Raw genomic sequence first — 69,458 nt, forward strand, 5'->3', positions numbered from 1 at the left:
CAGGGCTCGCTGTCCCCAGGCCACGCAGCGCCACGACCCAGCGGCAAACATCTGCGCCGCAGCGTGGCTGCTCTTACGCTGAATTTGTGCTGTAACGTATCACTATTGTACCCTGTGCCAGATCTGACAGCAAGTATGATTTTAGGTGTCGTGCAGCAGGCATTTAATTATTGGAGACATGGGCTTAATGGTGTTTGTGTCACAGGAGCGAATGGTACAGATGTATCCTGACTCCAGGAGACTGAAATTCTTGCTCCAGAAGTAACTCTCCTGATAACAGGTAGTTTTACAAAAATGGTTAAATGAATCAGATTCAAACAAGGTCTGTTTTTTCCACCTGGTCAATAGATCCGAAAGAAACAATGCCAAACATCATGAGTTATTGTGCAGCACTGATGACTGTCAGGACAATGGGAATAGCAAAGACAAATACACACCTTTTCCTTGGTTATTACTTTAAGCCTTTTATTATCATTATTATGGGTGATTAAAAATCCCATTAATCAGATGCTAAACAGATTAAACTCTATGAATTAATTTTCTGGAAATAACTAAGACAAACATTCTGTGCAGAGCTCATTTAATGAAATAGAAGCTGTTTATCTGCAAAATTAGGGCTTGCGCATATCTGAGCTTCAGCTGGAAAAATCCACTGCCGTGTGGGCACGGCGGGCGCAGGCTGGAGACGCCACCGATTTTTTACCCATTCTAAGTAAAAGAAAGATCTTGCTCTAAGTAATTTATGATTCATTACGCAAAGAGCTCATTAGCCAGGACCAGAAAATAAAATTACAGTCATTTAAGAAATAATTCCTTGATGTAGTGTTTAAGAAGGGAGGCTGCAGGACAGAGGCAGCATCCCAGGGAGCAGTGGCTGTGCTGGCGGCGGCTGCATCGGGAGAGGGACGGTACCCTCTGGGCGCACAGAACCTGCTGTGGTTTGGGCACCCTCTGGGCACACAGAACCTGCCGCGGTTTGGGCACCCTCTGGGCACACAGAACCTGCTGTGGTTTGGGCACCCTCTGGGCACACAGAACCTGCCGCGGTTTGGGCACCCTCTGGGCACACAGAACCTGCCGTGGTTTGGGCACCCTCTGGGCACACAGAACCTGCCACGGTTTGGGCACCCTCTGGGCACACAGAACCTGCTGTGGTTTGGGCACCCTCTGGGCACACAGAACCTGCCGCGGTTTGGGCACCCTCTGGGCACACAGAACCTGCTGTGGTTTGTACATGACGGTTCACATTTAAAACCCACACGAGGCACAGCGCAGCTCCAAAGTCCTCTGGTCTGTGCGCCCTGCAGGGACCGCCAGTGCCAAACCCCTTGGCCTGTGCTTCATTCCCCCTTTGCACTTACCCACGCTATAAGGAATTTGTTAGAAGCGGTACCTAACCAAAGCTAACGTTTTTCTCACAGCGGCGCCTCTCCATCTGGTCGCAGGCCTGTTACCCATGAACGGCCACACGAAGTGGGGATCGATGGAGCAGCTGCCCGGGACCCACAGAATCACCTGTTGCCCCATCGGAGACCAGGGCAGCGCCCGCAGTGCCACCGACCCCACATCCCCAGCCTGACACCCACCCTGTGGGACACCCCGATGTCCCCAGCACCCACAGCAGCAGCTCTGCGCAGAGGAACCCCCCAGGCAAGTCGTGCTTGCCTTCAAACAGTTCCATAATCACGGTATTTCATTCCCATGAGTGACGGCTGGCGTGTTTTTATCACAGCTGTGGGTCCTGCCCGCAGACCTGCTGCCGGGTCCAAGCACCCTTGTGCCAGCACTGCCCTGGGGACAAAGAACGATGGCCTTGGAGGGGTACCCTAAAATGAGATGCCTTCTTCTGGCACGCCAGCAAACACATCTGGGGGGCTCCAGGTTGGGGTCAGCCTCAGAGGCTGAGATTTACTAACAGGCAACGCGTTTTTCCCCAGGCTGAAGTGCGTATGGCAGCAGGAGCACAGAGTTTCACGGCAGCAAATTGCTCCGCAGCCCAGGCTCGGCCCCTGAAGCCGCCGGCTCGTCAGCAGTGAGATTTGCAGTCAGCCTGAGGATTGTCGTGTTGGTTCATCCACATCTGCACCCTGTGCCTGTCACACCCTCAACCTTTCCTCTCTGAGCAAGAGGTGAGCGGGAGACAAGATTCCTGTGTAACCATTCTACCTACTGCAAATTAAACACGAAGGTGGTTCTTATCAGTTTTGCCATTAATGACAGTGATACCAGAAATGAGCATTAATTGATTTTTCACTGATATCTTTCCCTCCCACAATTACGGAGCTGCCTTCGAGTGTAAAATACTGGAGCCAACGTGCTAAAAAGTTCCTCCTCCTGAAATCGCTGGTGTGCTCACTGCTGTTGTCCCCATCCCTGGTGCGAGCAGCAATCCCAGCCGCTAAGGCACTTCTCTGGCTCCTAAGTAATGCTTTTGTGCTAAAAAGAAAGCTCCGAAGGAGCTTTTAAATCCAGTATCCAACCCTTAAAGCATCATCTGAGGCAAGCAGACTTTCTGTTTGCATTCATTTGTAGCCTGCTCTAGAAATTGCCTATTGAATTACTATTTCTTATGCCTGCTTAAATAAATAGGTGTATTTGTTATTGCTGTTGAAAGTTCCATGTTTGGCCTTTTTAAGTCATTTGATTAGGAAGTCGAGAGAATATTTTAGCAGCAAAGAAGGCACTGACAATCAGCACGAGTAGGAATAATCCAATTTTCTTTGCAAAGAAGGGCAAGGGTCCTCCTAGGAGGTCAAAGCTCCCCTAGCACAATTAGAACTTTAATTAAAGAAATTGGCTGAGCTTATTTGTTCGTGCCCGGGTGGGTGGGGGCTGTCCGGCCGTGCGGAGCGTGCGGAGCCCGGACCCGCCGCAGCCCCTGGCTCTGGAGACGCAGCCTCGGGGCTCTTTGCTCGAGGCCGGGCGCAAAGCCGGCGTTCCGCAGCGGCTGCGCCGAGCGCCACGGCCCGCGCTGCGTCCTGCTGTTCAGACATGCTGTCTGCAATTAATATTGCAGTGTGGCCTCCTGATTCCTAAATTATGTATTTCTCCTTCTCAGCATCATGTGTTTTTTACAGGGTTAATTATTTTCCATCACTCTGCCTTTAGCAACAGTCGACTTAATTAAGGGGGCCAAGTTCCGCTCTCATTTCTGCCTGGCGGATCCTAATGAAATCAATGGAGCCGCACGGTGTAAAGGGGAGAGGGACGGTGGCCATCTACGTACAAATAAAACGTTCCCTCTCTTGGTGATTAATGCATAAAATTAAACTAAGGCCTAATCTCCATCTTTAGACCATCACGGAGTAAATTAGTGCAAACCCCCCTTGGAGCAGCTTTTCCACGTGCGGTTCCGCTCCTGCGCGTTCCCGCCGAGGGGAAGGACCAGGAGAGGGATGCTCCGGTGGCCCCAGCCCTGTGCCACTGCTGCTGCGGCCACCAGATAAACCCAGGGACCCCCAGAGCCGACCCCTCGTGCCGGGAGGGGTTGTTTAGGAGCGGCTGCCATGCCTGGCCAGCCCCACGCTGCAGCTCCAAACCCACCTCATCCCCCGGGATTAATTTTTACACAATCATTCTGGAGTCTGTGATAATCACTCCATAAAAAAATGAAGAGATTGAGGATTTTTTTCAATGCAGAGGATTAGGTGTAAAGACAAGTAATCTGCAGGAAGCTCAGCTGTGTGCGCACCACTAATCACTCCTGTATTCCGCCCGCTTTAGCTCGTCCGTCGGGATTTTCCACAGCGGGGCTGTTTGTCCTTGGGGAGCTCAGGACACGCAGACGGTCAGACACGTCCCCAGGGCCACGGCCATGTGCCAGCCCACGGGGGCTCGCACGGGGACAGAGGACAACGGCCACGGCAGCAGCTGGGGAGAGCGGCAGCCCTGTGCATCCCCACAGTGCTGTGCATCCCCGCAGTGCAGCCCTGCAGTGCATCCCTGCAGTGCTGTGCATCCCTGCAGTGCATCCCCGCAGTGCATCCCTGCAGTGCATCCCTGCAGTGCTGTGCATCCCTGCGGTGCATCCCTGCGGTGCATCCCCGCAGTACCGTGCATCCCTGCAGTGGATCCCTGCAGTGCTGTGCATCCCCACAGTGCATCCCTGCAGTGCATCCCTGCAGTGCTGTGCATCCCTGCAGTGCATCCCTGCAGTGCATCCCCGCAGTACCGTGCATCCCTGCAGCGCATCCCCGCAGTACCGTGCATCCCTGCAGTGCATCCCTGCAGTGCTGTGCATCCCTGCAGTGCATCCCTGCAGTGCTGTGCATCCCTGCGGTGCATCCCCGCGGTGCTGTGCATCCCTGCAGTGCATCCCTGGAGTGAATCCCTGTGGTGAATCCCTGCAGTGCGTCCCTGCAGTGAATCCCTGCAGTGTGTCCCTGCAGTGCATCCCTGCAATGCATCCCTGCAGTGCATCGCTGCAGTGCCGTGCATCCCTGCAGTGCATCGCTGCAGTGCCGTGCATCCCTGCAGTGCATCCCTGCAGTGCTGTGCATCCCCGCAGTGCTGTGCATCCCTGCAGTGCATCCCCGCAGTGCATCCCTGCAGTGCTGTGCATCCCTGCAGTGCATCCCCGCGGTGCTGTGCATCCCCGCAGTGCTGTGCATCCCTGCAGTGCATCCCTGGAGTGAATCCCTGTGGTGAATCCCTGCAGTGCATCCCTGCAGTGAATCCCTGCAATGCATCCCTGCAGTGCATCGCTGCAGTGCCGTGCATCCCTGCAGTGCTGTCCATCACTGCAGTGCATCGCTGCAATGCCATGCATCACTGCAGTGCCGTGCATCCCTGCAGTGCATCGCTGCAGTGCATCCCTGCAGTGCAGTACATCCGTGCAGTGCATCGCTGCAGTGCATCCCTGCAGTGCTGTGCAGGGGGAGATGTAGTGATTAGCATGGGAAACTTCCAGTGCAGCACCACAAACCAGCTGGTGGGATCTTGTGAAAACAGTGCAATATGAAAAGAGATGACCAGCTTCAATCCTGAGGCCTTGAGCAAATTCCTGGTGGTTTAACTAGGCCAGGTGCAATTCATTGACTGGGAACTGAGGCTTTCCCCAGAGCCTGGGCAGTTGTCCCCGGGTTTCCCTGGGTCCCCAGGAACGTCCTTGCGCTGAAGGGACGGGCACTGTGCTCTGAGGCTGCCAGGAGAGCGAGGGCTCCGAGCCTGGGACAAACACTGTCCGTAGGGAAGTCAGAAAGGGACACGTGCCCTTTATGTTTAGCAAGCATCTTTGCAAATATAATTAAAACAAATACATATCTCAGGCTGCTCTGACCGCAGGTATAAGGATGCAGTGCCAGATTTTTAAAAGAAAATAACTTAAGCACTTAGAAAGGGACTCGAGCAGACTTTGTGTACTCATGTTCAAAATAATTGTCCCAGGAAACCCAGCTCAGCAGCCACCGGGGCTGAAAGCACTTAGGCACACTCGGGCAGGCGTTCAACAAAGCATTTAGCTGCCCCGGCGCTGCATCAGCACAAACCCCGGGGCCTTCGTGCGGGGGAGTGACTCAGGGAAACGGGGGCTTGGTGCTGCGGTGGCCGGGTCGTGCGGGGACCCCGTGTCCCCAGCCCCCCGCGGTGCCGTCGCCGTGCCCGGTGCCGGCGGCTCTGCCGCGCAGCTGCGCCCTGCGCAGGGCGGCGGGACGGGGAGCAGCTCCCGCTCACCCCTCCAGGGAACGCGGCTGCAGCGTGAGCCGCGATGCTGCAGAGCAGCAGTGTGGCTGCTAAACGCGGCTGAGGAGGGGAGAGCTTCTGCTAATACATCCACAGGTCTACACACACCAGCAGGCTGCCACGCACCTGGCTTTAAGGAGACTTTACAACTATTTTGGGTGCAGTCTGTCAGACCAAGACCCCCCTTACGCTTGGAGACCCTAAACAGCAGCTTCAAAGAAGGGAGGGAAACCACAAAGATAGCCTGGAGAAGGTTGATTTCAGTGGGGGCAAATCTTCAAAGAACAACTTTCCTGTCGAGTTCAAAAGACCATGTCCCATTTCCACGAATAAGTCAAGAAGAGGGAAGCTCTCCTAAGCACACAGCCAGCCCGACGGGTGTTTCCTCAAGTCGGGCTTGAAAGCGAATCTATGCTCCTGGTTTCTTTTATGTGGTGTAGCTGCACTTCTCCTCCGCCGGAACGCGCCCTGCTCTGCTCTGCTCTGCTCTGCTCTGCTCTGCTCTGCTGGCCGCAACCTCGTCCCTGCTCCAAACACGGTTCTTCTCTACTTCGGTACAAATGCTATCAGGTGCAGTGCTGCAGGGACACCCAGGCACATGGAATGCACCGGGGCTGCTGGAAAGAGCTCCCATTCTGCGCTGCAACTCACGCTGGGCCGCTGGTGACATCTCCTTCCAGAAATCCCCCAAACAGGTGCCAGGTGTCCATCCCGGGTGTCCATCCCGGGTGTCCATCCCAGGTGTCCATCCCGGGTGTCCATCCTGGGTGTCCATCCCAGGGTGTCCATCCCGGGTGTCCATCCGGGGTGTCCATCCCGGGTGTCCATCCCGGGTGTCCATCCCGGGTGTCCATCCGGGGTGTCCATCCCGGGTGTCCATCCCGGGTGTCCATCCGGGATGTCCATCCCAGGGTGTCCATCCCGGGTGTCCATCCCGGGTGTCCATCCCAGGGTGTCCATCCTGGGTGTCCATCCCGGGTGTCCATCCCGGGTGTCCATCCCAGGGTGTCCATCCTGGGTGTCCATCCCGGGTGTCCATCCCGGGTGTCCATCCTGGGTGTCCATCCCAGGTCACAGGCTCTGTCACTGTGTTGGACGCTGCAGGTGCAGAGGTTTCATACCGAGGGCACATTCCTCCTCGGAGAGCCTCAAATCAAACCTGAACAGTAATTCCTACAAATTTCCTACTGTGTGCCACTGTTGTATTCTCTAGCAAACACGCTCACTTAAGGATGGGCATTTACAGCGGGCAAGGACTCGCTGTAACCTGCACCCGGGGCTTGCACTGCTGTTGCAGGGGCTGTGGGAGCAGCTGGTGATGTGAAGGCACAGGACATGTCCTTCTCTGCCCCTGGTCCTCAATGCAGGTGGCAGAACACCCTGTGCATAGTGAACGCTGGCTTACCAACCCACGCCTCGCACACAGCTCCACACAGAAAACAAGCCACCTAATAAGAACCTGTTCCCGGGCCCCGGGCAGGGAGCTCGGTGCCCCGCTCCCCGCTCCCCGCTCCCCGCTCCCGCGCCGCAGCCCCCGGCCAGCCGAGCTGCTGTGTCAATTACAGGAAAATCAATGAAGATACTGTTCAGGACTCCTTCTCACCATTCAGCGCGGATGATATCCTTCACTTTCTAGCACTGATTCATTTACTTTCAGCCTCTCCAGGGGCTCCTGACATATTGCTATCTCTGAAGAATCTGAAGCAAGAACTGCCTTTGTTTCCAGTGCAACTTGTTGGCGTTGCGGGCAGCAGGGCCGGCGCTGCGGGGCTGGGGCTCACGGCGGGCTCAGGAGCGGAGCGGCTGCGGCACACGGTGGGGTTTTGAGCATTGCTTGCCAAAGCACCTTTCCAGCGTTCTCTCGGATCTCTTTTGCACCGAGATTAGGCAGGATCTATGACTCTATGATTCTACTCTACTCTCGCTCCTTATCTTCCATGCAGGCAGTGGGAGTTTTGTACAAAACCCAGTGGTTGGGAGTTGTTCTGCCTGGGGAGTGCCAGGAAAGCAGACAGGTGCATGACACAAGGGGTTTATAGCCAACCCCAGGGTGCATGGTCAGAAACTATGCAAGACAATGTTAAGTGTTATACAATTGATTTCCAAACTATTTGAAGGTGAAAAGTTGGGGGTGCTGTATCCTGGAATGCCTGGCTGGGGTTGTTGGAGCTGGAGACAGCATGCACTGGGTGGACAACACAGAAACCATGTGACGAGTCGTAAAAATCTTATCTCCTGTATCAAAACAGTGTTATTTCCCACACTCTCCACCTTTTCTCCCTCAGCAAAAGCCACAAGTGTCCCACAGGACTGGGACAGAGCCCTCCAGGCTGCACTCGGGCCAAACTCCCACCGAAGGCTGAAGAACCACACTGTGACGTAAACCCAACCCTGCAAGCTCCTCGTGTTCCTCCTCTTCAAAGGGAGCTTCATGCATGGAGAGCTTGTGGGATATAGCCCAGAGCAAGGATGGTGCTACAAAGACAGTATTTATTATTTATAAGGCACTTCTATGAACTCAGGGCTCAGATGCAGAGCTGTCTATGGGGGTGAGCTTTGTAAGGAGAAAACGTAGCTTGAAGAAATACTGAAAGCATTGCAGCATGCAGAAGTCATGTTCTTAGGAGACATTCCTCAGATGACAGAAGTCAGGCTTTCTTGGAGCTCATATGAAATCTGCGGTGTGATTTACGGGGCAGTTTAATTACTGGTAGGGCACTTTGAGGTGGTCGCATGCCCTGAACACCAGGCTTTTAAAGGCCGAGGGGCGTCCTGAGCCAGCTGCAGGCTCGGCGTTGCCCAGGTGCAGGCCGTGGCGCAGGCTCCCGCGTTGCAGGCTCGGCGTTGCCCAGGTGCAGGCCATGGCGCAGGCTCCCGCGTCGCTGTCTGTGCCATGTGGTGATCTATAGTGTCTCAGGGAACGTCGCAGCCCTGTGCTGGGGAGCGGGGGACGTTGTGCCCCACCCAGACACTGGTCCCCCAGCAGCCTGGGCTCCCCGCGGCTCAGCCAGCGGTGCTGCCCACAGCCCAGCTCACCCCAATGCACCCCGGGGCTGGGGGTCACGCTGGCTGCCGCGCTGGGTCACCCCCAGGCTTTTGGGAGGACACTGCAGGGCACCCCAAGGTGGGGGCACCCCAGGGTTGTCAGGGGCATCCTGGGGATGTTGGGGTGGGCACACTTGGGGTGCCAGGCCATGTACCAGGTGCTGCTGGGCAGGTCACACGAGGGCCGACACAGAGGAAACCCGGTACTGGTAGGGGGTACACCGGGGCTGTTGGGGTGACCGGGGCTGCTGGGGGCACAGAGGCTGTTGTGGACGAACCCTGGGGCTGTCGAGGGGCACACTGGGGCTGTTGGGGGGTACCGGGGCTGCTGGGGGCACAGAGGCTGTTGTGGAGGAACCCTGGGGCTGTCGAGGGGCACACCGGGGCTGTTGGGGGGTACCGGGGCTGCTGGGGGGCCAGCGGCTGTTGTGGAGGAACCCTGGGGCTGTCGAGGGGCACACCGGGGCTGTTGGGGGGTACCGGGGTTGTGCGGGGTGCACCGGGGCTATCGGGGGGCTGCCGGGGGCCCTGGGGCTGCCGGTGCGTGCGCCGCCGTTGCCGGGGGGCAGGCCGGGCGGCGGGGGGGGCACGGCGGCGCTGCCGGGGTTGCCGGGGCCGGGACGGCGGGGCGGCCGCTCCCGGCTGCCATTTCATCGCGCCGCCGCTCGGTCCCTCCATTTTCTCTCCGGCTGCCGGCGGTGCGGGCCCCGTCCCGCGCCCGCCGCCCCCCATGTAGCCCCGCGGCAGCCCCCCCGCCCACGCCCAGCCGCGGGGCCGCCTCCCGGCATGAGGAGCTGCAAGATGGTGCGGGTGGCCAGCGTGCTGGGGCTGGTGATGCTCAGCATCGCGCTGCTCATCCTCTCCCTCATCAGCTACGTCTCGCTCAAGAAGGACAACATCTTCGGCGCGCCCCGCGCCGCCGGCCCGGGGGGGCCCCGCATGTACATGTTCCACGCGGGATTCAGGTGAGGGCCCGGCGCGGAACGGCCCGGCTGGGCAGGCTCGGGGCGGGGGCCGCCTGTCCCATCCCTTCCCATCCCTTCTCATCCCTTCCCACCCCATCCCGCCCCTGCCCCGCCGGGCCCCGCCGGCCCCGCTGCTGCTCCCGGGGAGAGCCCCGGCTCGGCGGGCGGCCCCGGGCAGGCCCCGCGGCCACGGCCCGAGCGCTCGGCGCAGCCCCCGGCCCGCAGCGGGGCTGCGGCTCCCCCGCGCCCTGCCCCCGCACGGAGGTGCCCCGGGGCCTGCGGGGAGCGGGAGACACCCCGGGGATGGCGGTGCCGGAGGCGGGGGGGCCCGGGCGGGCGTGGGAACCGCGATGCCCCGGGGATGTTGAAAAGTGGGGGGGCAGCCGGACACCACCCTGCCCGGCATAGCATGGCCCCCTACAGCCCGGCCCGGTACGTCCCAGCACAGAGCGGTACGGTCCGGCCTGGCAGAGCGCGGCCCGACAAAGCCCGGCCCAGCAAAGCCCGGCCCGGCAGAGCGCGGCTCGGCGGGAGCGGCCGGCGCTGTCCGCGGTGCTGACGGCGGCGGCCACGGGGGCGGGTCGGGCAGGGCCGGGAACGGGCTGCGGGTCTGCGTGGGTCTCTGTGTGTGTGTCCCTGTGGGTCTGTGTGGGTCCCTGTGGGTCTCTGTGGGTCTCTGTGTGTCTGTGTGGGTCTGTGTGTGTGTCCCCGTGGGTCCGCGCTGTGTGTCCCTGTGGGTCCACGCTGTGTGTCCCCGTGGGTCTGTGTGTGTGTCCCCGTGGGTCTGTGCTGTGTATCCGCGCGGGTCTGGGCGCTCCTTTCCAGGTCGCAGTTCGCACTGAAGTTCCTAGACCCCTCATTCGTGCCCATCACGAACTCCCTGAGCCACGAGCTGCAGGACAAGCCCTCCAAGTGGGCCTTCAACCGCAGCGCCTTCGCACACCAGAGGTGAGCGAGCACCCGCGCGGCCCCTCACCCTCCCGAGGTTGTCCCCTTCCCCCCAGGATTTAAGAAAATACAATCAGACACTGCTAAATACTCTGAGCTCTGAGTTGCCAGCAGTGAGAGACAAAGGCTGAATCAGAGCATTTCCCCAGATGGTTACAGCTCTCCTGGAAGAATTGATTATTTCAGAGCAGGACACCAAGCTCCAGCATGTGTTATTTTACCAAACAGAATGTGACCCAGTTTCCCGGGGTGCAAGTGAAATTCTCATTACTTGAAGATAAATAGCTGGGCTTTTAAAACTTGAAACAAATCAGACTGTAACAGCCATGAAATTCCGTGTTCACGGAGGCCAAGAGATGCCCAGCTGGACTTCCCAGTCCGCGCAGCGCTGAGCAAGCTGTGTGCTCCGCCTGCCCCCGGCTGCGGGGCCAAGGGGGCGGACGGGCTCCGAGCCCGGACCAGCGGAGACGCGCTCCCTGGGCATCGCCCCCGCGCCGGCCGCCCGCTGCGTGCCCACGCGGGGCTGCCGGCTCCTCCGCCCGCTGCGTGCCCACGCAGGGCTGCCGGCTCCTCCGCCCGCTGCGTGCCCACGCGGGGCTGCCGGCTCCTCCGCCCGCTGCGTGCCCACGCGGGGCTGCCGGCTCCTCCGCCCGCTGCGTGCCCACGCGGGGCTGCCGGCTCCTCCGCCCGCTGCGTGCCCACGCGGGGCTGCCGGCTCCTCTGGCCGCTGCGTGCCCACGCGGGGCTGCCGGCTCCTCTGGCCGCTGCGTGCCCACGCGGGGCTGCCGGCTCCTCCGCCCGCTGCGTGCCCACGCGGGGCTGCCGGCTCCTCCGCCCGCTGCGTGCCCACGCGGGGCTGCCGGCTCCTCCGGCCGCCGCACGGCTGCTCCCGCTTCACGGCAGCTGAAATGTGCTTTCGCTTTCCTCACTGCCATGTGAGCTCGGTGGTGTCTGCCCAGCTTCTTTGCTCTACTGAGATACATATCTATTTATATATCAGTAAATGTATACTTTATCCACTTCGTGTATATATTTACTGATATATATTTATTAAAAATTTCTATAAAAGAAAATAATTTAGCCATTTAGGATAGCTGCTACCATCTTGGATTATAATGCTGTCCTGGCAAACGCCTGCTGTTTCAGAGACTGCTTGGGCTTCTCCCCCGGCTCTGGTCACTCACATCACGAGCAACGGCCCAAGGAGCAGAACTGGCCCTTTGCCTGCCCCGTCCTTCCCCAGGGGCTCCCAGGCCGCTGTGACAGCGGCTGCCGCTCGGTGCCATGTTGCTCCTGGCACCACCAGCTCGCCCTTCACACGTCTGTCCCTGTGCCACCCCTCCCACGGTTTGAGCTCATGCCTCAGGATCTGCCTTTGCTTGTCCGTCAGCCGTAACCCATAATTAGGGCACCCAGTGGGACTCCATTAGTGCTTAGATGTTGGAGGATGCGAGCTGGAAGAAAGGTTGGTTGTTTTCCACAAACACGAGCAAATAAAGTGGTATTGGTTTTCTAATTTTATGCCCTGCTAGGGAAATTCCTGAGCATAGTTGGTTTTGGTCATATTTAAAGTAATTTAACTCCACGTTTTCTTTTCCTTTTCTGTTCTACTTTAGGCAAGAAATCCTTCAGCACGTCGATGTAATAAAAAACTTTTCTTTGACCAAGAACAGTGTTCGGATCGGACAGCTGATGCATTACGATTATTCCAGCCATAAGTATGTTTTCTCCATCAGCAATAACTTCAGATCGCTGCTTCCCGATGTGTCGCCCATCCTGAACAAGCATTACAACATCTGTGCCGTGGTGGGAAATAGTGGGATCCTGACCGGGAGTCAGTGCGGGCAAGAAATAGATAAATCCGATTTTGTTTTTCGCTGCAATTTTGCTCCAACTGAGGCTTTCCAGAAAGATGTTGGAAGGAAAACTAATCTGACGACCTTCAACCCCAGCATCCTGGAAAAGTACTACAACAATCTTTTGACCATTCAGGATCGCAACAACTTCTTTTTAAGCCTGAAGAAGCTGGATGGGGCCATTCTTTGGATCCCAGCTTTTTTCTTCCACACGTCGGCAACGGTCACGAGAACACTGGTTGACTTCTTTGTTGAGCACAGAGGGCAACTAAAGGTCCAGTTGGCTTGGCCAGGAAATATCATGCAGTATGTGAACAGGTGGGTATTTTTGCCTTGTGTTTAACTTGTCAAAATATGGCTCTGTCTCTGTACAAATACAACTCTCTTCATTTTGCTATTCGTGGCTGATCTGGTAGGCACTGTCTGGCGAGTCAGGACCAATACTGCTTGTTTTCAGGGCCAATGCCCTTTGTTAGTGCTGCAGTAAGTCCGGCAGTTTTCTGTGCAGCAGCAGGGGTTGGTTGCTGGCAGCGGGGCAGGCTCTGTCCCGGGGACAGCTGCGGGGGGTGCTGCCTAAGCAAAGCCCCGCTTACGGGACAGCTTGGTCGTCCCAGCTGGCAGCCAGGGATGCTGACAGATGGCTGCGGGGTGGGCCAAGGAAAACTGTGATGCATCCAACGAGGAGCACGTGGGCAGCTCTCCAGCAAGGGCACGTGTGAGCAGGAGCTGGCGGATCGCGCTCTTCTGTGCAAGGCGCCGCCTCTCCTGGTTAACACCCGGAGGGGCCCGAGAGCCTGTGGTCAGGGTGCTGAGGCCGTTGTGCACCGCGGGCACCAGCCCGACCTGCAGAGCGGGCTGTGCCTGCCCCAGGCTCCCGGCCATCAGCACCGGCGCTCTCCCGGCAGTGGAGGTTTTCTGACAGCAAACCTGGGGTGTTCCTTGCCGCCCGCACTAACACACCTGTGTTTTTATCACAGATACTGGAAGAACAAGCACTTGTCGCCCAAGCGGCTGAGCACAGGTATTCTCATGTACACCCTTGCCTCTGCCATCTGTGAGGAGATCCACCTGTACGGGTTCTGGCCCTTCGGCTTCGACCCCAACACACGGGAGGACCTCCCGTACCACTACTACGACAAGAAGGGAACCAAGTTCACGACCAAGTGGCAGGAGTCCCACCAGCTGCCTGCGGAGTTCCAGCTGCTCTACAGGATGCACGGTGAAGGACTGGCCAAACTCACCTTGTCGCATTGTGCCTGAGAACCTACAAGTGCCAAATGGTTATCTAAAAAGTGCCCAAAACCCAATTAAACATTCTTCAGATAGAATTATAAAAAAACAAACAACCCACACACCACACCCTAAAACATTTGCCATAATATAAAGATGCTTTTTAGTCATGCTTGTCACTGCTCATCAAAGGATCTAAGGATGTTTAGCAGTGCAGAAGCATTTTTCAAATTCTGTGGATGCTATTCATGCAGCAGCGAAGTTGAAATATTTTGCATTTATAGATATGCCACTAAGTATGTTTTAAGGTACTTTAATATTTTAGCATTCCACTAAATGCCCTAAGTCTCTTAATTTTATTGTTCCTTCCTGATTAGAACTAGAAACGCTAACTTTAAAAGGTTTGCTTCTTCTGTATATGTTGCTGTCGATAGCTGAGCATACATATATCGCTGTGGCTGATGGAGAAGGCCACTCTGAATTCCAGTTCACCATCACTGGCGAGTTCTTCGATGTGGATCCTAACTTCCACTGCTTGCATATTTTCATATTTACTGAATTTTATGTTTTCTAAAGGATAACGTGAAGGTCACAATATGGCTCGTACCTTAGCTAGGGGGTTATGCTGCTCTCAGAATACTTCAGCATTTCGGTTCAATTTGGGCCATATCCCAGTCCAGATCAGACAGGCTGGAACAAGTGCCCACGCACCCGATGCTCTTCGGTCTTTTGATCTGAGAGTTAAACCACCGCGCTCAGCGGAATTAGGATTCTCTGCAGGGGCGTTGGGTGAGGAGAGCGCCGAACCCCGGCGTGGGCGCCCCTGCTCCCGCACCCCCGGCAGTGGGGGCTCCTCTGGGGGCCGATGCCCCGAGTGGGAGCGCGGGGCTCCCGCCCGCCCCTCCGCACGCCCCGCTCCGTCCTGCGCGGGCAGGGACCCCCCGCGCTGGGGTTTAAGTGCTTTTTGAGGGGAAGGGAGTGCCAGGAAGAGGAAATACTGTCAGCAGATTTCCCCATTCGCATCTCTAAGTCCACAGTCAGACAACTAAATTAGTGGCCCTGCTTTCCGGCCACCAACAGCCACCCAAGGTGGCCAAGGGAAGACGCAGCTTCCTCGGCACCGCTGGACACCAGGCTGTCGTAGAGGGGACAAACCCCAGGGTCGCTGAGGTGTGAGACGTTGGCCGTTGTGTCTCAGGAGAAAGGAGCCTGTACAATAGCTGGGTTTCTTATCGCAAGTACACTTACAAGTATTTTAATGTTTTTCTACTATTCTGTATGGCTCTGAGAACTGATCACGCACTGAAAGAAGATGCAAAATCCCATTTAAAATCGTACTTCTAAATGGCACATTTTAATTTTTCCCGGCCTCTTCACCTACGGGCAGACGTAGGAGGTGAGGAAGGAGATCTGGAGCACAACCCCCAACCCGAGCAGCCCGGAGCATCTCCTGGTGCCACCACGACTCTGCCGCAGCCGTGTCCCCTCTGCCCGCGCCCCGGGGAGGTGCAGCCGGCGCCTTCCTTCCCTGTTTTCATTATCCCACGTTTCCTGGTTTTGCTTTCTCAAAGGCTGCGGGGCCGGGCGCTGCAGCAGGGTCGGGGTCTCCCGCGCCGTGTCCCCCGCGCCCATCGCCGCCGCAGCAGAGCGCGGCCTCTCGCAGCCGCTCCTGGAGGCGCAGTCGTGCAGTGCTGGTGGTGTATGTTGCCATATGGTGCCATATGAGTTGTTCTCGGTATTACCGTGTATTCTCCGTGTCGTGGCCGCGCGCGGTTTGGCTGTGCTGGCGCAGAGCACGCAGGGTGCAAGGACAGGCTGTCCCCATCGCGTCCCCAGCACCGCGGACCCTCTTGGCGAGGGCTGCGGGGTGGCAGCTGCTGTGTGTCCAAGCAGGCAGAGGGGCTGGGGGGACCCCGGCGCTCTGCAGCCCCCTCCCACCCCAAGAGGGACAGGACCCTGCTCTATGGACAGCCCGGCAGCACAGCTGGCACAGCTGGAACTTTCCAGAGGCACAGAGAGGCTCCCAGGGCGGAGAAGGAAGCACAGAAACTACCGCAAATATTCGGAAGTGGGAATACAGAAAAATTATTGACAGAGTGCCATATTATATCATTGATTTTTAAGCAAAACTCCCCATCGATTTTTCAGAACCACATTGAACATTTCAGAATCATTGATTTTAATGGGGAGTTCTGCCCCAAAAATCAATGGCGCAATACAGCCCAAAGTAAATTGCTTCTTAGTATCAATATTTTTTGTCCGAGCTCTTGCAATGTGGAAAACCATCTTAAAATGTGCATCTTGTGTTTTTGCCTGTTTCCTGAGATGCTCTTTGAGTCGTGCGGTTGCGGGGGCCGGGGGACAGGCCGCGCGGGGCTGGGTTGGGCTGGGTTCTGGGGGGACCTGCCGTTAGGACGCTGTGCATCGCAGAGCGGCAAACGGGGTCCCCGCTCGGGACTGTGAGCGGCCCCATTCTGCGTCGCCTTGGCGAGGCGCTCCCTTCCCTCCCGGCTGGCCCCAAATCATCCTGCCTCTGTCGACCTGAACAAATTCCTGATGGCGCAGGGAAAATGCTGTCATTACTGAATGTCTAGACAAGCAAATATGGCTAAATGAGAGTACGCGTAATGCGAGGTGATCGATATTTGTAAGTACAAAACATTTGCGTTTACAAAAGCGAGAGAAGTGCTCCTGGCTGGCTCCAGGGCAGGGTCCGGCTGGGCGCAGACCCGCTCCCCCAGGGCCGCGTCCCCAAACGGGGCTGGGGACCCGCGGAGGGACCGCGCCGGGCGCCGGGGGCTGCGGCCGGGGCCGCCGTGAGCAGGGCTGTACATAAGAGTGGAAATGCCTGTGTTACCTTCTCTTCTTTGGTACATCTTGGGTTCGTATTTGCGTTGCTTGCATCTTTCCAGTGAATGGTAGCGAGATACATTAAAACAAAGTCATTTTGGCTACCGGTTTTAGTTGTGGAGTATACCAAAAAGCAAACGTTTGTGAAATATAACTAACTGTGAATGGAGGTTGCAAAAACTGATTGTTGAGAAAAAAGCAGGTTTTCTGTAAATGAATGTGTCTTTATTCTAATGGCTATACAGTTCAATGCCTGATGGAGTTGTTTTCAATAAAAAAGATAAATATTAAAAAAAGAAAAAGAAAAAAAAATGCCATAATTGTAATAAAGGATTCATTATTTAATGGCCATACTTAAAGCATTATTTATTTTTAAGTGGCTAATGTCCATAAAGGGCCAGGGCACGGTCTCAGGTGGACGGCAAAGCCGCACATGGTGCAAAGCACGTTGCGAGCGAACTGGGGGTTCAGCCGTGTCCCCCGCACCGGGCCCGCAGGGTGACGTTTGGTCCCAGCCCACCCACGGGTGCGTGGCAGCTGGTGGCAGAGCCCTGGCTCCCTGGTGACCGAGCGCCGCACCCCCGTCCCGAGCACCGGCTGCGCGGAGCAGCGCGGCGCGGCGTTCGGGGTCCCAGCAATGTGACTCTTTGGTGTGAATGTGCCTGCAACATTGACTCATGTGCCAAAACACAATATTGAATGCATTGTTTTTAAATAAAATGTTTTATTGTGCATTGAAAGTCTGTAAAACTCGGCTGTGTCTGCTGCTTCCTTATTGCTTCCCGAGCTGCTGGCTGTCGGCGGTAACGATGGGCCTGTGCTGCTGCAGAACCCGCTGCCTTGGTTCTGAGCTCTCACAGCGGTTGTGTCCCCACCCCGCCCGTGTCCCCAGCCCCGCCGCATCCCCCCGCCACGCGCGGACCCCAGGACCCCCAGCCCAGCCCCACGGGTCCCTCCACACCAGCCTCACCATTTCCCAACACTTCCCGCAAACCAAACAAGCCGGGGCCCCCTGCTCCCAAGATAAATATTGCAAACGGGATCCTGTTTTAATCTTTAACCACGGCCCTCACCAGCCAACTGTGCCATCAGCCACACCGGGACAGCCCTGCTGCCCCTCTGCCAAAGATCCCGGATTGTCCAACTTGTCTGCTACTTCTAAACAGCTGCAATCCTGTCTGGGAGGAAAAACATCGTGAGGAAGGTGTTTCTGGCTCTCATGAGCAGGACTTAGTCCCCGGGCAGCGGCGCCGGGCCGGTGCGGTGTCGGTGCTCTGTCCCGCTGCGCAGCCCTGGGGCTGGCGCTGCCCCGTGCCCTCTGCACAGAGAAAGCCCTTGTGAGAGCCGTTTCCAAACACCCAAAGAAAACACTTGCAATGTTTGTTTAGGAGCAGGTGAAAATGATCCGTGCCGCTCCGGCCAGCTGGTGCTGCTTGAAGGGAAAGCTCCGCGGGCCGTGCCCCGTCCCGCGCCAGCGGGCATGGGGTGACCAGCCCGGGGGCGAGGAGCCCGCGGGGGCAGGCGGGCGGCACACGGGCAGAGCCACCGCCGCTGCCCGCCTGCGGGGTACAGTGCTCCATGCACTGATATTTGTGTGTTTGTGGGTTGATTACCGCGGAGATTTTGACGTCCATTTGGCAAGACACCAGAATTAAGACACTGCCGTGTGTGATATAACATAATCAAGCGCAGTTTTAAAGAGAAAAGGTCAAAGTCAGGCCTCATCTCCCGGATTTTGAAAATATAATTTTGTCAGAAAAAAAGAAATCTATTTCTTATCTTTGTTAACTTAGAGAGAGCATAATGGGTGGCAATGAGGGGTGCAGCCCCGGCAGTGCCCCTTCCGCCCGCGCCCCCCGCCAGCCCGCAGCCCCCGCTCCGCTCCCTGCCCCGGGGACACCGCGCCGTCACCACCCAGCGGGATCCCCCCGCTCCGCTCCCTGCCCCGGGGACACCGCGCGGTCACCACCCAGCGGGATCCCCCCGCTCCGCTCCCTGCCCCGGGGACACCGCGCCGTCACCACCCAGCGGGATCCCCCCGCTCCGCTCCCTGCCCCGGGGACACCGCGCCGTCACCACCCAGCGGGATCCCCCCGCTCCGCTCCCTGCCCCGGGGACACCGCGCCGTCACCACCCAGCGGGATCCCCGTCTCACCCCAGGACAGCCAAGCACCACCCAATGGGGAAAAGGGGGGCTGAGTGCCTGCAGAGACAGCTGGAAGCAGCTGCTTTTGGAAAGAAAGGGGGATCAATATGCAATCAAGTGAAACAATGCAGTTCGTTTTTTGTTCAAAAGTTGTATTTCATTTAAGTTATGAAATGTGTTAGAAGACCTTTGCAATCCAATGGAGCTAAAATTCAAAGTATGATAATCCTAATTTCTAGATATCAGCTCCCACTCTGTAAGAGAGTCCCCGTGGTTCCCAGGAGTGGCAGGAGGGGACAGAGTGAAGTACCTGAAGCGGCACGTCCTGCTGCCAGCTCACACTTGTGTGGCACGGTTTGAGCCCAGGACGGAGCGCCTGGTCCCCAGGGCCACCTTCCAGCCTCGGCTCTTCTGGGCAAAGGGAAAGGAGAAAGGAAACAGACGGAGAAGAGGGAAGGCTGCACACACCTCCGCAGCGCCTGGCTCCCGCGGGGTCTGCCACCGCAGCACCTCTGCCTCCGGCGGGCTGCGCCGCCTCTCTGCTCCCCAAACCAGCTCCAGCTTTGCCTTCCTTTGGAAGGACAAAAAGCTTTCACGCACAACTTGCCCTGAACAAAGGCACCTCACGCCAGGACTTTCTTTTTCTTCTTCCTTCCTTTCTTCTTTTCCACCACAGGCTGACAACGGCAGGGGTGGCTGGGCCGGGGGGAGCGTCATTCTGTACCCACTTGGTTAGAGCTGAAAAGCAGCTTAGAGAACACCGTGAGCCCCAGAGGCACACGGGGATGGCAGTGTGGAGAGAAACGGAGCAGTAGTCTTTGGGATCCATGTGGAAATCTGTAGGGAAACTGGATGCTGTCACACACAATCTGTCTGTAAAGAGACTTGGGTGCCCTGGGAGAGGCCCGGTAACCCATGGTGTCTTGCCTTGGAAGAATATAAAACACAGCCATTTTTGGAAAGGACTCACCAGCTGCATTTCTTTCCCAGGCCCGCAGAATTTCTGCATGTCCCGAAGCAGAGGGATGCCCAGCACCCATCCCTGCCTGTCCTCTCGGCACGTTGCCCACCCACCCTGCTCCCCCGCAGCCCCCACCGGCCCTGCACCCTGCTTCCCACTGCCCCTGCACCTCACTCCCCACTGCCCCTGCACCCACTCCCTACAGCCCCTACAGCCCCTGCACCCCACTCCCCACTGCCCCTGCACCCACTCCCTACAGCCCCCACAGCCCCTGCACCTGCTCCCTACAGCCCCTACAGCCCCTGCACCCCGCTCCCTACAGCCCCCACAGCCCCTGCACCCGCTCCCTACAGCCCCTACAGCCCCTGCACCCGCTCCCTACAGCCCCCACAGCCCCTGCACCCGCTCCCTACAGCCCCTACAGCCCCTGCACCCGCTCCCTACAGCCCCCACAGCCCCTGCACCCGCTCCCTACAGCCCCTACAGCCCCTGCACCCCGCTCCCCCTTGGCCCTTTCCAGAATTTTACTCCACAATGTCCAAGCTGGGCTGAACTCTCGCTGATCCTATCAAAAAGGTGATGTGTGTGTTCCCCCCCATTTTTCCCCATTTCATTACTGGAAAGACACAGTGGGGGTGGGACCTTTACGAACGCAGAGATGGTTATCGGGGCCCGAGATAAGAGTGACATTAAACGCAAGTCTCTGCATTCCTGATTAAAGTGGAGGTGGGGGGTGGAGAAAGCGGAGGGAACCGCACTGCTGGGAGCAGCTGCATGGCCCGGTATGGCCCGGTACAGCGTGGCACAGCTGGCACAGCCCAGCCTGGAGGGCAGGGGCCAGCCTGGCCAGCACGGGGGCCCAGCAGTGGGCTGTGCGGATGGCACAGGGTCTGGCTGCTGCAGGAGGGCTCCTGCTGGGGGATCTTGTCCACATGGGTCCCTTTGGGTCCCCCGTGCCCACCTGCCTGCACAGCTGCCTGCTTGGCTGCCCACCTGCCTGTTGGTGCCCTGCCTGCTCCCCTCCCTCCCTGCCTGTCCCTGCAGCCCGCACACCGCACCATGTGCCAAGGCCATGGCCCCACTCAAGGCACCTCCGGGACCCCGCAGGCTGCTCCCCACTGCGACTGCCCCTTCCAGCGCACCCCCAGGGCAGGACAGCAGGGGCTCCCCATGCACAGCAGGGTACCCCAGGGACGAGCGCTCGGAGCCGTGAGGCGGGCGCAGCGCTGAGCCAGGCTGGCTGCCAGCAGCGCGGGGTCGGCACGGGGATGGCAGCTCCCAGCTCCGGATCGATGGTCCTGCAATCGCACGCCAGATGGTTTTGGCAAGGGCAAACGGAGAGTGGTTCTAACCCGCTGGCTGTGTTGATGGCGGTTTGTGCTGCTCGGCCTCCCGCAGTGGAGCTGTGCAGCGGCTGCCCCTTCCCTGCAGCGCTTGGGGGGCTGGGGAGCCCACTGATCCACAGAAAGGGGAGAGGCGTGTGTGTGTGTGTGCATTAGTGAAGGGAATCTCACAGTTGTGTGGAAGCAGACTGACACGGGGACACAGACTTATTTTGTGACAGTACCAGTTCGATCACTACTGTATGTTCATGATACATTTTTACTAAGCCGTACTTTCTTTAATGCAACTAATAGCACAGATCAACACTGCACCTTGGTTTAAAACAGCAAACGGGGAGGCAGAGAGCGCGGGTGCCGTCAGTGAGGAGGCTGCGGGGCCGGGCGGGGGGCTCTGCCCGCACCCCTCACGCTGCTCCGCCGGGTGCGGTGTCCCCGCTGCCGCCTGGGGCCGAGCCCCGCGCTCCGGGCTCCCCGCGGGCGGAGGGCGGTGTGGCCGGGCCCCCCGCTCGCCCTCCGGCAGGCGAGCGCGAGAAATGGGTCACGGCTCCTGGCCCCGTCGCCGCCCCCGCACAAAGGCGACAGCTGCGCCGCCGGCCCGTTGAGCCGCACCGCGGGCAGCCGGGCGGCGGCACCGACACCGGCACCTGCCGGGACTCGGCGCGGCCCCGTCCGGGGGAGCGGGGGTGTGATTGGGGTGTGAACGGGCTGTGAGGGCGCTGCGGGGGCTGGAATGCGGCACCTGCGGGGACGCGAGGAGCGCGAAGGGCTGGGAGGACCGGGGGCTGCGGGCCGGGGCCGAGCCGCCGCCGCGCTGTCAGTGGCGCGGAGCCCCGCCGCGGCGCTGCGGGACGGGGTGCGGGACGGGGTGCGGGACGGGGTGCGGGACGGGGTGCGGGACGGGGTGCGGGACGGGGTGCGGGACGGCTCCGTGCGGCCCCGGCTCCCGGCACCGCCACCCCGCACACGCTACAAAGCGCCGCGGCGTCTTTAAGGGCCCGTCCGCGCCGCCCCTCCCGCCGCCTCCCCGCCCGCCGCCGCGCCGCCATTGGCGGGCCCGCCTCGCGCCGGGGCCCGCGCGGCCGCGCCGCCTGTCAGTGGCGCAGGCCCGGCCCCGCGGGCGCGGCCAGGCGGGGCGCCCTGGACAGCTCCGGCCGCCCGCAGACGGCGGCGGCGGCGGCGAGCGGAGGACATGGCGCGGGGCCGGCGCGGGCCCGGCTGAGCCGCCGCTGCCCGCTGCCCGCGGGGCCGGCGGAGCGGGCGGCCCGGGGCGCTGCCCCGGCGCGGCCGCCGCCCCCATGAGTGACTGAGGAGCCGCCGCGGCGGCCGTCGATGCCTCGCCGGGGAGCCGGGTGCCTGCGCCATGAACCCCGAGATGGCGATGGAGCCGCTGGGCAGCCTGCACGGGGCGGCGGGCCATGAGCCGGAGCTGATGGGCAGCCCCAGCCCCCACCACGGCGGGCGCGGCGCCGGGCCGCTCCGGGTGCCCCCGCCGCACCAGGAGCTGGCCCCCGCCGCCGCCCGGCCGGCCATGGTATCCAGCATGGCCTCGCTGCTGGACGGCGCCGCCGAGTACCGGCCCGAGCTCTCCATCCCGCTGCACCACGCCATGAGCATGCCCTGCGAGTCCTCGCCGCCCGGCATGGGCATGAGCAGCACCTACACCACCCTGACGCCACTCCAGCCCCTGCCGCCCATCTCCACCGTCTCCGACAAGTTCCACCACCCGCACGCCCACCCGCACGCCCACCACCAGCGCCTCTCGGGCAACGTCAGCGGCAGCTTCGCCCTCATGCGGGACGAGCGCGGGCTGCCCGCCGTCAACAACCTCTACGGGCCCTACAAGGAGATGCCGGGCATGGGGCAGAGCCTCTCGCCGCTGGGCAACGGGCTGGGCCCCCTCCACAACGCCCAGCAGGGCCTCCACGGCTACGGGCCGCCCGGCCACGACAAGATGCTGAGCCCCAACTTCGACGCCCACGCGGCCATGCTGGCCCGGGGGGAGCAGCACCTGTCCCGGGGGCTGGGGACGCCCCCCGCCATGATGCCCCATCTGAACGGCATGCACCACCCCGCGCACCCGGGCCACCCGCCGCCCCACGGGCCCGCCCTGCCCGCCGGCCGGGAGCGGCCGCCCTCCTCCTCCTCCGGCTCGCAGGTGAGCAGCTCGGGGCAGCTGGAGGAGATCAACACCAAAGAAGTGGCACAAAGGATCACGGCGGAGCTGAAGCGCTACAGCATCCCGCAGGCCATCTTCGCCCAGCGGGTGCTGTGTCGCTCTCAGGGGACCCTCTCGGACTTGCTGCGCAACCCTAAGCCTTGGAGTAAACTCAAGTCTGGCCGGGAGACCTTCCGGAGGATGTGGAAGTGGCTGCAGGAGCCGGAGTTCCAGAGGATGTCGGCCCTGCGGCTGGCAGGTAGGTGCGGGCCGGCGCCCCGCGGGAGGCTGGCGGGGAGCGGAGCGCGACCCTCCGGGAGCCGAGCGCTGGCCCGGAGGAACCGGCCCGGCGTGGGGGCCTGCCCGCTTCGCCCTGGCCGCTCTCAGCTGCCGGGCGCGGGGCCAAGGGCTCGGGGCCCGCCTGTCCCCCGCCTCCCCCAGCGCCGGCATCTGCGCAGCCCGGCCCGGAGCCGGCGGGACTCGGGGGGCTCCGGGCTGGCGGAGGAGCGCTCCCTGCTGCGGGCGCCGGCCTGGAGAGCCCCGCGGCCGCTGCCGGGCGGCGGGGCCGGGGCAGCTGTCCCCGGCCGGATGCTGGAGGGCGTCCTGCGCGCCTTCCGCACCGCTCCGCGCCTCCCGCACCTCTGCGCGCTCTCAGCGAGCATCCCTCGCGCCTCTCCCAACGCCCCCGGCGCCCCGGGAGAGCCTGAGCGCTCCCGGGCGGGGGGACCGCGTCCCCGGCGCTGGCGGGGCGGGCGGAGCGGGCTGAGCGGGCTCGGGGGGCGCGGAGCGGCTCGGGGGGCGCGCAGCCCCGCGGATCGGCCGCATTGTCCCGCGGAGGGCGCGCGGGCGCCCCCTGGCGCGGTCGCGGGGCGCCGCAGCCCCCATTGTTCTGCGGGTTCGGGGCGGGGGGGCAGCGACCCCCGGCAGCGCCCGCCCCGCATTGAGCGGGGGGAGACCCGGCGAAACCCCTTCCCGTGCCGGGCGGACGCGCACCTGCAGCCGCCGGCCCTGCTGCGGCCGCCCGGGGGCAGAGCCGCCTGCTCGGCCCGGTCCCACGGCACCGCGGGGCTCGGGGCAGCGCCTGCTGCGGAACATACGCTGTCATGTGTCCTTCTTGCCCTTCGTGGAAACCGCTCATCTGGGGGATATGGATCCGTGGTAAATGGGCGGGATGTGGCACGGCCAGACACGCGTGGGCAGACGGACAGACCGCGGTGCTGTGTGCCCATGTCCTGCTTGGCTCTGCTGTGACAGCGACATGTCCACGAGTGCAGTTTAGAAACCTGGGGATGTTGGTTCTGGCGAGTCCGTCGTTCTTTTATTTCGGTTGATTTTAGCCCGGGCGGGTTGATCCCCGCCCGTTGCTGATTATCAGGAGCAGGTACCGGTGGGCTCTCCCGAAGGCCCATGCTGCTGGCACACGCGGAGGGGTGGCCAGGGGGACAGGGGGGCTCTAACAGCCACTGCAAACTCCTCTCGTCCTTCCCAGCGCCTCCTGGCTGTCCAGTATTATCAACCAAATGAAGGTCCCGAGGTTTGTCTGCAATAGGAGCATCAGAGGAACGGAAAGGTTGTGGGTTTTTTCTGTTTTGCTGGAGCATACGGTGATGTCGCCTTCTCAAACAAACGTGTATCTAGAGGGAAATCGATGCAGATAATGTTTAGAAGATTAAAAGAGCATTAATGCTGGCAACAGGAGCATAAACGTGTGGACCCAGTTTTCATTGATCTGGAACCTGAGCCGGCTCATTTCCAGTAATGCTGCTGGTGCTTTTCCTTCCCAGCACCAGTCCTGAGTGGGGGGTTCCCCACGGAGCCCTGCATATAGGGCAGAAAGTCAGAAATCGCGTCTGCGCATCTGCTGGGTGACCGCTTCCTGGGTGTGTAAATGCGATTTCTGAATTTCTGCCGTACACGTATATATGCATATATAATTCTAGATCTCCACTTTCGCAGTTCCCCCTGAATGCCTTTGCATCCAGGAGTAAAGTTTGGAGAGAGCTCAGTGGCAAAGTGGGCATGGGTTTCCTGTGGAGCGGAAGCTGGAGCGGGAAAGACCTTTGCAAATTACCATTCCCTTTGGGAAATCGATTTTTGTTATTATGATTACCACGTGTGAATATGCAGCCTCATTGCCTCTGTGCTTCCTGCCTCCTCTTTACTCGCCTGCTTAAATCCCTCTGAGCAAGGGGAACAAACTGCAAGTATTTGAGATTTCTGAAAAACACTAGCCTTTGCCCCGTGCTCCCGTGTTTTGTTTGGGCTTTGTTTGTTTGGGTTTTTAATCAAACGGCCGAAAATGGGCTGTCCTTTGAGGGGAATCCCCCCTCTCCCTGTGGGAGCTGTGGCAGTGGGGTGTGCTTAGTATTTCTTAATATTATAGAAGATATATAATTCTATTCTATTTTCTGTGCTTATTATCTCTTCTTAAGGTTCTTTAAAAGCCCCCTAAGCGCTGGGCGGTGCTCGGCCGTTTCTGAGCGGGCAGGGAGGGAGCTGCGGGCGGCTCCTGGTGTGAACGAGCAGTTCGGTGCGTGCTTTGGGGCTCCCAGGGTAAAACGTCGGGTTTGCCGGGCGTCCGGGTGAAGCCGCGGCCCCGCTGGGCGGTCCCTGAGTGTGCGAGCCCCGCTGTCCCGGGTGAGCCCCCGTTCGCCGGGCGGTGCGGGCAGCGGGCAGGTCCAGCTGCGGCTCAGGCCGAGCTCGGAGCCCGGCCGGGTTGCTGCAGAGCGCGGGACCTCGGGGCGTTGTCAGCGCTTCCCCGGTGGGTGAACACGGGAGCAGGCCGCTGAAGGAGCTCCGTGCCGTGTCGCCCCGCAGGCCAGCGGGCTCGGACGGGTCCGAGGTGCCGGTGTGCGGTGGTGGTCCCGCTGTCCCGACCGGGGCAGAGCCGAGCGCTCGCTGTCCCCGTCCCGTGGAACCCGCCGAACCGCCGCAGCCGCGGTGACAGTCGCGCCAGGGTCAGTGAGCAGGACAGGGGACAGGGCACGGCCGGGCCAGCCCGTACCCTGCCGGTGCCTTCCCCGGGTTTTGGGCCGATCAGCAGAACGCTCCCACCGCTGTTGGCATTTTCCCGTTGCTCAATCGCGTTATTGATGATTAAACTTTTTTTTTGTACCGAAACACTTATCGATGATCCATTTGTGCGAAGCAGTCGCGCTCACCTCGCCGCGTTTCTGTCCCTTAGATGGAAGCAGGTTGGGGGGGGGGCGGCAGGGCCGGCCCCGTTGCTCTGTGCCCAAAGTTGTGTCCCCGCCGGGGCTGTGTCCCCGCCGAGCCCGGAGCGGGGCCTGGCGGGAGGGGGCCCGGCCGAACCCCCGTGCCGGAGCCGCGGGAACGGCCGGGAGCGGCGGCACCGGCAGCACCACGGACAGCGGCAGCGGGAGAGCGGGGAGAGCGGGGGGGCGGGCGCACGAGGACGGGGGCAGAGGGGCACGGGGCAGCAGGGGGACAGCAGGGGGACAGCAGAGGGGCACGGGGCGGCATGGGGACAGCAGGGGGACAGCAGAGGGGCACGGGGCGGCATGGGGACAGCAGGGGGACAGCAGAGGGGCACGGGGCAGCATGGGGACAGCAGGGGGACAGCAGAGGGGCACGGGGCAGCATGGGGACAGCAGGGGGACAGCAGAGGGGCACGGGGCGGCATGGGGACAGCAGGGGGACAGCAGAGGGGCACGGGGCGGCATGGGGACAGCAGGGGGGCACGGTGCAGCATGGGGACAGCAGTGGGGCAGGCCCTGCTGCGGGCTGTCCCCACCTGGGGGTCGATGGCAGAGGAGCGGGGGGTCCCCATCCCACTGCTGCACTGACCCGGCCGCAGCTGTGTGCAGCTGGACTGTTGTTGTCCGTCTGTCCTCTGCCTCTTTGTGCCGTTCCTAATGTTTCTGTCTCCGCATTTTGGGACAGCTTTGTTGTCTGTAGCTACAGCTGAAAATTAAGGCTTAATAACATCTGTCTGAAGTGCGTTATCTATATATAAAACTATTTCTTAGTGTTGAACTAAATATACAGGTACATTAAGATTCTTTGAAAGGTGCTTAGTGGCTTGAAATATTAGTGCTCTCTTCAGATATAGATTAGTGGTTATGTTTGAACAATCCATGCGGTAAATTGTGGTGCTGGGTGATAAATTATATTTCTTATGTACCAACTTTCTGAAATAATATCCTGCCCTATCTTTTTGTTCCACATTATTTCTGAAGACGTTTCTGCCCTGCAGAAATTTGAATACTATTTTTGTTAAGCAACCAGTTTTTATCAGTTTCCTGATTGGTTGATAAAGACAAACCTGACCACATTTGTCATTAAATGCATTTCTGTCTTTTTTCTTTTCCCCTCTACTGTTTTTAAGAAACAATTAGTCTGTCAGCCTGTGGTGCTCACTCTGAGCTTTTCCAATCTGTCTTTGCTGTTTCTTGATTGGAGTTTTTCCAGCATCCCTTTTTCCTTTTGAACTGGAATACCCAAACTCACATATTCCTCTGCGTTTGAAAACTGACAGAATTTATTCATGGTGAGGAATTCATAAAGGAAAGAACATTTTTGCCAAAAGGATTGTCTTCCTGGGACTGATGCTGTTTCTCCCCTCTGTCTTTCTAGAGGCACTTGGGCTCAAGCTTTGCGCCGCTCTGCTGTGCGCGAGGCGCGGGTCGCCCAGCTCCGCGCTCCTCCCCTGTGTTGTTCAGAGTCCTGCCCTGGACGTTCCCGCGGTCCGGCAGTCGCGCTGGCTGTTTCATCCCTCCCAATCAGCGGTTCGTGGGAGATGACGAGTCTCACCGCTGACCCACCGGGGTGCTGGGCACAGAGCAGCTCCCTGCGCGCCGTCAGGGGAACGGGCTCTGCCAAGCGGGGCTGAACAGGGCTCAGGCATCACTGTCGGGCACGCTGCCCCTCGTGCAGGAAGCAGCGGTGATGGGGGCTCCTCAGGCTACCTAGGCAATCTCTTCCAGGGCTTACAGGTACAAAAAATCCTTAATGACTAGCCTTAATCTCCCTTTTTGTCTTTTAAATCCTTTGCTTCTCATCTTATCCCTGCTGGACACAGCAGAAAAAACGACTCCCTTTCTTCTGATCGCAATCTGTTTGTATTTAAGACTGCTGTCTTGTCTCTGGTCTTCTCTAGAAAAAGCCCCGTCATACTTTGAAGATGAATATGCAGAGAAAGCATTATGTCCAATGGGACAGGTAATACATCTCTTTTTTCCAAGGTAAAAGATTTTGTATCCAGCTACATCAATCTTGCCGACTTTTGCATAAAAGGCGCTCTGATTTATAGAGGATTTTTGTACATAGAAATCATACAAAATAGACTAATCTCAAATGGGTTCAGTGATAAGATCAACAAGACAACTCACTGATGGCAGATAGAAATGCAATCAAAAAAGAAATGGGAGTGTTTTGGGGTTGTTTGGGGTTTTTGAGCTATAAAATCAAACTACTCCATTGTGGAAAAAGAAAAGGGACTCAGACCACGGGTAAATGCCGCACAAAGGAATTATTAGACAAGCGATAGAGGCTGGCAGTTTCCCAAAACGCAAATTGTCTCTGGGACCAAAATATCTCTAAGTAAGCAGGAAACGTATTTATGAGGAGTGGTGATTTTCCAGCAGATCTCATCTTGTCATAATGGGCATTTAAGACGGGGGCCTGCGCGAGGCATTAAGCTTTGGCAGGCAGCGCGCAGTGAGGGAGGCGCAGGTGGAGCACGAGGAAGCCTTCCTGCACAGCTGCCCACGCGCCTTCTTCTCCGCTTGCCGTCGGGTGCGTGTCGTGCCCGCACCGGTGAGGCCAGCGCGGGGACGCGAGCACCCTTCCTCCGGCTCCTGCTGCTCGGGACCGGCGTCAGAGCCTGGCACGGATAGGGAAGGAGCTCCCAAAGCTTTTCCTCTGCCTTTCTGGCACCTTTTGTGCCAATTTTCTCCTCCGTCTTGCCCGGACCCTGCCAAGAGGCAGCGTTTTGGTGTCCCCTGCCCGTGTGCCTCAGCAGAGGTGTCCGGCGGGGCACGGCCGCGCAGCCCTGGCGCTGGAGCCGGATGAGTCGTCAGGGCTTTGCTCCTGTCCTCCCCTGCTCTTCAGAATTCCACCCCATCAGCAACAGCCATTAACAGGAAATAATCGTTTCCTGCGTTCTCCCGAGAGTCAGAACTTCTGAAAACGCGCTGGCACTGGGGCACACGGCAGGGACACTGGATCCACGCTGTCCCTGCAGCAGGACCTGTGGGACCCGCTCCCGGCTCTGGTTGTCAGTGTGGGGGTGTCAGTGCGACACAGGCGCGGGGGAGCCGCTGGGTGCCATCAGCAGGAAACAAGGCGAGATGTTTCACACTCTAATCCACTCTGAGATCTCAGACTCCTGCTCAGTGCTTGTTCACCTACCCCAGCTTTAAATCCCCGTCCTCTCTGCCCCGTGTGCCCGGGGAGGTCCCGGCTGTGCCAGGGGACGTGCCGGCGCGTCGCTTGCTGCTGCCACCGGCAGAGCACGCGGTGCGGGGCTCTGGTGCCGGCCGCATGATCCCACCAGTGGAACATAAATCCCGGTTACCCACAAGTGTTGTAATTCAGCTGGAAACTATCTGGAGATTCGAAAGGGAGAATCTTCAGAAGGAGAGGAGGCATCGATCTCCCGGGTGCTGGAAGTGCCGTGTGAAGGATGCGGCGTTTTGCTGGGGCTGGGCAGAGGTCCGAGCGCTGGGCTGCGCGGGGCTGTGCTGCCGGGGTGACACCGCTCGTCACAGCCGGTGGTGGAGTTTAGACGCTGCTGCTTCTACCGTTCCTGTCAGCCCGAGCTTCCAAAAGCAGCTGGTGCTCCGAACCAGCACTGGTGCGTTTGGGCACCGCGGCAAGGCCGGGGGGGCCGGGGTCCCGCGGGAGGGACGGCTCGTACACCCCAGCTGTTGGAGGGAGAGCTGCTGGCCTCCCGATCGATGCCGGCACAGACATCTGTGGGAAATGGGGGCTGTTCCTTTTGCAGCTGCGGAAAAGCGTGTTTGTGCGGAGCTGGATGTGGGTGTCGGGGCTGCCCTGCGGAGCTGCTCCGGCGCACACTGAGCTCGCAGGGAAACGGCCCCCGCTCACCACCCCCCGCGCCTTCTCGCCCTGGAGTGCAGTAAATTGGCCCTTTCCCATCCATTATTTATTATTTGGTATTAATGATGGAAGTATATTCCAGCGGTGCTCAGAGGCCGCTGTCGGTGGTCCTGTGCGGAGCTGGGTGTCGCAGCGCTGCCCGGGAGGCGCAGCCCCTGCCCCGCGGAATTTACAGCCCCCTTTCAGCCACCCAGCAGATTTATAAGGGGTTTGACACAAATAGCCTGAGACAGGCTACGTGCCAGGAAGAAACAGCAAAGAACCGAGTCCCCAGACCCATTCATCTTTTCTTCTCAAACCGCTGGAGGATGCAGGACCTAGAGAGAGGGAGGCGTTCCCTCCGTGACAGCACCGAGAGAGAAAGCGGGTTGAGTGCCATGAAAACCCATCCCGCGGGAAGCAGGAGTTGTGCTTGTTTCCTGGAGCGTTGCAGGAACCCTGTGTCTGCAGACAGGAATCGCGGTGCCGTGAGCGCCTCGCTGCTGTGGGAGGGCTGCTCTGGGGACAGGGGCCTGGGCTGGGCTGGGACAGGGAGCTGGGCTGGGCTGGGACAGGGGCCTGGGCTGGGCTGGGACAGGGACCTGGGCTGGTTTGGGACAGGGACCTGCACCTGTAGATGGAAGAGCAGCACTGAGCCTGTGCTGCGCTGCTCAAGCACAGGCAGGCTCCGGTGCCGAGATGGACGCGGCCAGAGGATCCGGGACACCGTGCGTTCTGTGTGCCGGCAGCAGGGGCACCGGCAGGTGACGGCACGGTGCCTGCGCACCCGACAATGTGGTTATTTGCATCTTCATTCAAATTGTTTCTTGTTACATAATGATTTTGTACACAGCGGAGTACTTAACCTAATTTGTATTGATCTCGGTTGCTTTCATTTGTGCATACTTAATTCAGAGAGGTAATCAAATTGATTTTTAAGGCCTTGTTTTTAAGAGATTGTAGTAACACAGATATACAAGGGGTTGCTTTAAGTGAATCACAGCAAAAGAGAAACATTTTAAACCTTTGGAAAACGTTTTGATGGTCATTTCATTGTGTTCAGTATTACTAGCATAATTAAATTTCCTTCACATTGAGTTCTCTCCGAAATCAAATTGACGAACATTTTTTAGTTCCATCAGACAGATAACTGGGTTTAGTTGACTTTGTACTACACCCGCACGAAACCACATTCGAGAGATCAATATTCACGGCTTATCCTGGCGAATGACAGACGGACATTATTCACTGCTGGATTAAGGGAATATGGTTCTGTGCTTGGCTCCTTCTTGAGTCCCGCCGTTTGTTTCGTAAGTCCAAAGGCACTTTTACCACCAGAGTCAAAACATCACAAAGCCAGTGCCTGTCTGTTAGAGAACCTGAGAAGCGGCAAGGTGCTCCATCGCTGCTTTTTTCCCCCAGAAAAAAAGGCAAATTAATTATTAGTAGGAATATTCAATTTAATGATACTTGGCGACAAAAATAAAATTGGCTGAACTGCGGAGCATGCGAAGTTGACAAGGAAAGCGGGTCGGACGTGTCCCAGCGCCCGGCAGCGCGTGCCGAACCCGGCGTGCAGAATGGATGGAGAGTTCACCATGGGCTGAGGCAGCACCGAGCCTGTTTCTGAGCTCTTTCTGCATTGTTTCTGCGTGAAGTGTCTTTAGTGCAGAGTAGAAGGGAAGACTGTATTTTTTTGCACGGTCGTGGCTGTCAATTCTTGCTGGTTGTCCGTTTTATTCCATAGGATGTGTTCAGCATTAACGGCAGTTAATAAATCAAATTGTTCTTAGAATCAAGATGGCCGCTTCCCCTCCGCGCGGTTAGAGCGTTTCTCTTTCTGTAGGTAGGTTTCCTGGGTAAGAACTTTATTTTATTAGAGTGCTCGCTCCATTTTTCTCTTCTGATAAATGCATGTCAAGGAACAACATTTGCCTCCGTGGTGCCTTTTCAAGAGCAAACCTAACAGTTCAAGGAAAGTATTTACTGAATGCATTGAAAAGCACATACCTTTGCATTATTTATTATAAGATACCAATAACTGTAAAACACAGCATATCTCTGCACATAAATTAGTGATGTTAGGAAACACTAGAACCTTCGCGGTGTCCCGGAACCGATTAGAAGCTGCAGCACGGCCGCTCGTCCCGTCCCCAGCGTGGGTCCGGTCGCCTGCGTTCCCGGCACGGTGTCACGTCCCAAACGCGTCCCAGCCCGGCCCTGCTCCTGCCCCGCAGGGAGAGGGGACCCAGGGGGCTCGGGATCAGCCGCTCCACCAAGGTATTTCCCGCAGAAAAGCCGGGTGATGCCGTCCGGGTGATGCTGTCCAGGTGATGCCATCCTGGCGATGCTCTCTGGGCGATGCTCTCTGGGCGATGCCATCGGGGTGATGCCGTTGGGGCGATGCTGTGGGGGGCATGCTGTCCTGGCGATGCCATCAGGGCGATGCCGTCGGGGCGATGCCGTCGGGGCGATGCCGTCAGGGCGATGCCGTCGGGGTGATGCTGTCCTGGTGATGCCGTCGGGGCGATGCTGTCCTGGCGATGCCATTGGGGTGATGCCGTCGGGGCGATGCCGTCGGGGTGATGCTGTCCTGGTGATGCCGTCGGGGCGATGCCGTCGGGGTGACGCTGTCCTGGTGATGCCGTCGGGGTGACGCTGTCCTGGTGATGCCGTCGGGGTGATGCTGTCCTGGTGATGCCGTCGGGGCGATGCTGTCCCAGCACACACCCCTGCCACGCGTGCGGTCCTGCCCATCGGTTAATTACACACATTTCCACAGTCTGAGTTGTGCTTTCTTTCGCCAGGTTCTCATTTCCCATTCTAGACCTGCAGAATTATTTAATAGGGCTGCTTAAAAACCTCTCCACTTATCAATTCGCTCTACTTATTTTGTCCCAGCACATTACCCAACCATGTCAACATATGGATTTTTTTATCTTTCTACCCTGTGTAGACAGCCTTATCAGGCTATTTTTAAATCTGGGTGTGCTACGGTAGCGGTATTGGTTTCAGCACTTGATGTTCTCTCTGTGCTAATAAATACAGCTCAGCTATTAATGCTGATTATTTTTAGGATCCATTAGCAGGGCTTGGCGCAGCGATGGCCGGCGCTGCTGCCCGCCCGCCTGAGCTCTGACGGGCGGTTCTGGTCGTGTGTCCGTGTGTCCGTGTGTCCGTGTGTCCGAGCCCGTCCCTCCCAAACCCTCGTGGCCCATGGGCTGGAGTGAGCCCGGTCTGGCTGAGCCTGGCCTGGGAAAGCACAGGGTCAGGCTTTAGGGCGATAAGGAGGATCCGAGGAGGAAGGGGAGATTTCACCTCAGATGAAAGACATTCGCCTGTCTTAAAAGAGATTTGCAATCCAGGGTATTTTAGAGTATTTTTTCCTCCTGGAAGCAGCTGCAAAATGCTTGCTGTCAACCCAATGCTGGTAAATTCAAGTATATAGGGGCCAGGGTTCTCGATGGCTTGGTCGGCTTTGCGCCTCGCCGTGCCATGGCTGGAGGGCACCGAAGAAAGGCTGGCTGTCCCCGAATGATGTGGGTACAAGGTTTATTCGAAATGCGTGAGCAGCAGTTTCCAGTTGTGTTCCCGCCGTGCTCGGCTGTCCTGTCCGTTACCCGGGGTGGAGTTCTGGTGAAAAATAGCAATCTGGAGTGGTATGCTGCAGCACATGAAGAATTAATCTTTGTCTTAGCTACTGCAGGGGGAAAAAGGGATGCGCTTTGCTTTCTGCCCTGTAGCCTGACATCAGATAAGCTGAATTTTTAATCCTAACGCTGCCGTGACAGACAAGTGAAGCATTTCTCAGATGGGCGCTTTATAGAAGTGTGGAAAATCTCAGTGTCCTACGCTGCCCAGAAGCAACAAGTGGATTTGAGGGCTGGGGAGGAGTGCTCGGAGTGCCTGGAGCTCAGCGCCCGGCCAGAGTGATTTCTGAAAGTGCAAAGGTGTTTGGGATGTGAGGTTCTTTTGAGAGCCCTCTGGTCCTGCGTGCTGGCTGCTCGGCGTTTGCTCCTCGGTGTTTGCTCCTCGGTGCTGCTCCTCAGTGTTTGCTTCTTGGTGCTGCTCCTCGGTGCTGCTCCGCAGTGCTGGGGGGGGTCACAGCTGGTGTCCGGTGGGCTCTGCGGGGTCTGCGGGGTCTGTGGGCAGCACACGCATCCTGACACTCGTTTTCTCTGTCTCCCTTCCCTTCCCCAGCCTGCAAACGCAAAGAGCAAGAGCCGAACAAAGAGCGGAACAACTCGCAGAAGAAATCGCGCCTGGTTTTCACGGACCTCCAGCGCAGAACGCTTTTCGCCATCTTCAAGGAGAACAAGCGTCCCTCCAAGGAAATGCAGATCACCATCTCCCAGCAGCTGGGCCTGGAGCTCACCACCGTCAGCAACTTCTTCATGAACGCCCGCCGGCGCAGCCTGGAGAAGTGGCAGGACGACCTGAGCTCCGGGGGCTCCTCCTCGGCCCCCAGCACCTGCACCAAAGCCTGACGGGGCGGCCGGCATGGCGCAGTGTGGCACAGCGTGGTGTGGCACGGCACGGCGTGGTGCGGCATGGCACAGCGCGGTGTGGCACTGCACGGCGTGGTGCGGCGTGGCACAGCGCGGTGTGGCACGGCACGGCATGGCATGGCGCAGTGTGGCACAGCGTGGTGTGGCACGGCACGGTGTGGTGCAGTGTGGCACGGCACGGCATGGTGCGGCGTGGCACAGCGCGGTGTGGCACTGCACGGCACCATGCAGTGTGGCACAGCGCGGTGTGGCACGGCATGGCATGGTGCGGCATGGCACAGCGTGGTGTGGCATGGCACGGTGCAGTGTGGTGTGGCACAGCGCGGTGTGGCACGGCACGGCGTGGTGCAGCGTGGCACAGCGCGGTGTGGCACTGCACGGCACCATGCAGTGTGGCCCAGCACAGTGTGGCACTGCACGGCATGGTGCAGCGTGGCACAGCGCAGTGTGGCACTGCACGGCACCATGCAGTGTGGCCCAGCACAGTGTGGCACTGCACGGCACCATGCAGTGTGGCCCAGCACAGTGTGGCACTGCATGGCGTGGTGCAGCGTGGCACAGCGCGGTGTGGCACAGCGTGGCACGGCACGGCGCAGCGGAGAGAGCGGCTGCGTGGCGGGTCCCTGCACCGGTGACTTAAAGCACAATCCTCCTGGACAGCAAGCCCAGCCCAGCTGTGACAGGGGACACCCGCACGGCTCCCGGGCACTCTCAGCAGGCGCAAGTGGAAAATTAACCTCTTTCTATACAATACTATGCTCAGGACAGGTCTGGAACGTCGGGAGCCGTCGGTGAGGCAAGTTTCTCCTGACCCAAAGAGCCCGGCCGGCGGGGCGGCCGCTGCACGGCCACGCGAGAACGGAGCACAAAGTCTGACACGTAGACGCTAAAGAACCCAAGAACCCACATGGAAAACTCAGGCATGGTTTTGTTAAGTGTTTTAAGCAAAAGAAAAAGGCCAAGTTTATTTCTTTTTGTTCAGTTTGATTGATTTAGTCAGCGAGTACAGTTTGACCTGGGTCAGAAGCCTTCGGTTCGCTGGAGCTCAGAGTACCAAGCACAAGGCAGCGGCCGCAGCGGTCGGCGGGGTCGGCCCGGCGGCGCCGGGCAGGGGCGCCCGCGCCACGGGGCAGGGGCGCCCGCGCCACGCAGCCCCAGCGCAGCTGCGGTTCGTCACAACTCTGTGTCTGCGCCCAGAGCAGGGCGCCCGCGCCACGCAGCCCCAGCGCAGCTGCGGTTCGTCACAACTCTGTGTCTGCACCCAGGGCAGGGCGCCCGCGCCACGCAGCCCCAGCACAGCTGCGGTTCGTCACAACTCTGTGTCTGCACCCAGGGCAGGGCGCCCGCGCCACGCAGCCCCAGCACAGCTGCGGTTCGTCACAACTCTGTGTCTGCGCCCAGGGCAGGGCGCCCGCGCCACGCAGCCCCAGCGCAGCTGCGGTTCGTCACAACTCTGTGTCTGCGCCCAGGGCAGGGCGCCCGCGCCACGCAGCCCCAGCGCAGCTGCGGTTCGTCACAACTCTGTGTCTGCGCCCAGGGCAGGCGCGCACTCAGGAGGCCAGTTCAACTGCCACACTACACACAGCAAACACAACGTTTGGGAACATTTTTTTAGGTCATTAACGTGGCCGTTTTAGTTACCAGGTATGCAGTTTCTTCTCAGCAATGTCCTTATTACTAAAACTTGTTTGGTGCATTTTTGTTTTTGGTTTTTTTTGGTATTTTATGGTACTTTCAAGCAGGAAAAAACCCAGAAACAAGCCCTACAGATGCTACTGACCATTTCAGATGTGCCGCAGGTGACTTCAGTCCGCCATGCAGCCCTATGGCATCCCTCAGTTCCTTCAGCCCCCGCTGCCCCAGCTGGCGGGAGCTCAGCACACCAAAGAGACAGGATTTCTGCAAGCCAAAGATGTTTATAACTCGCCATTCTCTGTTGGTCGCTGGTGCGGGTTTGGCGATGGGCGGCCTCGCGAGCCCCGCGCTCCCCATCGCCCGCCGGTGCCCCGGCACGGCCGTGGTGCTCCGCGCGTCCCGGCAGCGAGCCGAGCGCCGCCGCGGCTCCAGAGACACTTGAGACTTTTTATATGTACTGCTTAATCGAAACCAAAGAAACGATTTCTGCACCTACTTCTTCTGCAACAAACTGTTCCATTTAAAAATGAAATGAAACTAAATAAATAATGAAAACCAAACCAAGGAAGCGCGTCAGGAAGCAAACGAGTAACACACTGTGTTTTGACAGACGTCTCGGACAGTTTAGGAAGCAGATCTCAAAGAGAGGGTTGGAAATAAGGAGAACAAAGCAAAGCCAGGACGATTGCTGCTTCGTTTGACAACTCAGTCATCTTAACGTTGAAGATTGTCTTTAATTTGTGCCTATGCAGTTTTTTCAAAAGAACAAGGAACAGAGCAACCAAGACCTCAACAGCTACAATACCAAAGATGAGGATTCTCATTGTGCCGGTTCATTCTCTCCTCTTGCACGACTAAGTGTGTGTAGCGCCATTATCTGTGTACAGGTAACCACTTCTGTTTCTTTGCGTGACCACGAGGGTGGGTCCACTGATGTTTTTCCTCTCCCTGCCTCACACGGGATCTCTCCGAGAGCTGCATGGGCTCCAAGTGCGAGATGCTGGGACACTCCGCTGGTACGTGTCCCCTCTCCAGAGCCACGCAGGGAAAACCTGTCGGCTCGTATGACTTGTTGTGTCAGGTAGAGTCGGTCTCTCGTATGTCTAGAGCTTTGAACGCCCGTCATTCTATACGTGAAACGGGTTGAGTGATCTGCACCCTTCCTTCTGTTCCCCAGGGATAAAACTTGCAGCGTGTGTCCCCACCTGCGCCACTGTGCGCGCCGACACGCGGTCACCGCGCTCAGCCCCACCGAGCACAGCGGCCGGGCGCCGTGCGGCACGGGGGCGCTTGGACGCACTACACACGGTGTGTTGGTTCATCCGAGTCGTGACCATCCAAGGCACGAGGATCCAAGTCGTGACACGTAGACCCAGGTCCAAATTTATCTTCAGAGCTGGAGCGCGGTGGAAGCATTCTGCTTGCATCTCGACCTTTAACCGAGGGCTTCTTTTTAACTGCTTTGTGAAATTGCTGCAGTCATTTTCCAATGCTTACACTTAAAGAACATCAAAAAGCCTTGTCTGCTCGGGACAGGGAGGGTTTTGGGAAAGCAAACCAGGGATGCTGGCAGCGAGGCTGACAGCACACGCCTGCTCTGGGCAGCACAGCACCCTGCCACAGAGACCTCCGGGCAGGGCTGTGCCATCCCAAAATGCCCCAAAGCAAGCCCGTGGTCAGACCTGGACCAAAGCTGCCAGAAAGGCTTTTCCACCTGAAAACACCGCTGCATTTTTTATCCCTGCCTCTCACGGCCCCGTGTCGTGTCTTCCCCGGCCCTGCCAGCTCGTCGGGTTCTGTGTAGCAGCTCTCGGCAGAGCAGTGTCCGTAGCATACACTGTGCGTAGATATATTTGTATGTACGGGTATGAGCAGAATACATGCTGTATTCTGCCCATACTAAAAAACTCAGATATGTTACGTTTATATCGTTTATATCCCATATATTTATGAATCTATAGAGCCGTGTAACGTACCCCGTTCCTTTTATCTACTCTGCTACCAAAGACTATGTACCGACAGTCTCCCAGCATCTCCTGCAGCGCGTGCCCGGAGTCAGCACCCGGGCACAGCCGGGCTGGCTCAGCTCTCGAGCCGCCCGGGCAGCGATCGGCCCCGCGGGAGCAGGGCGGGCGCCCTGCGCTGGAGAAGCTCGGCTCTGGACCCCGGCCTGCAGCGGAGCCCGAAGACGCGGAACGGGCCGAACCAGCGAGCGCGGAGCGGGGCCGGGGCCCCCGTGCCGCACGAGCCGCTCGGGCACCAGCGGGGGCTCCGCTTGGCACTGCACATACGTAGTTCAGACATGGGCAAACTTTATATTCGGCCTCCTTTATACTTATTAAGGGGATTTTTATGGTTTAAACTTTTTAAAAGGCAAAGCTTAAAGTGGTTTTATTTTTGTTTTCCAGACACCTGTGGGTTTTAACCCAACGTATTATCTATCAATGATGTCATTTATTTAATTTAGTCCTAGAGCAGGTCCTGAAATCTGCTTAGTCTGAATCCCACTGAGTTTCGTTTTAGCTTTCAAATTCAATGGGAGTTCTGCCTGAGTACAGACTGAAGGATCAGGCTCCAGTGTTAGTTGTTTGTAACTATTTAATTCAATAATTTATGAATTAATTTGGAATTAATTTTGCTTATTTATCCGTTTTCCTGTTGTAGCACATCAGAGATGTGAAGCCTGTGTTAGTCCGTACCCTTGCAATGAGCATTGCTTCACAGAGCAGCCGGTTCTCGTACGGACGGGAGAACAATAACGAGCTACATCAAACTGGAGTCTAGTTTGAATTTCTTATTTTAATTAATTTTAATTGTTTAAATAGCAAAGTTTAAATTATTTAAGTTAATCTCTTCCCATCTGATCAGATAGGCGTACCTTTATTACGGCACGTGAAGCCGTCATAATATAACTTATTTATTTAACTTATTCATGGTAATCCAAGGATGCTCTTGTATAGTTTTTAGTTTTATTTAGAATTACCTTTAAAGCACTGAAGCTGATTTTCTGTTGGAACAACGGAGTGAACTTTGCGGACAAGCAATGAGTGTTCAACCCAAAACTGCGCTCAGGAACAACAGGGAAAGAGACGCTGGGGTACTTTGCCTGAACTTCGTGGCTTCTGGAAACTTAAGCTGGGAAAAAGTAATGCATACGAAGCAAAAAGAGAGAAACCCTTCCAGGACACGAGCTGCTTCCGAGGATGGACTGTGTGTAAAAAAAGGGAAAAAAGGAAAAAAAAGAAAAAACCTTTGTATTTCTAGTGAGAACCAAAGAGGCTACCTCACTGACCTTCCCATTGCTGATTTTAATCGTCTCGATGATACCAAAGATACCAAAGAGTTCTTTCTCTGTGCGGTCTGCATCTTGCTTGTGCTCGTTTCCAGTCCCGTCCTGTCCCCAGACAGACCCCGAGACACCCACCGTGGAGCCGCCAGTCCCGGTGACATTCACCCCCTGTCCCCTCTGCCAGTCCCGGTGACATTCACCCCGTGTCCCCTCTGCCAGTCCCGGTGACATTCACGCCCTGTCCCCTCTGCCAGTCCCGGTGACATTCACCCCGTGTCCCCTCTGCCAGTCCCGGTGACATTCACGCCCTGTCCCCTCTGCCAGTCCCGGTGACATTCTGTGTCCCCTCTGCCAGTCCCGGTGACATTCACCCCCTGTCCCCTCTGCCAGTCCCGGTGACATTCACCCCGTGTCCCCTCTGCCAGTCCCGGTGACATTCACGCCCTGTCCCCTCTGCCAGTCCCGGTGACATTCTGTGTCCCCTCTGCCAGTCCCGGTGACATTCACCCCCTGTCCCCTCTGCCAGTCCCGGTGACATTCACACCCTGTCCCCTCTGCCAGTCCCGGTGACATTCATGCCCTGTCCCTTCTGCCAGTCCCGGTGACATTCTGTGTCCCCTCTGCCAGTCCCGGTGACATTCACCCCCTGTCCCCTCTGCCAGTCCCGGTGACATTCACGCCCTGTCCCCTCTGCCAGTCCCGGTGACATTCACCCTGTGTCCCCTCTGCCAGTCCCAGTGACATTCTGTGTCCCCTCTGCCAGTCCCGGTGACATTCACCCTGTGTCCCCTCTGCCAGTCCCGGTGACATTCACGCCCTGTCCCCTCTGCCAGTCCCGGTGACATTCTGTGTCCCCTCTCGCGTCCCTCCCCACACAGACCCGATGGAGCGTTTGTGTCGAGCGGGGGCCGCTCGGGCCCCCGGCCGCTTCCCCAGCATTTTGGTGGTGTTTGCAATGGCAGTTTTCATTCAAAAGTCGGTTATTTGTTTTTCTCGAGCTGCTGATGAAACTGACGCTGGGCTCCGTTACTGTCATGCTCCTTAGTGATGACTCAAGAGTTGGTTGGTCGTCTTGGGGAACTAGTGGTGCCCTGTAGCGTTTGTGTCCTTTAGCCCCTGTTATCCCGTTTATCCTCCTGAACCCCCGGGCACCCCTGCTGCCCCTCCTGCGCCTTCCCAGGCCTGGCCCATGCTGAGCTCAGCTCTTCTTTAGTCCCGCGGCAGAACACGCAGCACGGCTGCGGGCAGCTGTGAGACGGGAAGAAAAGCCCGGTTCAGGTTTCAGGTGCGCTTGGCGCTGAGCCGAGAAGCCGGTTTATAAAGCCTGCAACACCGGCATTTAACGGGCCTGTCCCCGGGAACAGCGGCGCCAGCAGCTCCACGCAAACGCTCCGCTGCGGTTCTACGCTGCCTTTCGTTTGTATTTCTCCTTGGGTTTAAGTCTGTATTGGAAAAGATAGGGACTTGACAAGTGTGCTTTTTATACCTAGATATATATATTCCTTCAGTAAAAAGCTATAATAATTCTCAGGATGCCTTCTGGGCGTGGAGGAGCCGGCGTGTCCCCGCGGGGAGCCGTGTCCCCGCTGGCAGGGTCCCGCGGCCCCATCTGCGCCACCGCCGCGGGACGAGTGCCTTGCTTGAACCAAAGCAGCGACTTTGCCAGTCTAGACCTCTCTGTGCTTTTTATGACTTCTTCCTGTGGATACCTCAGCCTCACCTGGGCCGCCGCGCCGTGCCGGCGGCGTTTTGTACTGTGGTGCTTTGCAACGCAGCCCTGCAAGGCACAGAACTCCTGATATACCAAAGGCTCTCCTCCTCCTCCTCCTCATCTGCTCTTCCTCCCCTCTCTCCTCCTTCCCTTTCTCCCCGGTTCCAAAGCTTTAATATAAAACTGGGCATGTTGGCAACGCAGACCGTGCAATCCCTTACCGAATTTTCTCAGATATACCTCATAGAGAATAGTTGTTTAGAGTAATGTTATTATAGCGTATGTAATAAATTATTCACTGTTTCTTTTTGGTAACTGTGATTTAAAAGAAATAAAAAGCTTTATACGTTTTAGGTTGTGCTTTTGTAATAGATGGAAAAGGTGCGCTTAAAGATGTACGTCAGTCTTTCTTCCCGTTGGGACTTTTGTTTAGTAAGGATTGGGGAAAAGTTGCAGAATGAGCCCAAAGTTTACAGTTTCCTATTTTGCTGAAGAAACAATCTGTGTTCATTTGCTCTGTTGGAAAAAAAAAGAAAAAAAAAAGAAAAAAAAGAAAAAAGTATTATTTTCTACATTTGTGCTACTTGGTCTGAACAGCTAATTGTTCTGTGTGACGGTGTAGTATTATAATTAGCAACTGCCAGTCGGCGCTACCATTTGTATGCATGAGGCAAACCCTTGGCAGTGTGATGCATCGTGGTTCTTAATGGCAACTTCTGGTTTTGGGTTTGAGAACGGGCCTTTTGGTTCGCTGGCGTTTGTTTGTGCATGAGCCTGTTGTCTGTCAGCGGCCGCGGCAGCGCGCGGTTCCGCCTCCCGCAGGCCGGTACCGGTGGGAACTGGTATTTAGATCGGTTCTCGTCTCTCCGTGTTTAAACACAGGCCCAGATGGGGTTCCAGTCTAACTGAACTGTTGTTTAGGAGAAGCCTGGCCCCGCCGATCGGGTCCCGCTCGGTCCCTGCACACACGGAGCCAGCTCCGCGTTTCTTCGCAGCGCAGGACTTGCTTTGGCTTTATGGCAGCGCCGGGGCCAGACGGATTAACGTGCTTTATACCCCTTTCATTTGTCCCTGTGTCACTGCAAATGGTCTTTAATCCCTGGGCCTCAGGCTTTGCCGCGGCCCCGAGCGCCCCGGCCATAAAGCCAAAGCGGCCGCCGAGCGCGCGTTGTGGCCGTGGGAGCGCGGCCTGGGGACGGCGGAGCCGCAGCCGCCGCTGCTGACCGGGCAGCTGAGGCAACGTCGGTAGTGTTTATATTGTCTGTCATTAAGGGTATATTAGAGATGTGCTTTCATTAGTGCAAAGAAACATGGGTTTATTTGGCCTTATACAGTAGATTGTGAAAATGAAAGCTTTGTAATATAGTCTGTTTATTTTTGTTTTCTTATTTATCTGCCAAAGACCGTAACGGATATGAGGATTTTAAATAGTCTGGGTTTTTTTGTAAGACAGTTAATGATTGTAATAGTGTTTAATCTTCCAGAAAGCTTTATATGTTCTTCCGCAATAAGCAGACTCAGTATTGTTTCGGAAGCCTCACTGGGCGAGCAGAGCCCGGTGGTGACACCGACACGCGGTGGTGGTGACGCCGACACGTGGTGTTGGTGACACTGACACGTGGTGTCGGTGGCACCCGTGCCGCTCAGCCCAAAGGCCACGCGGGCGCGTGAGACGGTGGCAATGACGGTCACTGCTGTGGCCAGCAGTAGATGGTCCAGCTTGCTGAAATTTGCCAAGGTACTTGTATTATGAAATTTAAGGTATATTTTATTATGTCATTTTATGTCATTTTTTAACTCTGTGGAAGGTGATATGTTGAACCGCGTGTAAGCTGAGTTTTTCAGACAATAAAGTAGCTAAAGAGTGAATGTTATTTTATCATTAAAGGGTTTTTACTCAATGATTTGTGCCAATAGATGTCCTTTATCTTAATGACGAGTATTACATTGCTTTCAGATTTTTATTTATAGCTATTGATGTAAACCCCCCACACATATTATTTGCCAAAATTCAATAAAGGAGGAAAACAACGCTTCTGCTTGCTTGTGCCATGAAAAGTTGCTGTTGTTTTTTCCAGGTGCCTTTCTGGGGCCCTGTGGCTTGGCATGGGTCGGGGGGACGGGACCTGCACCCGGAGCGCCGTGTCCCCCAGGCCAGCGCCACATCCCCCGGGCCAGCACCGCGTCCCCCAGGACAGTGCTGTGTCCCCCAGGCCAGCGCCACGTCCCCCAGGCCAGCACCGCGTCCCCCAGGACAGTGCTGTGTCCCTCAGGCCAGCGCGTGTTCCTCGGGCCAGCGCCGCGTCCCCCGGGCCAGCGCCACGTCCTCCGGGCCAGCATGTGTGCCACGCGCAGTGCAGCCGCGGCACCGGCACCGCCGAAAAGGCACCGTGGGCTCGTTATCTTCAATCTGACCTCAGCACCGATTTGCAACCTTGGGGTTAATGAAATCACAGAAGAATTCATTTTCACGCTCATTCTCTTCATATCCCTCGCTCGACACTGAGCCACATTCTGCCATTAATTAAATTTACGCTGCTTCATTTAACTTTGCTGGGTGGCCAGCGCTGCAAATGAAAGCAGAGCGGCCTCTTCAGCCGTTTGTGCCAAAGCATGGCCGCCCGCGTCTCCGTGCCACCTGCACCGGGGACACGCGGCCCCGCTGCCGCTGGGCGGGAGCGCCGTGGAAGCCACCGCGCCGACGGTGCAGCCCCGGCCGCTTCCTCCTCACTGCCGGGACCCCTGGGGAACGCGGTTCCCGGGCACTGAGCAGGGGCACATCTGGAGGAGGCACCGGGGCACATCTGGAGGAGGCACCGGGGCACATCTGGATGAGGCACCGGGGCACATCTGGAGGAGGCACCGGGGCCGTTTCGTGGCGGTGACAGAAAGCTGAGGGGTGGCGCGGGGTGGCATTTCGGTGGCTTTCCCAGGGCCGGGCTGTGACTCCCGCGCTCGGGTCCAGGCTGGACTGTGTCCTGAGGCGAGGGGACCAAATGCCTTAAAGAAACCTCAGTTTTGTCATGGGTATTAAAAGACCAGATGATCCCTAAGGTCCCTTCCAACCCAAAGCATTCCATGATTCTATGGTTGTTTTATTTTAGCACATGTGGCACAGAGAAGCTGAAGCCAAACACCCTGGAGGATGAACCCAGCAGTGCTGGGCTCGGTGGGGCGGCCGGCGGAAGCAGCCGGTGTCAGCACACGGAGCAGAAAACACGGGATTCGCTCTGCCCACCGCAAGATGTCCCGCTGGAAAAATGCCTTTCAGCCTCTGCACATATAAAACCTCTGCGAGAGACTCCAGGGCCCATCGGAGAAAGCATAATGGCAGGAAGCCATAATATATTAAAACAGTAGATTAAAACAAACAAGAACACTTTGGATCATATTACACATCACTTTCCTCACGCCTGACAACAGAAGAAATCAAAGGCAGTAAAAGACAATCGTAGACCATAATGGCCTAATAACTCTGTGATAAAAGTGCTTGTGGGAGTTGGCTGTGAGGAGGCAGCGGCGCTGGCCCCACGGCAGCCGCGCGCTCGCTCGCCGCGGCGGAGATGGCGGCGGGTGATGGTCACGCCTTACGGATTGTCCTTAGAGCGACAGGAGAAGGATGACGGGGTCTCTGCGTTCTGCACTGCAGCTCCCGGGGAGGAAAACCAGCCCGCGGCTCACCGCCCTGTCCCCATGGGGGGACCACAACGTCACACCCGCCCCGTCCCCGCTGACCCCCCGAGCCCTCCTGGCTCTGCAGAGGCGCCGCGGCCCTGCGGAGGCTTTGGCAGAGGCTGCCGTTTGCCGTGGCTTTGCCGGCGCTGCGCCGTGCGAGCCGCGGTGATGCTCCCGGCCCTTCCGCTCCCCGCCGCTGGGTCGGCTTTTCCTCGCCACTGGGGAGTTAAATGTGTCTTCACGTGCATTTCCGAGAGCCCCGGGAAACCGCGCCATAAATCAGCAGGAGGTAATGCCGCTCTTCAGGACTTTGTGCACAATGTGCTTTGACATCAAGGCAATGAGACAGGTTTGACTTCCAGCTCTGCATCGCGGGTCTGGTCACACCTGTCACACCTGTCACAGCTCCACCCTGTGCTGCTCGATGCAGCGGGATGTCCCTGTGCCCACCCCGGTGACATGTGGCCCCTTTTCCTGCCCCGTGAGCGATACAATGGCGGGCACCGTCCCCTCCTGGGGGGACAAGGGCAGTGGCAGCTCCTGCGCTGCCTCCCCAGGCTGCGGCCCCCGACCCTTTGGGGCGCGGGTGTCAGCGGCAGCTGCTCCCACGCGGCCCCGCGCCCGGGGGTAACCGGCCGTACAGCTCGGGGTCGATCCATCTCCGTGCAGTCTCGTAAAGGATGCTGCTCAGCCAGGCCAGGGCGCGCAGACTGAATAACCTTGGCAGGCACTTACTGATGAGCACAAATTCAGCAGGAAAATGCAAGGCAGGTTTTTAGACCTGGTCCAAATCCACAAACCCCAGTGCTCCCCATGCGAGGCGGATGTGCCTGTGATGGCTTGAATTCCTCGCCCACAGCTGGGGCAGAAGGTGCAGGGGGAACACACGGAGGGTTTTGGGGGTGTCGAGGGGCCCCATGGGCTGACACCACCTGTTTCCTCCCGCAGTGCGGGCTGTGCCCCCACACCTGCTGCCGATCAGCACCTCGTTAGCGCGGGTTCAGTTTCCTGCCCCTCCCTGTGCTGGCAGAGTCTGTGTTGATCTCTTTGGGTTCAGTTCTCTCCTGGTTCTGGGGGCAAATCCTGCTGGATTTTGCTGAGATGGGCACTGGGGGTGAGTCGGGTTCCTCGTGTGTGCCAGGAGAAGGGTGTTCTCCCCCCGTTGGGTGCCGGGGGAGCACAGCTCGCTGTGCCCCCTGCAAGCGGCACCCACTGGAGTTCAGCCTCTCTGGGGGGTTTTACACCCCAACAGTTACACCTGGATAATCCCTCTCTGTCTTTAGGCATCCAAAGGTGAAAATCTGTCCCCAGGAGAGCAACCTGGGTGACGAGTGAGTTGAAATTGTCACTTGCCTGGGTGTTCGCCCCCGAGAAGTGGGGCTGTGGGGCTGGGAGGTTGGAGCAGGGCAGGGAGTTTTTCTCCCAAGTAATAAGTGACAGAACAAGAGGAAATGGCCTCGAGCTGTGCCAGGGGAGGCTTGAATATTGAATGTTAGGAAACATTTATTCCCAGAAAGTGTTGTTGGGCATAAGAACAGGCTGCCCAGGGGAGTGGAGGAGTCCCCATCCCTGGAGGGGCTGGACAGACACAGAGATGAGCTTCTCAGGGACATGGGGCAGTGCCAGTGTGAAATTAACATCTGGACCGCATGATCTTGAGGGTCTTCTCCACCCAAGCTGACTCTGAGACCCCTGTCCTGGCTCCACCTGACTCACCGCGCCTGGAGCGGCAGAACCGCCGTGGGCTCCGCTGCGAACAGACGGGTGAGTGCTGGTGTTGGGCGGTGCTGCCGGGCCCTGCGGGGGGACGGTGGAGCCTCCGGAGCCATCGCGTGCTGGGGTGAGTGCTGGCGTTGGGTGGTGCTGGCATTGGGTGCTGCTGCCGGGCCCTGCGGGGGGGACGGCGGAGCCTCCGGAGCCATGGCGTGCTGGACCAGGGGGGTTGCTGGCACCTGCATGTGTGTCATGAGGCTGTGTGTCATGGTTGTTAGAGAAGGATGATGCTGGGGTCCTCCCAGGGTGGCTCTGGGGTGGATTTTTTGGTGCAGTGAGCTTGGAGGAGTCAGCTGGTGGTGGGGCCAGTGCTGCCATGAGCAGGCAGGCATTATTGAATATCTCCTGCTGCCATTGTGATCTCAAGTTGCGCCAGGAAAGGTTCACATTGGGTATTAGGAACAATTTCTTCCCCGAAGGGCTGTGGGGCATTGGAACAGGCTGCCCAGGCAGTGCTGGAGTCACCATCCCTGGAGGGGCTGAAAATACACAGATATGTGGCTCTCAGGGACAGGGGTTAGTTCTAGATGTAGGTTATGGTTGGACTTGATCTTGAGAGTCTCTTCCAACCAAAATGGTTTATGATCTGTGATAAGTGCTCTCCTGCTGGGCTTGGTTTGGTGTTGTTGCCTCTGCTGGCGCTCGCGGGTCTCTGCAGGCCCAGCGGAGCCGGGTTTGCTGTGCGCGGCAGCTCTGGCGCCCGGTGTCGCTCCGCAGTGGCCAGCGCGGGGATGGCGAGCGGCGCGGACACGGGAACCGGGTGATCCCGGCGCCTCGGGGTGTCGTGGGCACGACCCTGGTGGTTACTGGGTCTCTGAGCAGTTGGCTCCGTGTTCACAGAGTTCAGAGGGTGTTTGGAGCAGGGGCTGTGAGAACCCGGGTGTTTCCCAGCGGCTCAGAGGAAGCTGCTCTCTGTGCTGGGTGTGCTCTGCGCCTGCACGGGAGCCTCTTAGCTTTAGGCTGGGACTAGAAAGAGGGACAGATGTATTATTTGTTCCCCTTTCCCCCTGAGACAGAGCACGTAAATGGATATTTATCCCCTGGATATATCCAGGGGATATAATCTCTGGGTTCCGGGCCCGGAGCTGTGGGTGGGTGCCCACCCCTCCCCATCACACAGGGTGTTCCAGCCCCAAACGGGATCGAACGTGGTGATCCCAGAGCCAGGGAGCGGAGCCTCAGCACAGGGGTGTTGGGCAGGACCCCCACCAGGCCGAGCTTAAGGTGTGAGCTGGATCAGGGGGACAAGGCTTGACTCAGGATGTGCCAACAAGGCACATGGGGACGGTGGTGACAGCTCATGTTATACAGGAGTGGTGACAGCTCATGTTACACGGGAGTGGTGACAGCGAGTGACTGGCAGCCCTGTCAGCAGCCCAGCGCTGCTGTGACAGCCCGAGCAGAGGGCGGCGGGAGGGAGCTGGAACCAGGATCAGGTGCACAGGGCCAGTGCTGAAATCCAGACTGCGGGCTGCAGCCGAAATCCACACCATAGGGCTGGAGCTGAAATAAAGATGCTGGGGCTGAAAAGTCACTGAAACTGCTACTGGGCAGACAGGGACAGAAATGAAATGTGCGTGTGCGGGAGAACTGCTCTGGTCGTTGTTTCTGTGGTTTTCTACCAGGCATGGAGGTTACTGAGGTTCCACCTGTAACATCCTAAAGGGCGAGCGAGCTGATGCTTCCACATTAGAGATGCCTTTGGGTTCCAATAAGCGGGACCCTTCACTCCCCATCGCCCGCCCATCACCTGCCCCATCAGTCTGGCAGGCAGAGCTCGCTGAGGATCAGCTCAATGTACGACCCTCAGCACCGGTCTGGAAAACAATCAGCGAAGTGCCTGATTTTTAATGTGAGAAATAAGCTGCCTAGAGACTGCTGGTAACTGGGTAAATTTACAGAATTCAAAAGTAGTGCAAGTCTTTTATTCACCATCTCTTGAGCCTGTTTTCACAGAAAGCCCGAAAACCACTTTTCACACAAAGCACAGCTCAGTTATTTCTTTAAAAAAAATTTATTTGAAATTCCGTCTTTATGGCAAACGCTACACAGTCAGATTATACAAATTGTTTGCGTTACATTAAGTGGAAGTCCTTGTTCAATCTGAAATGCATATGTTGGGCTAAACATGAGTATTTGTACACATCTGGCATTAAAAATCAAAGGAACTTTTCTCTCTCTTGCAGCCGACACTTCATGCTGATTTCCAGCTCTCGGGGTGTGACAGAAAGGGAAGATAAGGTGAGCTTCCTGATGTTCCCAGAAGCAGCGCAGCCCCGTGGAGCCGCGCTGGGAGAGCCTCGTCTCCGGGGGAGCGGCTCAGCCCGGACACCCCCCCAGCTCCGCTGTGGGAAGGGATCGTGCTTCTCAAACGCAGCCACTCGTGCGGGACTTGAGTCAGGAGAGCAGCCTGATGGTGAGCAAAGGCTGCACGCCGTCCCATCCGCAAAGCCTCTCCTCGCGGCACCGGGCTCCCAGCTCCCCGCGGCTGTTCTGTCGGGGCGTCTGTAAACGGTGAACACTCACCAATGACACAAAGTACCACAAAAGGAGTGCAATTAATAACAAAAGCAATCAAAGGAGATGACTGTTGGAGGATGACACCCCGGCGCCCAGCCCCGCTCAGCCCGCGGCCGGCCCAGCGGTAGCACCAACCACGGCGCACGGGCCACGCGCAGCGGGGCTGGGACCACGAGCTCCCAACGCAGCGGCGACACGGCCCCAGCGCGGGGACAAAGGCACGTGAACGGCGCTGGGCAGCTGCCGCCTCGGAGCCAGCGCAACGCGGAGCCCACCCCGCCTCGGGGACAGCGGCTGCGAGAGGACATGGATCCTTCCTCAGAATCACCCGTTAAAACAATCTCTTGACTGCAAATGGGACCCAGGAGACCAGCTCGGAGATCGGAAGCATCTAAAATAAGGCCAGATGAATTCCACTGCTCGGCAGCATAGTCAGAAACGCTCCCGAACAGAAAGCCCAGGATGAGAAGACTCCAATGGCAGCAGAATCCCCACTGTTCCCAGTCTCACTGTTATCGTGATTTCTGTTACAAACATGAAGCAGAGCTGCCAGCTACCTTGCTCAGGCAGTTTTTCAACAGGCTTTTGATGCTGCACTAAGACAAAACAACGTGTGTTCAACAGCAGGACAGAGTGATTTTCCATGATCCGTTCAGGGAAAAGAAGAACCCGCCAACTCCACGAGATGAGATCCGTCTGCTAAAAGCTAGAAAATGAAGTGATTTCTGCCTTATGGTCTTAACAGCAGCAACAGGCTTAGTAATTATCTCACTTGTGGTTACCATACTAAAAAGTGGATTTTAAATACCTGTTATTACTGGGACAAACATAATGCCTCATGATTAGTGCTGGCTATACTTGCAGCGCTCTCTCCAGTGTCAAAACAAAAAGCCCATGGGTATTTACAGTATCGCAGTGTTCACATGAAGTTACCTCTGCTCCCCAGCTTCAGCCACACTTGTAAACGTGGTGGCCACAACCTGGACCGGAAGGTCAACACGCCCTTGGGCTGGTAGGAAAGAGGTGAAGTAGGAAGCTCTTACAAACCAGGCTGCTTCCCGCCGACGCACACGTGTCAGCAGCGAAACGGCAACACAGAAAGTTCTTTGTCCAACAGGAGACGTAAGGCCGGCGTTCCCTTCCCAGCTGTACGGCAGACGCTTTTATTCTTTTGACATTGATTCAAAGCTTTTCCACGGAAATGTCACCCTTCCGTAGCCAAGCGATACACCCACTGCCCCGCCTGAGCGAGGGCAGGAATCGGCGCTGGGTCCCCGTCCTGCCGAGGCAGCAAGCGCAGAGCGAGGAGAACGGGCTCCGGACGGCACGGGCACCGAGGGCCGAGGAAGACTTGGTTCCGCCGAGCAGCGAGCGGCTGCGGGCCGCAGGGTTCCGGCGCCGGAGCGAGCTCAGTCTGTTGTGCTCCAATCGCACCGGGAAGCTGGGGATGGCAGTGGAGACGCGGGAGCCCGCGGGCCCTGGCGAGGCTGCCAGCAGGACCACGTTGCTCCATGGCAGGACTCGGTACAGGGGCTGCTCATTGCTTTACTGCCCCGTGTTTAATTCTTCTGACAAAAAGCAGAACAAGACAAACCCCTGTTATAGCAACAAAGGCCTGGTTTTTTTAACAACCCTATCCTTGAAAGATCAGAGGTTAAAACTCTTCATGCCTCACGATTCCACAAGCAAACAGAGCTGTCTCAGCAGCACGGCATCTGCTCCTCAAGCATCACCATTGGCCGAATCATCAGTTTACAGAAAACAACGTGCATTGCCAAAGTACCGGCGTTTCAGTGCTAATTACGTCAAGTAAACTTCTCTCCAGGAAGCCGGCGGGCAGAGCACCCCGGGACGGCCTGGTCCCATGGACAGGGCCAGCGTTGCTCTGGCCCCAGGACCACACTAAGGTGCTGCGGTTCTGCTGCCCCAAAGTCCCCAATGCCACACGTGGAGCGGTGACCGGCCTACAGAAAACCCCTCCTGTCCCAGGAGAACCCCAACACCATCCCGGTGCTCACAGGGAGGGAATTCTGCCCCAAAACGGGTGTTCACACTACAGAACTCAGCAGGGGATCCAGCAGATCTGAGGCACCCAGACACCTGCCAAAACGAGCACAAAGTTCCGCTGGGTTGGGAGCCCATCCTCCCGGCGCCATCACTGCCCAAATGTAACAAAGTTCAGCTGTTAACAAAGTAAGCGCGGTGTCAGCGCCGTGTCCATCCGTCCTGACCCATCACCAGCTCCGTCTGCAGCCACAACAGCAGCTGAGCTCGGCAGCTGTGCCTCTGAACCCTACAGGTACCCACAAAACCCACCGGGCTGCACCGGGAAGCGCAGAGCAGAGCCATCAACCTCCTGAGAGCAAGCTCGCTGCCTACACTTATTTACCCAACAGAGAAAGCCCTTTTAAAGAATAATTTTAAAAAGCCATTTTGCTTAGAAGAGAGAGAAACGTTTCAATGCACAGTGCTGACGGCAGCCAGCCTGGAACCACGGACAATGTGAGCACGTTCTTCACATCGCCCAAGCAGGCTCATCCTTTCCTTTCACGCCTTCCAAACGCGGTGGCTTTCCTGCAGAGAACGAGAGCGTTTTCTCTAGCAATGTAAACACATCTTGTGCGTTCTACCATCCCAGCTAAGCTTCCACCAGAAGTCAAAAACCAAACCAAAGCCTTATCTTTATGTTCTAAAAATATATGTGCATTACTTAAAAAGCACTAGAAGTCACTTGATCCTCAAACCGCCTGAAAAACCACTCTTGGAAGAGACAATCAGTGACTACACTGGTTATACTGTACCTTAAGCAAAACCAAACCAAATAACTGTACGCTTGACCTGCAAAGCTGAAATGAATACACTCACGACAAAACTGCATACAAACAAATCCCTGCAGAGGAAACAGAAGCTAAGTGGTAGAAAAGGGTTTTTTTAAGTTTTTCAGTGCATACTTATGGGCTCACGCTAAGTCCAATCAGAATCAGACAGAACGAGATCTCTTCACCTCTCGCAGGATAAACGCCCTTATTCCCTACTGTCTACAAATTCTTCTCAAACAAAGGAAACCTAAGGAAAAAACCAAACAAACAAAAAGCTCAAGTTGTCCCCATCGTCCCACGAGGTTACGTCACAGCCCACCGCCCGCGGCGGTGCCGGGAGGGCCCGGTCGAGCGCGTTGTCCCGGCCGTCCCGCGCCGCCCGCTGCTCCGCCGGCGCTGTCACGGCTGCTGGCTGGTGAAGAAGGCCTTGGTCTCCCTGCAGACGGGGTTGACGCAGAGCGGGCAGCACAGCGTCAGCTGCCGGGAGCAGACCTCGTTGGACTGCAGGTGCGAGCACACCAGGTCTGCCAGAGCCTGCAACACAGCGAATCACACATCAGAACCCAGCAAACCCACCTGCGCACCGCAACAGAACGCCTGCACGTCACACTGACTGCTGACAGCACCGAGTTGTTGTGCAGCCATCAGACCGTGTTTTTAAGCACTTCCCTCCGCTACTTCAGGGAAAATCCTGCTGTAAAATTGCATCAGCATAGTATCTTACAAGAAATATTTCATTAGAAGATTACTACAAATGAATACAAAACTGTTTTTCTTTGTTAAACCAAACATCTGAACTTCTTTAAAACAAAGAAACAAACCCAACACAAACCGTGGTAAAAGAAAACACTTTGTGGTACATAGACTAAGGGTTTCCACTTCTGTTCTTCCACTCAAAATACTTTAAAACTACAAGACAACACCCAAAATCTAGTAGGAAACAAACACAGAGCAGCAAACTTGTGTGGCTATTACAGCAAAGCAGGTACCTTGGAGAACAGTGGATTTCCATTGAGAGACTCCGCTCTTCTGATATTTTCAACTCCGCACTGAATCAGAAACAAGGAGGAAAAAAGTTGAGTCTGCTGGAACATTCACTGGCCAGCTTTCAAAAATTCCTCCTTCCTAGTTCATTCAGACGTTCCCCCAAAATGCTGCAACTAAAGGCAATGCCACATTTTTCAATACAGTAAAAATAACTATGGTGCAAAATTTCACTCTGTTGCCAAAAATCAATTATTTTTTTTTAGTAAGGATAGTAGTGGTTTAAAGAGTTAGTTGTAGAAAGCCAATTCCCACCCGTTTTGTGTAGCTGAAAATTAATTTAAGCCAGTTCAGATTAATTTTCAATTTACAGAAACATAACATTTGCCCCAAATCATATTGCAAGAAGCAGCCACAAAGCAAATTTCAAAGCAGGAAAAGTGATCTTGGAGCCCCACTTTCCAAAGAGTTATAAAAACCACAGACCATTTACCTCATTTGCTAAAACTTGGGCATACTCGATATCCAGCTCATACAGCGTTTCGATGTGGTCACTGGTGAAGGCGATTGGGACCAGCAGCATGTTCTTCTTTCCCCTCTGGCACAGCCCTTTAATGGTCTCATCGGTCTGCGGCCCAAGCCAAGGCATCGGGCCAACCTGGAGGAAAAGGGGGAGGCAAATTAAAGAGAGAAAAACACCCCTCATTAAATCACTCTTCCAATGAACAGCCATGTTTTCTCAGGCAGGACAACAGGCCCGATTATGGTTAACGTGGGGCCAGTTATTTGTATTTCCCTGCTACTGCTAGTACCTCCCACTTTGTTAATTTTCTTATGAAGACGTACTGTCCTGCTGTTCAAATCCCAGAGGAACAGAACCTGGGCTGGCCTAAATGAGACTCTTACTAAAATAAATGACAGTTTAAATACAGGTCTGCTCTTTTCAGTTCAACAACACCCTGGCCAGGGTTTACCTGCCTTTTCCAGGGCATCCTGCCCCTTCCCCTCTACTATTCGGGGCTGATGTACCATAATACGCAATTTGGAGAACAAGACAACGATGGCATGATGGGCGTAATGCCCCTGAGACGTAAGGTCCCTTGTAGTATGTAATTCTGGTAGAACTGATGTTCCTTGCTGTTTGCAGCAGTGCTATAATAGCAAGTACAAAGTCATGCAAGCAGTCTCTGTCGAGAACAACGAAGCCTGTTTGGATGAGGCTCGTGTAATTATTCAGAATGCCCACTGCACAGAGATGACTTTGGAAAAATGGCTCAGAGATCCTCAAAAAGCAACACCTTAAAAATCCAGCAGGTGCTCAACTCTTCCTTCTGACAGAAAAAGACAAATGCCAAACTGGATGTTATGAGACCGTAGGTTTTCTAACAGACACGCAAAACATCTGCTTTAAAAGGAGGCAATATAGAAAAAAGGCGAGAAGTTGTGAATAAAGAGTATCATCTGCAAAGATTCTGTTCTAGCAGAAACACTTGCTGAAAAAGGGCAAAAGGTCCAGAGGTGATGACCTTCTCAAGCTGTAAGATCCTGAAGTCCTGCAGAGCGGAGCAGCGGCTCCCTGCGCACGTACCTTGGACTGCCACACCAGCCGGTACGGGTTGGAGTAGTTCAGCTTCTCCATGACCCTCTGCACGGTGGCTCCCACTTCTTGAGGGTACGGATCGCCACGGTTCACCACCTGCCACACAACACAGCACAGCTCTAGTGCAGGAACGCGCTGGGCAGAGCACCCCAGCCGGGGAAGGGAACGTGCAGTGCGGGATGTGGCCATCGAGTGCCTGGCTCATCCCAAACAGAGACAAAAAAGTGTGTTCCTGTCTGGCAAAATCAACCACGAAGCTGCTTTGCCAGTACACCTACTCCTCCTCCTTCACACAAGAAATGATACATTCTTCTATTGTTGTATATAGACATGGCTACACTTTGGTAACAGCACTACGTTTTTGAGAAACGATCTGAGAGCCACATCACTGCAGTTGCTGGTTGCTAACAGAGGATCAAGTCATTTATTGCAACCTTGCAAAGATTTTTACTTTCATTTCTTCAGGAAAAGTATTATCACCGCTTCCTAGAGGTGAGGAAATAACCCAGTTTTCCCCTCCATTACCATCCGGGTTTGAGCTGGCAAGTTGGTGAGGCCACGAAAGCAGCCAGGGAGTGTGACCCAACCCGGAGTGCCCACAGTGACATCTGTCACCTCCAGCGCTGCGTCAGCCTTGCAGCCGCAGCTGGCCAACTCACCGCCTGCTCCTTTTACGTGTGCCGGGCACTCCCACAGCTGGGGCCCTACCCAGACCCAGGACTCTGGTCTAACAGGGGCAGAAACGACGCGACACAACTCACAGACATGGGCAGCGAGTGAGCTGAGAAGAGGATGACGACGTCTTTCCTTTTGTCAGGTGGAAACATGTTCAGTTCCTTCTGTATGTGATCAGTGAAGCACTGTTCAGAAAAATACAACAAAACAAAGCAGAGACCTGAATCAGAAGCACTGAGAAGCACTATGTGATTTCAAATGACCCAACACAGGCAACTTCAACGTTCCAGGTTGCCTTAAGAACTTTGAAATCCCCTTTGGTACGTGTGGGGCAACAGCGAGAGACAGCAGGTATTGCACACTGTCCAGGACAGCATGTCACCGGGCCAGTCCCAACACATCAAAGACCTCTGTGAACTTCTGATCAGCCCAAGGGTTTTATGTTCCATCAGCTTGTTACTGGCATCTTAAGGAACTCAACCCAGCTCTCCTCCATTCTTCTTTTAGTACATTCTACAGCTAAAAAATCTCATGAGCTTTGTTAGAACCTAAGACATTATCTAAGTCAAGTGTTTCTTCAGAATACTTCTGTTGCTTAACGTGATACTGTGTTATTACAGGCAGAAAATACCTCTAAAAAGGAACCTCAGCAAATGTGTATTTCCTCAGCTCTCTGCTGTTGTAAAGTCAGGTGCAACGCAAAGGTCCCAGGTTCCTCCACCAGCCCAAGGCAAACCCAGGGAACGGCGACTCAGGCCCATGTCGGACCCGCTCGGTTCCCACCTGGCGCTGCTGAGGTCAGCGCGCACACGAACACACACCTGAATGAGCAGGGGATGTGTGGGCCAGCGGTCGATTATGCTCCACTTCATCTTCGGCTTCTCCCCCTTTTTATGATAGTGGCGATAAATGGCATTTAAACTGCTTCCTGAAAGGCAGAGAATTAAGCCAAGGAATTAGCAACTTGTCAGATGAAAACAGTTTTGTAGCAAGGTATTATATTTTAAAATTATATTTTTAAATGCTATATGTTTAACATTTAAAAAATATTTAATATTTTAAAAATATTTAAAATGCAAGCATAAATCAGAACTGAGAGCCTCAAATGGGAACAACCATATCAAAGTTCATACAATGTACCAATTATATCAAACTTCATATAACGTGCCAGCCAAGAACAATTTGCTAAATGACTATTTAACTGAAGAACCATTATTGCTCTAGTCTCCATGAAGAAAGCTCACTCAGTGGTGTTCCTGAGCCTTCAGTTTATGTTATCTCACCATCACAAAGGTAACATAAAGCTACCCTGAATAAAGAAGTCTCTACCCAAAATTTGGAATGACAGGAAACTCTGAGGAGCTTGAGCTGGCAATGGAACCCTGGGGCAGGGACACTCTGAGGGGGGGACACTGGCAGTGATGCTCCCTGCGCTGGCAGACAGAAATGTGGACGCGTTCCTCAGTACAGACGCAGGGCCGCATTACCTGGTACAGACACAGAGCCCCGTTCCCTGGGACAGGCGCAGGGCCGCGTCTCCCGGGACAGGCGCAGGGCCCCGTCTCCCGGGACAGGCGCAGGGCCCCGTCTCCCGGGACAGGCGCAGGGCCCCGCTCCCCGGGACAGGCGCAGGGCCCCGCTCCCCGGGACAGGCGCAGGGCCCCGCTCCCCGGGACAGGCGCAGGGCCCCGCTCCCCGGGACAGGCGCAGGGCCCCGCTCCCCGGGACAGGCGCAGGGCCCCGTCTCCCGGGACAGGCGCAGGGCCCCGCTCCCCGGGACAGGCGCAGGGCCCCGTCTCCCGGGACAGGCGCAGGGCCCCGCTCCCCGGGACAGGCGCAGGGCCCCGTCTCCCGCGACAGGCGCAGGGCCCCGTCTCCCGCGACAGGCGCAGGGCCCCGTCTCCCGCGACAGGCGCAGGGCCCCGTCTCCCGCGACAGGCGCAGGGCCCCGTCTCCCGCGACAGGCGCAGGGCCCCGCTCCCCGCGACAGGCGCAGGGCCCCGTCTCCCGCGACAGGCGCAGGGCCCCGTCTCCCGCGACAGGCGCAGGGCCCCGCTCCCCGGGACAGGCGCAGGGCCCCGTCTCCCGCGACAGGCGCAGGGCCCCGCTCCCCGGGACAGGCGCAGGGCCCCGTCTCCCACGACAGGCGCAGGGCCCCGCTCCCCGGGACAGGCGCAGGGCCCCGCTCCCCGGGACAGGCGCAGGGCCCCGCTCCCCGCGACAGGCGCAGGGCCGCTGCGCCCGCAGACTCACCGGTGGTGGAGCAGCTGTACTGCGGGTACTGCGTGAAGGCGACGGCTCTCTCCACGCCGTCCCGCTCCATCTCCTCGATCGCCTCCTCGGTCAGCGGGTGCACATATCGGAAGCCAATGTAGTACTTGTGAGGCGCTGCCGGCCACACACAGCAAGGGAAACAGCAGAAAACAACCAAGAACTCTCAGTAACAGCTCATTAATAAGTATGAAGTACAGAACCACCCAGACTGAAACTACTGAAATGAACTTGTTGATAGTTTTCTGGCTACTTTTCTAAACCACTGTCATATAAACGCATCTTTCTTTGGCCAAGTATTTTTGTGGTCACTCACTTTGGTGTTAGCAGAATTCAGAAGTGATTAATACTATTGTTTGCTTCCACAAGAAGCACCATTCTTCTGGTTTTACTTAGTTTAGCAGAGACGTGCTTTGCAAACCCTGCAGAGCTCTGACATGGTACTGGGCAAGTTCTGATTTAAAGGCAGCATTGCCAAAACCGCGTCGTTACAAGATGCCAAATGCACACTGCCGTGCCCTGACACAGACCACAGCTACAGACGTGCTATGGGCTTCCTAATGGCACAGCTCAACGCGCTTACTGAAACCACAGCTTGGGTGCTTTAAAAACACACAGATCACTCAAATGCCAAAACCCTGCGAAAAACAAGGCTTTCTTCACTCTGCCACGCAAAAGGAAACACATACTGCTTAAGCAGTTTGCACATTTCAGGAAATCTTATTTGCCTAAACTTCCAAATGTAATTGGGCTGCAATTTTGTGTTTTCCATTTCCCATCTCTAATCTTTAGGGTGTCAGCTGCGAGGTTTGGGGAGCACGGTCTGGCCAGGGGAGGCTAGGGGGAGGTTCTCTGGGAGCAGCAGCAAATAATGACCCAGCTTCAGAAGCCCCGGCAGCCAGGGACCTCAGTAATACTCTTAAATGGCATTAAAACAAGTCCAACTGACCAGAGCACAGACAGTGGGAGTTTAACCTGGGAAAGGACACACCGGGAAAAAACATGGCCAACTTGGAAACTGCCTGCAACGCTCCCCAGGATGAGGTTTTGTCCTGGCAGCAAAGGAGAGATTCTCACGTCTGTACACATATTCTGCTGTTCCAGTGAGGTCAGAACCACTGGAAACAGAGACACCTCCTTCCTCAAAGAGCTGCCGGTCTGAAGAACCTACGTGACCCCTCATCCCGTGAGCTTTCCATCTGCTGACAAGGGAATCCCAGCTAAAATACAGCTTGGAAGAAACACCACAAATCACTATTAAAAACAATCCAAAAGCAAGATGAGACTTAATAAAGTATGATTACCACTGCAAGACATCGGCCTATTTGAAGCCAGAACTAAAAAATCAAAACAAAACCCAAAAAACAATAGAAACAGATACTTCTGTCATCATGGCTGTGTGTTTTATTCTCACAGGCTACTGAGCCTGCCCAGCCCCGCTCACTCAGAAGGAAAAACTCTCATCCATTTTCAGAGAGCTGCCTGTAACAATGAAGATTCATTTTCAAATGATTTTGTTTCCAGATGACATAGGTGAGGCTGCTTATTTACTACTTTAGATTAGTCCCATTGCCAAAGTATCACATGTCAAATGGATACTACAAGTCAGTGAATCAGCAAATTGATTAATTTAGGCAGGAGGGAATTCACAGGTGGTTATTGACACTGTCTAACATGAGCTCTTCACCAACTGCAAATAAACAGCGACCATAAACCCTACGCCCCAAAAGTCCAGATCAAGGTAAAACAAGTATCCAAAGTATTTCTCCTCTGCCACGTGTTTTAAGTCTTATCACCAAACCTGCCAGTTACTCATTAACAGGGCCTGGCGCTCCCAAAGTGCTACCACGAGCACATGATATTCCAAAACACACAGCCCGGTCTGGAAGCACGTCCAGCTGCTCCAAGCTACTCTGAAGCAGCGCAGGACTCGGTGTCGCTGCAGCGCTCCTTGAAACGCGTAAGGAAACGGTTCGCACTCAAGTCAATTGTCAGCAGTGACTGGCACCTTCGTTTTTCAAACTGCAGCTACTGTTAGGTAAAAAAGCAGGTGTCCGAACGGCTTATCAGGTATAAGAACTGCACAGAGGGAGGCTGACTGCACAAAAAGTGCTCACCAAACAAAAGCAAATGGGAGTGGTACACTGAGAGACGCAGATAAACTTTCTAAGCGTTATCTCCAGCACCTGCTGCACGCCTGACCCTTCGGGGTACGGCTGCTGCAAACGCCGCTGCCTCGCACGGTTCTGCACTCGCAGGGGCCACAGCGGGCACGGAGCTAGAGAGCAGCATCTGCAGAAAAAGGACCCAACACCAGCAGAATGAAGGGATCAGTGACACCCTACATGAACAAAGAAATTCATTTGGTTCCAGCCTTCCAATAGCACTACTTTTCACTTCCCGGAGCCTTTTACCGATCTTCTACCTCTAGCCCTTTTCCACCCACGTCTGGAGCAGATGCCACAAAGAACTAAAAACAGCTGCCATGAGAGGCAAGACACAGAACGTGGCCATCACTCTTGAGCGGCTATTCGGAAGCTCCCAATTTCTAGTGCTGCCACTCACATTTATTAATGCCATGGGTTTAGTGTCACAGAGCAAGGAACTGTACCATAAAAGGTACTGTAAGCAACTGACCTCTGGCCTTCAACAAGCAGCAGAGACAAACCAGACTTCTCGTTCATCACAGCTAACTGCACAACACCACAAGCTGAAGTCAAACTCACAACTCATCTGAAAGCAGTTTAGCCAAACTAGTGAAATTTCACCATGAGTGCACTTAACCTGGGTGACAAATGACTCACGCATCAGTTTGGCCTGAGGTTTTAGGAGAGGGATTGAACAGAGCTGAATCACCAGTTACAGTTCTGCCAAGGACCGCGGCTGTCTGTCTGCACACCCGGCCCATGGCAATCACACGGCAAAACGTGGCAGCTGAAGCCCGCAGTGAAAGGACATTCACAGCAGCGTCTGCCCCGTTTCCATCACAGCGGTGCTGGAAGGCAGCGCGGCACAGGGCCAGCGTGCGACTCACAGCGCCCTGCGTGCAGAGCAAGGTTCAGAGCGGCTCCGTGACCCGCGAGCAAGGCTGTGTTCACCTTTAAAGTTCTCTGGTTATCCCAGACCTGGCACAGGCTGTTATCTGCTTCCGCCCATGGCAAACCGTTAGGCCTTATCTCCTGCGCACGCTGGGGTGGGGCTCTGCTATTGCTCAAACACGCCCTGCAAGTTCATCTCCGAAACTGAAACTGCATCTGGCTTTCCAACCCATCCCTTCTTCAGTCCCAAAATCCAGCCTAATTGGTGTGCGTTCTTTTATCCGTTATGAATAGTTAAGGATTCAGACAACGTTCTAAAGGCTCTGGATACATCCGAGTGATAATTGCAGAGGGACATTTCAGAGGAACAAAAGACACCTGTGGCTCTGGAGAGCAGTCAGACTCCCGACACCCTCCCACACAGTCACCCGTTCTCTATGGGTGACTCTTCCTGCAGGATGAAACACGTCAGAACCATGGAAAGGGGGACATCAGCAGGGCAGCTTTTCAGCCTGGGCACAGACAGAGGTGGCACATACTGGGTCCAGCCCCAGAAGGTGGGTCCATGTTTGGTTGGTGGTTTTCGGTGCTCCGCTGTGTTACGCAGGCTGACTGAGCACAACAGCACTCTCCAAAATCAAAGCCATTCTCCAATGTAGCCACAGAACTGACTACAGCACAAAACCATATTTGCATGCGTGGGAATGCCATGCTTTCGTATATGCTGAGTTTTTAACAAGTCAGAACTCCTGCAATATTGCTGTTAGCATTTCCTATCAGGACTGAGAACACTGTTCACACAATAAAAACGAAGAACCAAAAGCTGCTTTACAAGTGTATACTGTCAACATACGAGACAGAAGAGACTCGAAGCCAGCAGAGTGAAGACGTACCGGTGCGAGGAGACATGCTGTCCAGCAGCTTCACCATGCCCTCCCCCTGCAGCGCCGTCCACTTCTTGATGGGCGACCCGCCTCCGATCCTGCTGTACTGCTCCTGGATCTTCGGTGTGCGGCGTTTGGCAATGAACGGTGCTAATTTACTAAAGCATTCCAAAGGAACACGTATTAAAATCATCACCCAAACCACCACCCCTTTCCCCAAATCTCTGCTGCAGTGGGTTTTCTGCAAGAATCTCCCCAAACTACAGCACAGCAGCACTGCATGGCTTGTTTCATGTTTTATTCCATTGCCCTTCCCAGCCTTACTAGGCGATAGGAAACCACAATTTGCAATTATCATAGAAACATAGAAGAAGATTAGATTTAAAGAAGATTCAATTAGAACGATTTTGGCATGCCTATTTCCAGTTAATTGTAACACCGTTTCGTGCACTGACTGGTCCCAAGATGAAAGAGTCTTAAGAATGTTGATAAACACAGAAGCTACAGCTAAGACAGCAACACCCAACAGTGACTGTAATGCCGGAGTTCGCAGCGTTTCTCACTTTTGAGCTGGAAGCGTCATTAGATCTCTGTCCAGGAAGAGACGAAGCAGGAAATCATGCACGTCATCCAGCCGTTCTGGACCTCCCATGTTTAACATCAAGATTCCTGTTTTAGGTTTCCTATGGAAGCAAGAGATATTTCAAATTCTAGTAAACTACTGCTTTTATTGTTATATATTATTATCACAAAACAATCTGCTTATCCTTCTGCATTTGTCTTCTGCAAAAGCAGCATCCTATTTAGAAGTTCATCCTGCTTAAGTAAAAATACGAACTACAAGCATGAATAGCCAGAGAGCAAGTATTTACGTGACCTTTACTTAAAAAACCAAAGCAAACCAAACCAAAAAACCAAAACCATTTCACAACACAGAGTTTAACTGGAAATTGGCAGATGAAGGCTGCCCGGGAGGTTATAAAACAGGGCCCAGGAACTATCTCAGCTGAATGCCAGCTGAACATTCCAAGCAAACCAAGCAGAGCCTCTGCAGAAAGCAGACTAGCTACCCACACAGGTCTTTGTCTTCAGTACTCTGGAGACACACCTCGCCTTCTGAAGCAGTGAAAGCAGCAAAGAGCCATTCTACACATAAAATAAGTGCAGGGTTGGCTTTGTTTGTGCTGTTGCTCTGTTGGCTGGTTGGTTTTTTTCCCCACAATGGGTTTTCTATCCCGGTGCAGGTCTGCAGTGTTCCAAGGATGACGTCCCTCGGAGCAGATGGCGGCACCAGCTCGTACAGAAACGGCTGCTGATCACAGCTCTCACCCAGGAGCCGTGTTTGCCCACAGAACCGATTCCCCTGCCCGAGGGAGCCCGGTGGCCAGGACCTCCCCGGACGGAGCCCAGGCCGCCTGCGGAGCTTTGCCCTCCCCTCCTTAACACCAAATCTCACAGAGGGAGACTGAGAGGAGCCCACGCATGCCCAGATGGGCCGGGACCTGTGTTTCCATTCTGCTCCTCCTGGAGCGTCTTTCAGGAGGTTGCTGAATAAAGCCCAGGAAGCAGGAACCAGAATCTCAAATAATATCATCCTACTGTTTGTTCTTCTATTGTTTCAGCGTTGCCTCAGGCCCTACCATGGGCCACGGCCTGGCTGCAGAGAACAAGGCATCCTCACCCACAGGACGGGGAAAACAAGAGGCCTCTGAGTGCAGCCGGCCAGATAAAAGCAATCACACACGCACAAGACTCTAGATCAAGCCCCGTGACTGCCACGTTTTACCACACAAACAGCTTTGCTGTGCAAGTCAAGCAGCACAGCGTATCAGAGCGGGACAGCGGGCAGGAGAGCCGGGCACACCCGCCCAGGCCTCGCTGCAAACTCACCGCGCGGCGGGCTGGATTTCGGGTTTGGTGCTCTCCGTCACGGCGGCCGCAGTCGCCTGGCCCCTCCATCGCACCGGGACCTGCAGCTGGGAGCTGCTCCTCACAACTGCAAGACAGATAACAGCACAGTGACAACCCTGCGCCAGACGGGCACTAATCCCCCACTGCTCACAAACACGCTCGGCCGTACCACAACGCTTGGCATTACTCACTTAAGCTCAGGTCCTTGAGTCAAAGACAGTCATAAAATTGCAAGGTTCTGCCTTTCTTTAAACACTCTGTACACTAAAGGCTTTTCAGATATCAGGCAGCAACCTAAAACCAACTAAAAGCCTCACTGATCTTTAAGCTTCAACCTTAAGTCCAAAATAACTGGTGACAACACAAGAGAACGTATGCGGGGCTGGCATGCTGAGGAATTATGTCAAGCTATGTAACTCCTCATGGTGCACATATAGCTGAGCCAGCTCTAGACAAGCAAAGTACTTCTGCACCGCCTCCACAACGCAGGTTGGATGTTTGTTAACGCAGGGTCCCCAGCAAGCCCCCGGACGGAAGGTCAGCGCCCCCAGCCCCAGGCACGCGTCCCCTCGGACGGCGCTGTGTCGGGCACCCCGCGCAGCCTTCTGTCTGCCCAGCCCCGCAAATTCTGCTGCTCCTGGGTTTCAGCATCAGCCAAACACCAGGATACTTTACCTCCCACCCGCTGGTCGCTGTCTGCTTTTTCAAAAGCACACTTTGTTTTCCTTAGGAGTTCATAGTCATTACACGACACTTTTGAGCGCAACAATAGTGTGAATTGCCCAAGATGAAAGAAATTGTTCAATTCTGCATTGCCGGCTCTCCAGCGATCGTTTGGTGCGACGCTTCCCTGGCCAGACTGCGGGAGATCAGCAGCAATTGAGCCCCAGCAGCACCGCGCTCGGGGTCCCCCGCCGGGAGGAGCGTCGTGCAGTTCACAGCTCCCTAATAACATCCTGAACGGGCTGAATGCCCTCAAAACCCGCTGAAATCAATGACAGCAAAAAGCATCTTGCAAATCCAGCTTCTTACTGGGGATTAGGAGTGTGTAGCTGTGGATGCCTGTGTCTGCAGTGATATAAAAGCCTACAGACTAAAGAAGTTCCATTCAAGCACCACTGATGCCAGAAAGACTCTTTTCAAATATTTATAATCTTCCTTCAGGTCTTAGCTTATTACTTTTTGAAGCACTGACAGTGTATGTAGATTATGCAGAACACAAAGGCTGTATTGATCCTTCTGTAAATAGGTACTGCAATGCATTTGTTTTACTTAAGGTGAGGTTCATGCACATTTTTATCCGCATCACAAAGCGCACGACGCAGAACACACAGGATGAGCGACGCTGATGATTCCAGCTTCCTGGAAAAAAGCCTTCTTTTGAAAGTTTGAGAAATGACACGATGGCAGGATTGGACCTCCGGCACCCAGGCAGGGTGACAGGGCGCCCGGGCAGGATGACACAGCACCCGGCGTGCCCGCGGGCTCCCGAGACGTCACCCGCTGCTGCAGCACCGCAGGGCGACGTGCGGTGTGTGCAGAGACACGGAAAGAGCTGCCGGGGATGGGGCGCACAGAACCGCGTGTTGTACAGCCGTGCATGCAACTGCGTGTCGTACAACAGCGCACAGAACCGCGTGTTGTACAACCGTGCATGCAACTGCGTGTCGTACAACAGCGCACAGAACCGCGTGTTGTACAGCCGTGCATGCAACTGCGTGTCGTACAACAGCGCACAGAACCGCGTGTTGTACAACCGTGCATGCAACTGCGTGTCATACAACAGCGCACGGAACCGCGTGTTGTACAGCCGTGCATGCAACTGCGTGTCGTACAACAGCGCACAGAACCGCGTGTTGTACAGCCGTGCATGCAACTGCGTGTCGTACAACAGCGCACAGAACCGCGTGTTGTACAACAGCGCACGGAACCCCGTGTTGTACAACAGCGCACGGAACCGCGTGTTGTACAACAGCGCACGGAACCGCGTGTTGTACAACAGCGCACGGAACCGCGTGTTGTACAATCGTGCACAAAACTGTGTGTTGTACAACCGTGCACAGAACCGCATGTTGTACAACAGCGCACAAACTGTGTTGTACAACAGTGCACAGATGTGCACGGACAGTCGATATAACGCACTTCGCAGCGCTACAGTAGCTCTGAAACGGGCTTGTAACTGCACTTATTACCCACACCTCCCCGCAACTGGCCTTATTGTGAAAAAGCAGCCTGTGAATGGTTCACCGAGGATGATTTTTACACAAACGCGTTCTGAAAAGGAAAGCGCCTCATTTAAAACGAAACTCCAGCGGAGGCGGGGCGGGGGGGGGACGACAGACAATGAAACACCGAGCCCGTTAGCAGCAAACGCCGAATTTCTCTCGGATGACAAACCCCGCAGCCCCCGAGGAGGACAAATCATCCCCCGGCCGCCGCTCGCTCCGCCGGGACGCGGACACCGGAGGCACCGGAGGCCCCGCCAGCGTTACGCAAAGACACCTCGTTGTGTAACGCGCTCCCGGCTCTCCCGCCGCCCTCCGGCCCCCGCAGCCCCCGCGGCGCGGCCGGCAGCCCCCACCCCGCCCGCCGGCCCCCCCGTGGTCGCTTCCCGCGGCCGGCGCCCGCACACTCACGGTGACGCGCCGCTCGTCCTGCGGCGGCAGCGGCGGCGGCGGCCATCTTGGCGGCGCCCGCCCGCATTCCCTCAGACAGCCCCGCCACCGCCTCTAGGGCTCCGACGGCTCCACCGCCCCCGTCGCCGCCGCCGCCGCCCCCCGGCACCGCCCCCGCTGCCGTACGGGGGCGTACGCCCCCGTACGGCAGCGGGGGCGGTGCCGGGGGGCGGCGGCGGCGGCCGGGGTAGACGGGGCAGCCCGTCAGTTCTCCAGTCACCTCAGCCCGCCAATCCACTCAGTCACCTCAGTGACCGTTACCGCGCGGCTCGGCAATGAGAGATTCAAGCACAAAAAGACACCGGTACCGAGTTTTTATGTGAAGGGAAAGCTATCAACGGCATCCCTCGCATCACGCCGCGGTTGTGTTTTGAAGGGTTTCTTTGCAAGGGGACGTGGTAAGTAGAAAACTGACTGGTATCACTTATTGGGTTGCAGGTAGTCTTACTGTACTTGCTTAAATATTAATGCAGCACATCTCTAACATTTGAAGGACCTTCCCTCTTTTTATCAAATAGTACTTCCTTAAATACCTATATGTATTCCCACTTTACTTAAACCTAAATCCTCTAGTTCTGGTCTCTTCAACAAACTCAAGTATATCAAGCTTAATTTTATAATAATCTTCAGCTAGTTTAAATACCTCTGTCATGTCACCTCTTTATTATTCTTCTGAGATGAAGTAAGCCTCTCCTTATATGTAAAATCTTCCATTCTATTTATCAATCAGTTACTCTGCGGTCTTCTGTCTTGGTTTCTATTTTCCTTTGTATGCATTGACCTTATCTAAACAGCATGGGCCAAATTCTAACGTCAGTCACGGCTCTCTAAATCCAGAGTAACTGACTTCAGTGACTGATTGTCATTTGGTGTCAGTGGGTTTACTTGAGCACTTGGGCATCAGCATCCCTGCAGGGGTTTAAAAGACGAGGTTCTCGGGGACACGGGTTAGTGCAAGAGTTCTGGTTGGACTCGATGATCCTGAGGGTCTCTTCCAACTGAAATGATTCCACGATCTCTTGGGTTTACTCAGGCTCTAAGAAAGCTGCAAATCTTTTAAAAACGTGTTTCAAATTTTTAAAAAATCCTGGAGAGCTTCCTCAGCACACACTTATTTGGTCTTGGTCAGCCCTTGCAGTGAAGCCACCTACAACAAGCCTTGTCCCTCACGAAAAACCTGGTGGATCCCAGCCCATCTTTCAGGGGACATGAACCCATCGCCTCCTCCACCACCCAGCCCCTTTGCTTTGGTAATTCTCTGCTCCTCCAAGGGAGCTGAAGCCACAGCGACGTGCACTGTTTACAACGAGCATCATTTATAGGATTTCCTTTGTGCACTGGGAGGATCAGCATTTCTCGGCTGGAGGCAGATACCTGCAGACCTGGATTTACACCCAGCAGCACCTCTGCATCCCGCCACGGTGCAGGTTGTGCTTCCCCAGCCCCAGCACAGCTGCTGGAATCACAGGCGCCTGTCAGGGGACCGAAGGGGTCAGACAGGGACATCCCGCTGTCCGGCTCCGCGGCTCGGGGCTCTCACTGCCGCAGCCCTTGCTCCTCTTTTCCACCTCCATCTATCTGGACAGCAGCACTGCAGGAACCGCAGTCGAGGAGCAGGACAGCTGGGACTTCCGACAGGTCTTAAAACATCCAACTCTGATGGGAACGCCGCAGGAACACTGTTAGCCCAAAGAACATGTATAGCAGCAAATGTGATTAAATCATCCCTGAATGCAAACTTAAAATCAAAGAGCTTGGAAATGAGCGTTCTGGATGGCTGCCAGAACACCCAGAATCATCATGTTTTAAATCACTGCAGACATAATCACTCAGCAAACACAAAACCACAACTGGTAGGACATAGAAATAAAATCAAGATCCATTAATCCATCTCAAAAACCATTTTTTTTAAATGATCAAAACCCTGAATTGAGCCTCGATGATAGATCAGGAAGTGCAGCGATCGTATTTAACACAGCGAAGGTTCGTTTTGAAGTGGCTGCCTCAGGAATGTCTCCTCATTACTCCGGCGGTAGATTTGCATGGGCTGTTGCTGACGCAGGATCTTTCCTGCGCTGGGCTCGCCCAGCCCCACCAGCAGAGCCCCACATTCCACTGCACATCTTCCATCCCAGCCACCTTGTGCGCTCCTTTTCTGATCTGCCCCTTCCAGCAGCACCTCCTAAGAGCTCAGACCTTCCTCCCGTAGCTCCCCTGGTACAGAGGCTTTTACCCTTCACAAAGCAGCTCAGCCAGAGACGTTTTTCTAGAGTATCATCTTTTCCCAACCTTTCTCCTCCCTTCTTATCACCTCAGGCACTTGAAGGGAATTTGTTTGTAGAAAATTATTTGTATGCTCGTAAATTCCTAAATATTCTGAATTATAGAAGCCTCTTCAGCTCTGCTCTCCCTGCCCCCCAAACCACCACCCTCAAAACCACTAACAACAAACACCCACAAAAAGAAACCCCAAGGAGTGGGATTACTATTTGGCAGCACGTTCAACTTCGGGACTGGGGTGACTCTTCCTGTAGCTCACTGTTAGTAAGCTGTCCTGTAAGAAGTAAAAAATTGCCAGCATTTTGTTGCAATCAAGCTTTTTCTCCTCTCCCTCTAGCTTATGTACTTAACACATATGCATCAATACCCCAAAACACAGGAAATTTACAGGTGACTACACTTTTGCAGGTATTTAAAGAATCTTTTAAGTTCTACATTCAGACAAAGAACTCATCCAAAATGGAGCAGGGCAAGTGTGAGAGGGAGCTGAGGCACCTTACTGGACACGATAGGGGCTACAAACAGACGAGGAAAATGGGTGAACTCAGAGAAGTGGATAATAAAGCAAGGCATCCTAACAACACTTTTTTCTTAGAGTATCTTTAATTTGTCCTCTACTTGCCTCCCCTGCTCCAGAGGGGCAGCCCTTGGGTCACACAGCAATGCCACAGCAGTCCCCAACAAACCCCAAGACATTAAATCGAGATGTTTAAGAAATCACCTCACTTGTTGCAGCTGTATCAGCCGGCGAGGCGGAGATCAGCTCCGCTACAAACCGCAGCCGGGAGTCCCAGCACACCCCCCTGGAGCTGCTGCCTTGGCCACCAGTTATTCAGCACATTTATTCTCATTTATTCTCTCCAGGATGTGGTCTCTCCAAATTACAAAAATTCATGCCTTTAACTTATTAATGGGGATTTAGTTTAAAAAAACTAGTTCCATTTTCTTGAATATGTCTTTACTGCACTTT

General features: G+C 55.9%; 3 protein-coding genes and 1 long non-coding RNA gene across 4 annotated transcripts in view; 3 read left to right on the forward strand and 1 right to left on the reverse strand.

The window, feature by feature from the left end:
- Window positions 1-9,510: 9,510 nt before the first annotated feature.
- ST8SIA3 (ST8 alpha-N-acetyl-neuraminide alpha-2,8-sialyltransferase 3) lies at window positions 9,511-13,753 on the forward strand (the record flags this gene model as incomplete). The annotated part of the gene is made up of 4 exons (XM_082075544.1): window positions 9,511-9,689; window positions 10,515-10,637; window positions 12,254-12,811; window positions 13,471-13,753. 4 exons carry the CDS (start codon window positions 9,511-9,513, stop codon window positions 13,751-13,753), a joined length of 1,143 nt encoding a protein of 380 aa, XP_081931670.1.
- An 8,582-nt stretch (window positions 13,754-22,335) lies between these two features.
- On the forward strand, window positions 22,336-34,727 carry ONECUT2 (one cut homeobox 2; the record flags this gene model as incomplete). The annotated part of the gene is made up of 2 exons (XM_082075014.1): window positions 22,336-23,437; window positions 34,441-34,727. Exons 1-2 carry the CDS (start codon window positions 22,384-22,386, stop codon window positions 34,725-34,727), a joined length of 1,341 nt encoding a protein of 446 aa, XP_081931140.1. The 5' UTR covers window positions 22,336-22,383.
- Window positions 34,728-48,833: 14,106 nt separating this feature from the next.
- FECH (ferrochelatase) lies at window positions 48,834-66,306 on the reverse strand. The gene is made up of 11 exons (XM_082075841.1): window positions 66,170-66,306; window positions 63,513-63,618; window positions 62,186-62,305; window positions 61,632-61,780; window positions 57,683-57,817; window positions 56,251-56,357; window positions 55,516-55,614; window positions 54,743-54,850; window positions 53,648-53,812; window positions 53,160-53,219; window positions 48,834-52,704 (listed from the first exon to the last, which is right to left on the reverse strand). The coding sequence occupies exons 1-11, from the start codon at window positions 66,234-66,236 to the stop codon at window positions 52,570-52,572; spliced, it is 1,251 nt and encodes a 416-aa protein (XP_081931967.1). The 5' UTR covers window positions 66,237-66,306; the 3' UTR covers window positions 48,834-52,569.
- An 84-nt stretch (window positions 66,307-66,390) lies between these two features.
- Window positions 66,391-69,458, forward strand: part of LOC309450905 — a 4,105-nt gene continuing 1,037 nt past the window's right edge. The window contains exons 1-2 of the long non-coding RNA XR_014186136.1: window positions 66,391-66,606; window positions 67,338-69,458. The exon at window positions 67,338-69,458 is cut by the window's right edge and continues 1,037 nt beyond it. This is a non-coding gene — a long non-coding RNA (uncharacterized lncRNA). The remainder of the gene's footprint in view (window positions 66,607-67,337) is intronic.

The sequence above is a fragment of the Streptopelia decaocto genome (assembly GCF_964273445.1).
Source record: "Streptopelia decaocto genome assembly, chromosome: Z".
NCBI classification, from domain to species: domain Eukaryota; kingdom Metazoa; phylum Chordata; class Aves; order Columbiformes; family Columbidae; genus Streptopelia; species Streptopelia decaocto.

Bases quoted from the DNA above. Each gene is read 5' to 3' on its own strand.
- FECH (XM_082075841.1), bottom strand. From the start codon at position 66,236: ATGCGGGCGGGCGCCGCCAAGATGGCCGCCGCCGCCGCTGCCGCCGCA. The intron at 57,818-61,631 runs GTACGTCTTCAC...TGTGGCCGGCAG, and splicing joins CAGCATGTCTCCTCGCACCG to CGCCTCACAAGTACTACATT. The intron at 56,358-57,682 runs GTGAGTCTGCGG...TCTGCCTTTCAG, and splicing joins GTACAGCTGCTCCACCACCG to GAAGCAGTTTAAATGCCATT.